General features: G+C 36.6%; 6 protein-coding genes across 9 annotated transcripts; 2 read left to right on the top strand and 4 right to left on the bottom strand.

Annotated features, from left to right (window-relative positions):
• Positions 1-253: 253 nt before the first annotated feature.
• slc2a11a (solute carrier family 2 member 11a) lies at positions 254-7,203 on the bottom strand (the record flags this gene model as incomplete). Its single annotated transcript, XM_056254015.1, is given in 12 exon segments — positions 254-629; positions 1,422-1,549; positions 1,994-2,069; positions 2,546-2,647; positions 2,846-2,956; positions 4,026-4,213; positions 5,465-5,609; positions 5,800-5,933; positions 6,073-6,197; positions 6,371-6,531; positions 6,661-6,759; positions 7,099-7,203. Coding segments are annotated over 12 exon segments (1,593 nt in total), but the record flags the coding sequence as incomplete, so codon positions are not given.
• A 1,646-nt stretch (positions 7,204-8,849) lies between these two features.
• tgfa (transforming growth factor, alpha) lies at positions 8,850-18,358 on the top strand. 4 transcript variants are annotated; one of them, XM_056253800.1, is made up of 6 exons: positions 11,804-11,977; positions 12,125-12,265; positions 14,848-14,962; positions 15,929-16,078; positions 17,216-17,325; positions 18,316-18,358. In XM_056253800.1, the coding sequence occupies exons 1-6, from the start codon at positions 11,896-11,898 to the stop codon at positions 18,321-18,323; spliced, it is 606 nt and encodes a 201-aa protein (XP_056109775.1). In that variant the 5' UTR covers positions 11,804-11,895; the 3' UTR covers positions 18,324-18,358. The 4 variants fall into 4 exon arrangements, with proteins under 4 accessions (XP_056109773.1, XP_056109775.1, XP_056109774.1 ...); XM_056253799.1 differs by lacking the exon at positions 18,316-18,358 and adding an exon at positions 18,150-18,244; XM_056253798.1 differs by lacking the exons at positions 11,804-11,977; positions 18,316-18,358 and adding an exon at positions 8,850-8,930 and having other exon boundaries at positions 17,216-17,764.
• Positions 18,359-22,911: 4,553 nt separating this feature from the next.
• hdhd3 (haloacid dehalogenase-like hydrolase domain containing 3) lies at positions 22,912-24,141 on the bottom strand. The gene is made up of 2 exons (XM_056253682.1): positions 23,727-24,141; positions 22,912-23,433 (listed from the first exon to the last, which is right to left on the bottom strand). The coding sequence occupies exons 1-2, from the start codon at positions 24,054-24,056 to the stop codon at positions 23,038-23,040; spliced, it is 726 nt and encodes a 241-aa protein (XP_056109657.1). The 5' UTR covers positions 24,057-24,141; the 3' UTR covers positions 22,912-23,037.
• Positions 24,142-34,269: 10,128 nt separating this feature from the next.
• On the bottom strand, positions 34,270-38,065 carry trub2 (TruB pseudouridine (psi) synthase family member 2). The gene is made up of 8 exons (XM_056253796.1): positions 37,807-38,065; positions 37,526-37,660; positions 37,224-37,298; positions 37,084-37,145; positions 36,792-36,873; positions 36,245-36,317; positions 36,005-36,141; positions 34,270-34,701 (listed from the first exon to the last, which is right to left on the bottom strand). Exons 1-8 carry the CDS (start codon positions 37,922-37,924, stop codon positions 34,319-34,321), a joined length of 1,065 nt encoding a protein of 354 aa, XP_056109771.1. The 5' UTR covers positions 37,925-38,065; the 3' UTR covers positions 34,270-34,318.
• A 5,692-nt stretch (positions 38,066-43,757) lies between these two features.
• On the top strand, positions 43,758-51,213 carry entpd8 (ectonucleoside triphosphate diphosphohydrolase 8). The gene is made up of 10 exons (XM_056253795.1): positions 43,758-43,910; positions 44,185-44,319; positions 45,461-45,578; positions 45,668-45,818; positions 45,927-46,086; positions 47,997-48,227; positions 48,355-48,621; positions 50,182-50,292; positions 50,444-50,578; positions 50,869-51,213. The coding sequence occupies exons 2-10, from the start codon at positions 44,194-44,196 to the stop codon at positions 51,061-51,063; spliced, it is 1,494 nt and encodes a 497-aa protein (XP_056109770.1). The 5' UTR covers positions 43,758-43,910; positions 44,185-44,193; the 3' UTR covers positions 51,064-51,213.
• Positions 51,214-51,796: 583 nt separating this feature from the next.
• rab44 (RAB44, member RAS oncogene family) lies at positions 51,797-54,877 on the bottom strand. The gene is made up of 9 exons (XM_056253794.1): positions 53,707-54,877; positions 53,525-53,607; positions 53,328-53,440; positions 53,116-53,229; positions 52,732-52,813; positions 52,537-52,651; positions 52,286-52,384; positions 52,098-52,174; positions 51,797-51,995 (listed from the first exon to the last, which is right to left on the bottom strand). Exons 1-9 carry the CDS (start codon positions 54,832-54,834, stop codon positions 51,911-51,913), a joined length of 1,896 nt encoding a protein of 631 aa, XP_056109769.1. The 5' UTR covers positions 54,835-54,877; the 3' UTR covers positions 51,797-51,910.
• Positions 54,878-57,903: the final 3,026 nt, after the last annotated feature.

Raw genomic sequence — 57,903 nt, 5'->3', positions numbered from 1 at the left:
CACACCCTCAATGACGCTGCCAATGTCAACTTGCTTAAGTGTGATCTGAACTCATCTCCTGTATCAAATGTGCTAACAAAACTACAAAAAAAGGTTTAGTTTTTCTTCCCTGATGGGAATCAATATAAAGGAAAATCTTTTCTACATGTCTGAGCAGTTAGGTCTATGGTTGGCAATACCTAACACTTGACTTGAGTAATGTGAGACAGTAATGCATTATTAATGGATTAATCAAATAAGTAATGCAAGTCGGTTTAGTGATGAAGAAAATATTTAATCAGCAAGTAATGCATGTAAAAAAGAACATGACAAGATATAAACTCACTGTGGGATGAATGAACAATTCAGACATTATTTCAAAGATATTTTTCTAAAAAATATTAATTTAGTTGATGAGAATGTTTAACACACTATAGGGCAGTGGAGTGAAAGACTTCCCCTAGTTGGTACTGGGCTTGAATTACTTCTGGATCCATTTTGCCGTGTCCACGGTAGTTGAGTCTGTGAAACTCTTTAGTGATCATCGCTAGGGTCTTTCCCTTGGTTTCAGGTAGAACCATCCAAATAAATGAAGCAGTCAGGAGGCATACAGCCCCAAATGGCACAAAGCAATAATGTCCCAAACTGCTCTACAAAAACACAAAGAGGGCATTCATAAAAAGAAGAAATACTATTCCTAACCAGTATCTACAAATCCTTAAAACATGATACATTTACTTATCAACACTACATTAGACATTAAAGGGACAGTTCACCCAATAATACAAATTCTTTCATGTTTTACTCACCATCATGCCATTGCCAATGTATATAACTTTCTTTCTTCAGATAAACACAAACAAAGATTTTTAAACGATAGGTGTGTAAGAAAAATACTAATATTTTGAACTTTTTTAACTATAACTATTAACTATTAACCTTTTTTGTGCAAGCTTCTTAACGCTCTCATGTCACGTCACCCCTCCTCCTCATGAACGCTCGTATGACAGTAGACCAGAAGCAATGATTTTTTACACACACCTATCGTTTCGCTTCAGAAGACTCATCCACAGGTCCTATGGATTGACGTCTCCTCTCGGGTGTGGTTTTTTAAGCGTCAACCAAGCAGCACCCATTCAATGACATTATATGGACTCACAGAGATTGATTATTTTTCTAAAAATCTTCGTTTGTGTTTATCTGAAAAATAAATAAAGTCATATGCATTTGAGATGGCATGAGGGTGAGCAAATGATGAGAGAATTTGAATTTTTGGGTGAACTGTCCCTTTAAGACTTGTTTTCAGAGAATGTGTTGTATTTTATATTAATGCACTGGCAGTTTTTTTAAAAACTTATTTTGAACTATACTTAAAAAATATTAATAACTAATAAAGAAGTCATTTTTGCCATGAACAATAAATGTGTCTGTTTTTCTCTCACCACAAGGAAAGGGAAGATCATCCCGATAATGAAGAGGTTCAGCCACATTAGAGAGCCAGCAGTCATGTAGGCGGCAGGACGTGCTGTCTGGTTAAAAATCTCTGTTGGAAGGATTCCAGTCACCCCAGCTACCATATGACGAAAATGAGCACATTGAATGAAATAGCACTATGGAATTGGTTACATTATATAAACTAGGGCTGCACAATATATCGAAATTATCGGAATATTGCAAATGTATACATCATGATATGCATATCGCAATGGCTTGCAATAACTGTGGTCATGAACAAAACGCTGAATAACTCTTGGTTGAATAACTTTTGTAGCTTTAATAAGAATCAGTATATATTTAATTCGTACAGTGAAAACTAAGCAGTGTTTTTTTTTTTTTCTTACATTTGATTATTCAGTGTCTGTTGTTAAATAAACCTAATGTAGGCTTATGCTCTTATGCTACAGTAAAACACTGCTGTTCACTTTCAGAAGTTGTAGGGATGTTTTCTTGTCACAAACATAATGTGAAACACTTATGTAGGTTCCCTGCCAAAGTAATGCATGTACTGCCCTACCTGGTCCCATGCCAAAGCTGAGAATATAGGTGAAGATGCAGGTCATGCTCATGTAAGGCATCCAGGAAACAATATTCTATTGGGAGGAAGGTCAAATCAAAACATAACTGTTATTTGATCTATACTTACACGACCATTTAGAAGGTTGGAGTAATGGCTGCTGAAAATTCGACTTAGCCATCACAGGATTAAATGTGATTTAAAAATATAGATTTATTTTCAATTGTAATAATATTTAACAATATTAATGGTTATTTTTAAACAAAGATACAAAATACAGACTTGGTGAGCATAGGATACTAAGCCACTCATATTTAACCGATGATGACATGACGTCCATTCTGTTGAACACTCTAGATTACTGAAGTTGGACATTATGTGTCCACTTTAAGGTTAGACATTACATGAGGACTCTCAAAGGTCAACTTCAGGAGTATACACTACAAATGTAGTTATAGTTTCTGAGCATGCATACGTGTATATAACCTTCCATGTGACTATGTGTGTGCTGGTAAAGGGTAAAGGGGTCATACGACATTTAATAATACACACCTCAAGTGAAAGAGCCACAGTGAAGACTACAGCCCATCCTGCCATGAGAACATAGCCGCCCATCAACATCAGCTTCCTACCCAACCTCTCTATCAATAGGTTCTACACACACACACACACACACACTAATTAATGTGTAGCCATGTCATTCTAACAGAAATTATTCTGTATACAGTTACACCATTAAAAGTGGTAACCTTGGTCCTCCAAGTAAATGATTTCTTGGCAAAAGGGACTAAAACACTTGTCTATTATGTAAAGAAAGTTACATAATTGATAACAGATGAAATGAAGACTTACACACATAATGCAAGCTGTGAATTCACACATCCCAGTGCCAATGGTCACGTATTGGATCTGTCCTGCAGATATTCCCGCTTCTTGGAACACATATGATGCATAGAAGTAAATCTGAGGAATGAAAGAAAAAGGCCCTTAATCTTTTGAATTTCTGAGTATGCAAAAAAAAAAAAAAAAAAAAAAACCACACCAGCACTAACACTTGAAATCCTTCTGAAATCATTTCTAGTTATGTAAGTAAGAAGTGTTGGGCACAGGAGAGATTTTACAAAAGCTGTACACAAGGCAGGTCAATCAGTCATTTGCTTATTCAATTCCTCAGTGAATACAGAAAAAGATTCAAATGTGTTTTTCAAAGGTATTCTACAAATTAACCACAAATGTTAAATAAATGAAGGGAATTCTCTGGTTCATTTAAAAAAAAAAAAATTCTTACATTTTTGTTATCACAATATCAGAAGGGATTTTTAAAAGTTTTTGAAAAGTCTCTTATGCTCACCAAGGCTGCATTTTATTTTCATATATTTTTTTATTTAATTTATTCCTGTGATGGCATTGAAATTTCAGCAGTCTTCAGTGTCACACGATCCTTCAGAAATCATTCTAATATGCTGAATCTGCTCAAGAAACATTTCTTATTATCAGTTAAGTTCTTATGAAAACATTTGTGCTGCCTAATATTTTTGTGGAAACCATGTTAATTTTCATGATTCTTTTTTGATAATTAGAAAGTTCAAATGAAAAGCAAAAGAACATATTTTTTTCTAATAATGTAAAAGTCTTTATTGTCAATTTTAAACTATTTAATGCATGCTTGCTGAATAAATAATTTCTTTTAAAAAATCGTACTGACCCCAAACTTTTGAACGGTGTAAAACAGTGAGATTGATATTTTATCAAATATGATGGGGACATGACCTATTCTGACTTCTGCTAACTGCTTTGTGTGAGTCTGTTTGCATGCATTTGTACCCCCCGAAGCATAAAGACACTGTACATATTCTTTCAAACATTAACATTAAGCCTGCAACAAGCATTCATTCTCATGAACAGCTAGGTGTGTTTTCTTTGGTCAACGTTCAGTTTATGAAGCAATGCACCGGCAATCCAGTTACACTTGATCTTCCAACAAAGAGGCAAAGATATAACAGCACAGGATTGGACAGAGGCAGGGTCTTACTGTGTCATTACCGCACAGTTGCATGGCACTGCTCAAGACTGCCACAGAGATGAGCTGCCAGCGAACATTGCGGTCCGTGAAGAGCTCCCATGGCTGTTTGGCACGTTCTCCCTTGATTTCATTCTGTTCCTGCAGAATCTCATCCAGCTCGTCTCTCTGCACCTCACAGCCTCGCAAACGCCGCAGTGCTGTGGAACAAGCATGATTAATGTATATAATCATGTGTAAGAATAACATTCAGCTTTCAAATATGTGACCCTGGATGACAAAACCAGTCACAAGTCGCACGGGCATATTTCTGGCAATAGCCAACAATACATTGCATGGGTCAAAATTATCAATTTTTCTTTTATGCCAAAAATCATTAGGATATTAAGTAAAGATCATGTTCCATGAAGATATTTTGTAAATTTACTACCGTAAATATATAAAACATTTATTTTTGTGAGTGAATGCAGCACAATCTCGAACATAAATGGACAACTTTAAAGGCGATTTTCTCAATGTTTCGATTTTTTGCACCCTCAGAATCCAGATTTCAAATAGTTGTATCTCGGCCAAATATTGTCCTATCCTAACAAACCATACATCAATGGAAAGCTTATTTATTCAACTTTCGTGTAATGTATAAATCTCAATTTTGAAAAAATTTACCCATGTGACTGGTTTTGTGGTCCAGGGTCACATATCAGAATGAGATATTTAAAGGGATAGTTCACACAAAAATGAACAATTGTCAGCATTTACTCGCCCTCAGTGTTGGGAGTAACCGATTACAAGTAACGCGAGTTACGTAATCAGATTACGCATTGCTTTTAAATGTACTTTAAAAAAAAAAAGTAATACAGGTTACTTTGTTTTCCCATAATTGACTGATAAATATCACATTTGTGTTTCTTTTTTTTTAATGGCTGATGTAAGAGTGTTGAACTTTCTTCTCTTGCATCCTATTTTTCTGCGTTCCAGAATTGCAGAATGGCGTTCCAGAAAGGTTTGTTTGAGTTGCGCCCTGTAATGTAAAGGTGTGAATTTGCATTTCCTTTAGCCTAAGGCTTATTCATTTCACATTTGGTGTGAAAGAGTCTACATTTGCCAAAAGTACAACCTTTTTTTTTTTGTTATTAAAACACAAACAATCAAGCGCAGTCCAGGTGAGAAAAAGTAACATTGTAACGCAATATTGCAACACATTACTTCTAAAAGTAACTTTTCCTAACACCTTTCGCCCTCATGTCGTACCAAACCATTATGACCTTTCTAACACTTTCTAACATATTTTACTGTTTTTTTTTTTCTATACAGTGGAAGCCCTTTAAAAGTGAACATTATTAGAGTAAGGTGCATGTAATGTTAATTGTGTAGGGTTAAGTGAGGCTATCATACTCTGTATTGGAGAGCATATTGTAATATACAACTGCACCAATGCGTAAGACTCATACCCATTAGGCAGGCCTCTTTGTCCCCACAGTCAATGAGGAGGTAGCGGGGACTTTCTGGAAACCAAGGCAAGGTGAGGAGTTGGATGAAGCCTGGGATAGCATTACTGGCCAATAAGTACTGCCAACACGGCTCACTAACACCTCACTGAATAAAGACAAGCATTTTAAAATCAGTCATTTCAGTCATGATAATCTATTTAATTCGGACATAAAAATAACAAAATAACCATTTTAAATGCACCTCATAAAGTACTCATGAAATCATTTATTTGCCATCACACAAGGAAATGGTAAACACTCTCGCTAACTGCTTCGTACTGCATCAAATATGTAACGTACCTCAGACTGACCACCTGTCCCAACACCAGTCCAAATGAAGTGAAGACAGCTGAGGACAGAGACACAGCTCCTCGTAAGTGCTTCGGTGCACTTTCACCAAAATACATGGGCTGTACGTTCATACTGATGCCTGAATATAAATAGAGGATGGATGGTTTATAATGATACCAGGAAGAAACTAGCCATCTAAATCTCAAAATATAAAGGGCCCATTATTGATAATCACATTTACAGGTAATATATATACAGTATATATATATAGACAGTACCTGCATTTATGCCAACCAAAAATCTGGAGATGATAATCATCTCAAACGACTTTGCCGTTCGGCTCAGCAATGCAAGCAGTGAACTTGAGAAGAGAAACACATTGTTCAGCAACATAGTCTTCTTCCTGGGAAAAAAGAACATAACAGGGCAAACTATAAAGAATGATTTCTTACTTAAAATTCACTGCATTTTAAATCTAAAACACATTTTAATTAAATAAAACAATTGGTAAGAAACATGAGAAACATGTAAACTGTGACTTTAAATACAACAAGATAGAGACAGAAGTGATTGTACCTCCCGAAACGGACAGACGTTGGCCCTGCTATCAAGGCCCCAGTAAAGCCGCCCAATGAGAAAATAGAAACTATAAAGGTCCATATCAGTGTGACCTCATAAACCCCCAACTGTATTCCCCATCGCTCCTGAAATGTCTCATTGACAAACCTTTGAATGAACTGCAGGAAATAACACAGAACACAAAACTTGTAATTAGCCTTAACAGATACACACAGACAACTAATATGGCAAAAATAAATGCAACTATTTTTCCTCTTTCACACAAACCCGATGAAACTGTTCCTTACAACAGTCGGTGCATTCATTATGGCCAGGTTGTATCCATATTGTAGTGTTCCCCCAATAGCTGCAGAGGTCACCATTAATGCCAAAGTGTACATATGACCCTGATTAGAAAAGATAACTATGATGTTATGTTAAGGCACATCTAGGCAACAAAACAAATAAATCAACATAAATTGCTAAATGTAATTAAATTGCTATTAAATTCAACATATATTCTCCACATGTGCCATCATATGATGTTATGTATTACTATTGCCCCATTGAAGGGATTTAAAATGTGCTTAACAATTTTTTTTTAATTGACTTTAAATTTTATTTGTATAATACATCAATATAGTGACGGTTACACATGACTTTACAGTAAAACTTACAAATTATTGAGTCATTTAAAAAAAAAAAGACTAATGGAAAATAACTCCAGCAATAGGACATAATCGTACCTTCTTCTCCTTTGTACTCATGATGTCTTCTTTCTTGTATGTGCTAATGATTTGCCTTGAGAAAATAATCCAGAGGTAAAAAAATCCAAGAATAGAGAAGGTCCATTAAATTGGATATTGGTGTTCCGAGAAAGGTGCGTAGAAAGACACTATGACACACGTCTTCAAATGTTACAGCCAATACGAAACTTCAGAATGGTCAGTCACGATCCTCACAATTTATATAGTTTAACTAACCACCCTCTTGACTAGATAAAACAATGATTTTCGAATCCTCTTGAGAACTTCTGTTGAATTAAAAAGCCAGCTGCTCCTTACAAATACTTTGGCATTATGTGTCCATGTAAAAGTCCAAAATGAGATCAACGTATTTCAACTCCACCTATCGGAATGTATATGTACTGTTACTGAATATTTACTTATTAATATTTTATTTCATTTTGTTTTAGATATGAAAAAATAGCTTTTAGCTTGTTTTACATTCAGTCAGCACACGTAGGCCGACAATGGCATATTAATGGACTCGAAGCATGAAATAGCAAGATTTGAAAAAATATTGAGCGTATCCATTTATTCCACTAGAGGGCAACATAACATTATTATAATTTTGCACTCGACGTTTGGACTCTTCTGAAAATTTTCCAATAAAGTTTTATGGTGTAGGTAAAGGCTTGGTTTTTGGTTGACCTACGAAATAAATTAGCATATACTTTTGGATCAACTTCTGGTAACGCAAGACTGTCTGACCCAAAACCTGGACAAAACTTCCGCTCCTAACAAAAAACGACCAACCAAAATATGAATTAGAAAACGCACAAAAACGTCATAACAAGAGAGATTTTCAAATTAATTTATTTTAAACATAACCTATTGTGAGTGTCCCAGTATATACTATGTTCTAATTTTGGCCTGTGTAATCTATTCTTGAGGAAATATATTTAACCAGGTAAAGAAATAGCCTGGCTACCTGTGGGAGTGGATTGGAAACAGACGCCACATCTCACATGTAAAGTAAACTTGACAATAAGGTAGCGAGGTCAGGGTAACCAGGAATCTGCTACAGTTTTTAATAATACAAACTGTATCACTCTTTCTTCAAACACAGTAAACGTTTAACAAATTAAAACTTTATTCACTTCACTATGCAGGATAGTTCTGAATATCAATGTCCACAATAAAATATGCGTGCTAAGAAAATTAAAGCTGTACACGTATTATTAAATTACTCATTGCGAAAAAATGTGTTAATTATTAACAGTTAATAGACGTTTAAAAAAAAATTGTGTTCCAACCTATGTTTCCAACACTCGCGGTTTCCAGCAATGCACTGCTCTCTTTAGCTCACGCCCGCGCGCATGCACACTCACGCACGCACGCAGAACAGAAGGATGTCAACTTGGGTGTGGAGAGAGTCCTGCGCTATGAGTAATTTATAAAGTAATTCTGTAGTTTAACAATGTTTTACCACTGATCTTTATCATCATAGTGAATAAGAAAAAAGTTACCGTTTCTATATCAGCGGTAAAACGGAGTTTGACGTCAAGTTCAAAATACCTGGATTGACGCATGGCGTAATTGTGTTGAGTAGGCTACATGAAACTATGAAGAAAGACGAACACAGTTTTACTATGGCAGTCAGATTTCTGACCAATGTGACGGAATATTAACAATTAGCCAATCTCAAGAATAGGCGCGTGATTCATCTATGTTGGCAAAGATAAATGTTTTAATATAAGAGACGACGCCTCGAATCCTTCACCAACAAGTCACATACATAAACGCCTTTATAATGATGTATCGTGCTTTTTGGGATACAATATTTCTTCTCACCGGTGAGTAAATGTTGTTGTATTTGATGATGTTGTGTTCATTCGATTTACTGGCATTATTTTTTATTAGCGATAACTTTGAAATGTAAATAATACGTCAATTAAGCAAATATTAGAATTATTTGAAATCTTGTCCTTTACAAGAAAATGACTATGATTTTGCCACATTTTAAATGCTAATGTCTCAAGTGGATTTATGCTTACTCAAACTATTAAAATCTTTTTTGATTCAGAGGTTGAATTGAAGATGTGAGCTATGAATGAAGCTTTTAAAATAATTTTATTGATGTGCATGCGATTTTTCAGTAGTGTTTTATATATCATAGTTTCATCATGATTTGACAATACTAATCATCAATATAAAACACATTTAGAGGGGTCCACCTTTCTCCTGACTCCTGCTGTTCAGTCACATCATTTGTAGTGAAGAACTTGGGTGTCCAACATATAATTATTCTGCATTGTTGTGCAGCTTTTCAGCTTGATAGCATGCAAAATGTGCTGTCAGTGTTTACCAAGACGTGGAAGAAGCAGTGGTTTGCTCTCCTTTTTTGTCCAGCAGCTTCTTTGGCTCAGTAGTCTTGCTCCTGTCATTAACAAGGTTAACAGGGCTTAGTTTAAATATAGAGCCATTCTTTAGTGTCCATCCTTTATGGCTTTGTCCCTACGAAGGCACGTTCCTAACTTGGCAAGCAGTTTCAGTGAGAGAAAGTCAGTCACGTTTTATGAAAGAAATTAAAAATCTCTAGGACATCATGTGTGTTTTTGCTTTCTGTGCCCTAAATAGTAAGCAAATATTTATATGTAGTACATCATGGCATTCATAAACCTGCCTGGTGCCCCATAAAGTAACTCATTTTATTGACTGAGTGGTACTAGTAGCAGCTATTTGATTTTTCGAAGACATATATGAGGTCCCATTATCTCAGAAAGTGATTTTGGTACACCGATAGTTAAGGAATGGTAGTTTTTGTAATTTGGGAATACCCTTGTTTTCTTAACTTAAATACCTAGTTCACTCATTTAATTTTATGTCATTATTTACTCAAGTCGATATTTTGAGAAAAGTCTCTGTGTTCTTTTGTCCATAAAATTGAAATCAATGGTCAACAAAACTGTTTGGTTACTAACGTTCTTAAAATATCTTCTTTTGTGTTCCACAAAAGAAAGAAAAGTGAACAGTGATGAATCTCCTTATCTTATCCTATCTTATTTTTAAATGTATTTTTATTTACCTTATTTTCGCTTTACATGCAGGTAATATGTCAAAAGTAGCACGGCTCTGACAAGAGTTTAATTTGAAATTTATCAATGTAAATTTATCACTGTATTTTGTGAACCACCTCCTGTTTGCTGGATGCATATGTTTTAAATATTAACACTAAAGCATTATTGTAACCAGTAGAGCTTTTCTAAGGAGTTTTCCAGTTTAATAAAACTTGCCCTCTCATTTAACAGGAATTTTCATAAAGTCCCTGTGCACACAGAATGTGAACATGCCTGGAGGTCCCAGACTCTCTTCCAAACCATTTTAGTGGCACAACAATGAACATTAGACAGACAGACTGTTCAAATCTGGACATTTTGAAATTTGTATTTACAGATGTAGATGGCCTGTGAATCAATTTGCATGGGGCTTTTGTGTTTTAGGGCTGTCAATATCAAAAAATCCTTAATTAGACATGACATACAGATTAAATTTAATAATAATTAATCTCATGAACCATTATGCATGAATAGCATGTAACATAGAATCAATCCAGAGGCCTTAGTAATTGTTTTTTGAAAATATAATTAAACCTAGATTTACATGTTAAATTGACACATTGACAGACCAGTGTTAAAATATATTTTTTATCCAAACTGACTGTTACTGTGCTGCCTCCTTACTGTCATGGAACCTTATAAGTTACCAATTTGAAATGCACTGTAAAGACAGCAACACTGAGCTCCACACAAATAGCACTTCACAAGAGTTGCTCAACTAATTTTCAGTAGTTTGGTGTTAACATGTTGCTAAGCTAATGGACAATACTCTAATAAGCATTGAATGAAATAAGTTGATTTATAATCAACATTTTCTTGACTCAACTGCCAAGATCTGAGCTCATCGCAAATGCGATTCTATGCACCTATGATGCCTTAACCTTCTTTCTAGGGAACTTCTAATACAGAGCAATAGACTTTGGGATTTTTGGTGGTTGTCATTTTCTGTAAATATAAGAGTGCATTAGGCACAGCATGACAAAGATTCTTCTGGCAGCATCTTAAGGCTGCCAGAAGAACTACGCTCACACTACACGACTTTTGGCTGGATTTTGCTGTCGCAGACAGATTTCCAAGATCTATGATAAAACCCCAGGATCGCGAGGCCAAATCGGTGCTCGTTGCAGTCGCCAATGCTCGTTAAATATGAGCAGGTCAGCGAGGTGATCAGAGCCTGTCGAGCAGTCACAGACGCGGCAATATTAGATATTATTGCTATGTGATCTTTTACTGTGTGCTGTGAAACGACTAGGTGGAACTAATCCAGCCAATCACAGTGCAGATGGTATAAACGGAAAAATCTCGTATTCACTTGCTCGAATTTATGTGAGAAAACATTTTATCCACTGTTGGTCGGGACTGCCTCTTGACAAAATGTCTTGTAGTTTGTGCACCTCATCAGCATTGTGTCAGGCAACAGATGAAAAGAAACCTTGTTGTGTAGTGTGAGCACCACAGCAAATCAGGTAGTCTTACAGTCCTTTGTATGTGGAGGATCCGCTTCACAAATCCACTTTAATTTATCTTAACCCAGTCATTCGCTGTAGCTGTTCTCAAAATAGTTTGAAGGTTAGAAGTCAGAAACTCCCACTGTTGTTCCAGGGTATTTTAATTGTTCTCTTAGTCTAAAGTAAGTGGGCTTTAAGTAGCTATTTCTCATTTGTGCTGGCCGCCACTCAAGCCTTTTTCTCTCTTGTGTGTGATGCTGTTGCTCCGCTGTTTTCTCATTGCTGTTTTTATCATTGCATTTTTTGACTTTATTGGATCCTCATTTTCACATTTGGGTAAGAGGTTTACAAAACTAGATTTAACTGCGAGTCAGTAGAAGGGATAAAAGGTTTTGAACACCTACTTAGCTGTCCTCAACAATGCTACTGTTTCATTGTAGTGCTATTGATTTTGAATATGTGCTTGTTGTGTTTGATTTGTAGGCTCCCTTTTCACATATGGGCAGGTACAAGAGAATTCTACCTCAACAACGACCATTGCAACCACCACAACAACAACTACCACCTCTACCACAACAACCACCAGCAGCTCGACGACAACCACTACTACTACACGTGTCAGAAGTATGTTCTGTGTGCTCTTTCCTTTTTGCTCAGCTCTTTTTTTGGCTTCAAAAGTCTGAAATATCATGGATTCTGAATAGCCTGAAATGAGTCGTCAGCAATTCCAGTCTTGCTTCCTGCTCAAATCTACATAGGTTTGTAACAAAATCCCATAATGCCAGCCTATAGTCTCCATTGGTCCTGTCCCAATCCCAAATGGCACACTTCATATGCACTTTCGGTCTTGTGGACTTACAATGGCTGCCACGTGCGTGTGTCCGTTAAGTCCATGAGACCATAGGGTGTCCCATTTGTCATTTTAGGTTTCAGAAAGGTGCTTGCAAGCGGTCGATATACGCCCTCAATGCGGACTTTTGCAGAGCCCGCACTGTTCCGAGCTCCACAGCAGACTTCTCTCCGACAGTCAAATGTCATGAAAGTTATGTCGGCGTTATGTCATGAAAGTGAGGAAGACCACGAGTGCTTAGGGTGCCATTTGGGACAGGGCCATTGGCAGCCCATGAACAATATCTACTTTGACCCGCCTCAAACACTGTAGTTGTAGCTGAAGCCTGGAAGAGTTTGGTTTGAGTTGTCAACATGTCGAGATGACACGTTTTCTGCCCTGCAAAGCCAAATCCACTTTGCACTCTCTGAATTGATAAGTTGATATGGAATTAAAACCGATGCAATCTTTATTGTTCGGAACACTGTATTAGAGCTGCACAATTAATTATTAAAAAACCGCAGTCTCGATTTAAAGACCCACACAATCTTATTCCTAAATGACAACAATTCAGTTATGTCTATTAAACCTTTGACAAGTACGATCACAGCGAAACATTCAAATCTCCATTGACACTGCTGCTGAGCCTGAGAGAGCAGATGTCATGTATAGGTGTGAAACAGCTTCACAAACAGTCTTTTCAACCACACAGCAGTATCATTATTTCTGTGTGACAGTAATTCATATTCACAGAAGTATTGGGATAAAAGTTTATTGTTCAGATAGAAACTCTGATTTCTACGGTAGCGATCAAAATAGTCAATCATTTTTTGAAAGTAGCTTGACACTTCATATAAAGATTGTATCATTTACATCATTACACCAGTAGGTGTTATTTTGTTTAGTTGTCTATTCAGAATCGCAATAAAAAAAAAAAAAAAAATATATATATATATATATATATATATATATATATATTCATGATTTATTCAGAACCATGCAACTCTACTGTGAATCAAGTTCTGAGGAAGCTTCCAGAGCTGAAATTCAGATATGGTAATTGGCTTTTTGTTTGACACACGCTGTAAGCTGTAGACCAATCACAACAGACTGGGCCATCTGACGAATCAGAGCAGAGTAGGCTCTCGGAAAGGAGTGGTTTAAAAAGACCTGAATCCTTTATTGAACCGTTTCAGACACTGAGAAAAGAGGTGATGCTGCGGTGTATATTATGAGAAAATGTCATTGTTTTTTGGATGCATGTAAACCTATTGTAGGAGACCTGTGAAACAAAATTCGTAGTACTTTGTAATGTAATTTTGTAATTTTGCTTAACTCGATCTTCCCGAGAAAATGACAGACTTCTCTCTGGTGACACATGCTGGATTTTTCCAATCATTTAGTCTTAATGCTTAAATGCTTAACTCACATTAATTTTTGAGTGCAACTCCCACATCTTAAAATCCAATCAATAGCCAATGGATAGAATCAAGCCCTAAATTGTTTTCTTTTTCAATAATCAGCTTCACTCGGACGCACATCACAATACAGAATATTTGTCGCTGCTTCCATTTTATCGCAACTTTAACAACTTCTTTTCTCTGACTATTTGTTTAAAAACAGTTTAGACCCAATTTTGTACCCAATTCATGGAGTTCCAGTAGTGGACACCTTGTTTTATCATACTTTTTCTCACAATGAATTCACACATGGTAATTGTGGGCTGCTAATACAAAGACAGCAGGTTTCATCCATTGTCAATTTCAGTTAGCTTTTTTACTCATTATACAGCAGACAATTTTCATCCAATGTAAATACCTTCTGTAGACAAAGCTCACAATGATTAGAGAAGGGAATTTGTCCATTTTAAGAAAGCACCTCAGATCTTGACCGGTAGTCCTAGCTAAGTCTTGGTCTTTCTTGTCTTACACCATGTCTCCTTTTGTACTCTCTTTAGATCAAATGTGTGCCTTAGGGAAGATAGAGTCTGAGAAAATGGCGCGTCTTGAAATAATAGAAACTAAAGGGCTATGATATTCCAGATAATATCAAATCGTCTCATTCTGATTTGTAACCTGGCTGAGAACTTGTAATTTCTTTTCTCCCTTCTACTTCTCTTTCCACCAGTGCATTCCATTTGCTCTAGCTTTGATGATAACAAAGGCTGGTATTTAATGAAGTAGATCAATTTGTTTGTGTTAAAGTGGTAAAGTAATCTTGCAGGTTGTATATAATTTATGAGAAACCGAGATACAGGCAAAACATTTGCAAATACATTTTTAAGAAATTCTTGCCTAGATCTTTATTTTTTTATTAAACAAGATATTGTCATTAATGTCAGCATTAAACCCAGGTTCTCTTTATTTTGTTATTGAAGAATTTATAGCAGCCGCTGTCCACTCTCACTTCGATGACTGCCCCGACTCCCACAGCCACTTCTGTTTTCACGGCACGTGCCGCTTTCTCATCCTGGAGGAAACACCTGCATGTGTGTAAGTCCTGAGATTTTTCCAGACTGAATATGAAGAATTTGCTGTGTTTAATTTAGCTGGACTGATCTGCACTGTATGATCACACTAGTTTTTTGTTTTTTTTCAAATTTGATCCTTAAAACCGTCTGTTTTCAAGCAATCAAATCAGATCTGTGTGTTCAAGCGGTCTTATCATTTTCTGCCATATATTCATCAGTTGATATAGTGGTGGCTTTGTTCTACAACAGCTGTAAACAACTTGCTGTCAGAAGGTCATACAGATTGTAGAGAACGGATAAGGGTGGTGTGCTGTTTTATTTAGTGCCATCACCACCAGCATCACTAAGGCACTTTGTATATGAAATAAAATGTTGTGCATCTTGATCATTGAAAAAAATGACAGTTTCCATAAATCCTAATACTGCGATTGTGGTTTGGGTCGGATTTATAAAAAAAAAAATCGGATGTGTATTTTTTTTCCTTCCTATTTTCTTTTTTGCTCAGCCAACATATATTTTTATATAATAATAGGATTAGAATCGGAAATGCAAAAAAATAAATAAATAGTAATTTGTCATGCCAGTACCGGTATATAGAAGCCTAAGCGGTCTGACATGAATTTTGATTGCTGACTCACGTGGATAAATTCTTGCTGACAGCATGTTCATTGAGCTTGTCCATGTGTAGACAAGCACGTTTTGTCCTTTGCTAAATTGCTTTTCCGTGTATACATTTGGCACAATAGCAGAATTCAAATCTGTGTTGGTGCTGCTTGTGTCTGAGTTGATATGAGTCCTCCTGTTGTCAGGTAATTTGTTTTCTCCATGTCCACATCCATATGTAGTAGTTCACCACAAAATGTCAAATTACTTTGAACATTATACTGGCAGATTCCTCATTCTGGAATTAAATGATTTTTGATCTTTTGCTGAGCATGTTTTATATTTTTTTTCAGTGATAATAAAATGGACACTTGTGTATGTTTAGATGTCATCCTGGCTTTATGGGTATGCGATGTGAACATGCAGACCTCTTGGCAGTGGTGGCGTCTAACCACAGGCAGCAGACTGTGGCCACCATGCTGGTGTTATGTGTGGTGGGCAGTGTCCTACTCATGCTGCTCTGCACTTTACTAAAGTGAGTATTATTCATTTAGCACACATTTCATGTGATTCATTTTGTCAATTTATTTTGTACCGGTCAAAAGTTTAGAATAATTACGATTTTTTTTAAATGTTTTTGAAAGGCTGCATATATTAGACAATTTATACAATTTAAAATAAATATTTTCAATTGTAAGATATTTTAAAATGTAATTTATTCTTGTGATGACAGCTGAATTTTCAGCAGCCATTACTCCAGTATCATGATCAGTGTCTCATGATCCTTCAGAAATCATTCTTCTCAGTGTTGATGAACGCTAATTTTTTAATTAGTGATTTACAATATTGCGTGACCCCTTAAAGTAACTAATTACAGTAGTAGTTACTAGTTACTTTTTATGGAAAGTACTGCGTTACGATACTTTAGCGTTACTTTTTCTTAGCTGGCTGAGACTTGATCTCCCAGGCATTGCAGGTGTTTTTTCACTGAGAACTGTTTTTGAAAGTCTTTAACTCAGTAATGCATTCAACAACATAACCTGTTAACATGCACCTCATTTTCTTTTAAAAACAAAATCCAAATATATTATTATATTCTGACCGATATTTCCTGACCCCTAGAGCTATGTAATGCTATACAAAAGATCTCTTAACATTACAGGTTATATTACCTACTGTTATACTGTTACTGTATAACTTTTTTATTGAAAGTAAAAAAGTAATGTGTTTTGTTACTTTTGTACTTTTTATCTGTACCCGTGCTCGAATAAGTGCGCATGTCTGCACAAGTGACTGTTGTGGAGAAGAATTTTAATTCTGTAGTTTAAAAAATGTTTAAGCAAATTAACTTAACTGAAAAGTAATGTGCAAAAAAAACTCCAAAAACTCAAATGTTAATGCATTTATAAAGCAATGCGTTACTTCACTCGTTACATCAAAAAAGTAATCTGATTACGTAATGCACGTTACTTTTAATATTTACACCCAACACTGATCATTCTAATATCTAACACATATGTATATTTTCTTTTTCCCAGAGCAAGTTATTTGTTAGTGTTTATTCTTTTGATCTATCTTTGCTGAATAAACTGTACTCTACAAACTTTGAAAGGTCATTTTTTTGTGGAAGGTGAAAGAGGTCATTTGTAGACTTCACACATTGTCTTTCTAGTTGTTGGTGGAGACGGGGTGGTTGTGGGCGAGGTAACACCATTTCGTGTTGGTCGGAGAAGCCTAGGAGTATTCTGACGGGTGGGACATCCTGCTGTCACTCAGAAACAGGTATTTTAGTGCTGTATTTCCATTTTTACTACATCTTTTTGCTGAGCTTTAGGGTGATGTGTTATATGTCATGTGGTGCCTAATTATGATCATCAATAGGGGGTGTTCGCATACTGAGACCAGCATATGTGCGAGGCCTTTAACTTTTAATGGCATATGATTTGTCTTTGCTCAAGGGTTTAAGCTGTTAGTTTAGCCATCTGTTGTCACTCTGTCCTTAGACTGTCAATGAACATGAGACCAATGAGAGTGTAGGATATGGTAACTTCAGTTGGTCAGGGTGAAACATTTTATCATTTAAAAAAAAAAAAAGAACAGCGTTTATTTGGAATAGAAATCTTTTGTAAAAATGTAAAACTCTTTTCTATCACTTTTGATAAACTTAATGCGACCTTGTGGAATACAAGTATTAATTTATTTTTAAAAAAATCATACTGACCCCAAACTTTTGAACGTTAAATAATTAAAACATAATAACACATAATATTCCCAGACATAATTATGCAATTAGAAATGGAATTGTTGGAATTTTGTCCACACAAATACCCTCAGTTATCAGCCAGTCTGCTCACAGTGGAGCTTGTTGACAGAGTATTGCAAACCTTTAATTAAATTTGTCAACAGGACGTTGTCACATACTTTGTCAGCATCGTCAGGCATTTCTAATTTTTAGGTAGAACTGTGCCTGTGTTTCCACAATAACATTTCAATACATTCGCATGCCATCAGGTTGAAGTAAAACATTGTGTCATATTTGTCTTACATGTGTATGTTTTGTCAATTTTCTCTGCCACTTCCATCTTCTTGTCTTCTCATCTCATCAGAAAATGTTCCTTATGCACAAGGTACTCTTTTCTGAAACGTCTTAGTGTAGTTTGATCAAACCCTTCTGTTTTTCTTCTCCCAGTCTTATTATGTAAAAAAAAAAAAAAAAAGTGGTTTGCAATGACTTAATCCTTTTGTTTTTCATTTATGTCTTTTTCCTTTCAGTGGTTTGACATGCTAAACTAACTCTGGAGTTATCCTCCACCTTCACTATGACTGCGTTTCTCAAGCTACAGACTCACACAGTTGGTAAGCACAGCGCATATTGAGAGCATTTCGATGTGGTCAGTGGGAGAAGCCAATCAAACGTGGAACTTTTACATTCAGACAGACTGAGTCGTTTCAAAAAGGATATTTTTGGAACAACAACAGCAATGACAAGAGTTAAAGATGGAACTCAAAAACTGAGAAACTCTGAAAGAAGAACTCCGAACAAGCTACATGGAAATCAACTACAGGATCCAGTGATGTAGAGACAGGGCCCTTTTGAAAAATATACGGATCAATGGCCAGAAACAAATGATCTGGAAGTGAAAGACGATGAGAGAGGTTTTAGAGAAACCATTCTTACTAACAGAGCTTATCTTAAAGCTATAAATATCCTTATAGATGTATAAGACGACATTCTACCGGTTTTGGACTTTTAAAATTCCGTTATTATAAAAAGGCTTATAATATGCCTTTAATGGGATATGCAACTCACTAAAAAGTAGTTTAAGATATAACAACCTTTTAACAATGAAATATCACATTTTCTGTATCACGTTATGGATAAAGAACGGGAGGTTTGTTTTGTTACAATTTAAGTCAGTCAATTAGCATGTAATAATAGAACTACAAATTTTGCCAATTTATTTTAACTTGATCTCCTTATAACAATGATAACAAATCAGCAAACACGAGAGACTGTTGCCGACTCTGAGGGACAAATATGATCTCTTACACATTATAACACTTTTACCCCAATGGAAATCAATATTTTATGTTTTTTTTATATCCAAAAATTGGAAATGTATGGTGAAAATTTCACAATTATGACATGTAACTTCATCAGTTACGCATAGAATCACAAATCCCACTCAATATTTCCTTCATGCACAGAAAGTGCTTGTTCGCATAATGTGCTATCAAAGATCTGTAAGGTAAATGGTTTGTAAATGGAGCCTCTGTGTGTGCACTATTTTCAGCAGCGGTGTGGCGTCACATGACATCTACATGTTCACATTGGAATGATTGGACGCATGCATGTCTGATCACATAATTGCACGTATTTCACTGTGCACTTTTGCAGTGTACATTTCAGACACTGTTAACACAATCATCTTTAAATCTGCACTTTACGTTTTTTATGATGGGTGTTGGTGATGGCTATTCACGCACTGATAACTCACTTCATTGGGTCAGTGCATGCAGAGGCTCAAAGCCATGGTAATAGCAATAATAATGGATGATATTCAGTTTGAAGCACATTATCCTTTTCAACTTATGTAAGATATGTGGAAGCTTTTACACTGAAATGTTTTAAACCATGTGTTAATTTTGTTCTTGTTATCTTATCTGTCCCCAAGCTTTTGCCAATGATCTCATGTTATAAAAAAATGTTGATTGACTCCTTTGGAAGGAATTTCCAGTATAGTGTCAGAAATATTTATATATCTTTATACTGCTATGTTAAAATGAGGTGCTGTTCCAAATAGAAAATATGCCATTGATAAAGCACAAAAAAAAAAGAAAAGAAAAGAAAGAGAACTTAACCTGGTCGGCTTATTGGCTGTCTTCTGGTATCAGATCATGGAAGCAATTGCTGAAGTCTGATCAATGTGTGGAGAATCATAGGAATTTTATATAATGATCCCAAAAGCCCTTGTAAGTTAGAGGATTTTCGTCCAAGTGAAAAATGAAACACTTGGACATTTTTGAGTTATGGTCTTTGTAAATGATCAGCCTGAAAGAACTGATTCAAGATGGTTTATCAATTGATCTATATTTGAATGATCCTGCCACTTAATTAAAAACAATTGATTTATATGTAAGCAACTAAATGTGATTGATTGAGGATTACATTTATGTTAAAAAAAAATTTGAGTTCAATGAATGAGAAGAAAATGTGCATATTTGTGTTTAACTTCGGACTGATCAAATGTATTTTTCTTTTTTGTTTGTTTTTTTGAGAGGACTTTGGTTAAAATGCTAAAGTAAGTATTGGGTTTTTCGGACTGAACAGTTTTGTAACATGCAGTCATTGCATAACTTCCAGATGTGGAATTGCAGTCAGCCGTGATGACAATGTCATACTCATAGAATAACGGATGCTCTGAATTGGCCTTTGCACCAAAGATGATGCTCAATGTTGCATCTCTTGCTTTGTTCCAACTGAATCCCATTTAAACCTGGTTATCTGCTTATTGACTGACGTTTATGTATGATATATTGTAAACACCATACGTCTTTCTCTTTAAAACGCTGTCTTGTTTCATGTTGGGGGAAAAATACTTTGTAAATAGTGCGTGGGAATATTATTTTGGTTGTACTCTATATGGAGGATCAGAGTCACTGATCATCAGTTAAGCATGAAGGTTAGAGGTAGATGATTCCAATATGACTGACACATGCTTGGCTGTATGACATTTTGTTGAGTGTTTTTGACCTCTTTGTCTAAGTTTGCATATTTTTCCAAATAACACAAAGTGCTGCAAAATTTGGGCTCAACCTGATTCTTTCTTATTTCATCAAATGTTTTATAAAGCATGTTCTTTCCCCCTTGCCAAGCTATCCTCCTCTCTTTAAACCACTCTGTCCATTTACATCCTCCATCATCTGAATATTTTAAAAGGGTCAAATGGAAATGCAAACAGACAACCTCAGGCCCAGCTCAACAAAAAGCCCGCTGCCAGAGTGCTCTTTTTACAGAGGGAAAAGCTCAGCTCTTTTATTTACTTGCTCACCAATTTATTTATTTATTTGTTTGTTTGGCTAAACCTTTTGTGAGATGAGGGGAAGGACTCTAGAGATCATGGCCGAGAGGAGTTAAGCTTGTGCATGAGTGACCAAAGTGCTTGCGTGAGTATTTTTTAAATTCATTTAATTTGTCCGTCTTTTGTGCTCATACCCTATTTTTTGCCTCAATTCTCCCCACTTACTTTATTTATCTATTTATAGAGTGAGAAGTTTTTTTCTTCCTCATGTCCCCTAGGAAAGAATCCTTCCTTATTAAATAAAGCTTCTTTTTTTTTTAAATATAGCATCTATGATTCTATGAAGAACCTTTATATCCATGGAACCATTCCACTGCATAAAAGGTTCTTTACAGTGGAAAGGGTTCTTTAGATGATTAAAATCCTCTTTACACTAAGAAAAAAAGAGGTTATTTTAAGAACTGGTCACTGAAAAATGTATTTGGGGAAACTTAAAAATATGATTCCAAAATAGTTTCCACAGTTATTCCATAGAACCATTTTATTCTGTGGCATCACTGTGGAACCCCCCTTGTTTTTAACAGTAGCCTATCGCGTCTTTCTTCCCATCTTTATTTGCATATTTCATCTTAACTGCTCTTAACCTCGATCTCCTCTCCATTTCTTCTCCTGCCACGATCCTCTGTTGATGGGTTTGCCAATCCCATTAAGGTTTTCAATTGGATTGGAGCACAGCCCCTCATAGCCGACTGGCTGAGCCTCTAAAGCCAGCTTTGTTTTAAGCGCTCTGCCGAGGGAACTCCCGTAAAATACACGCTTACGGAGCAGGGAGATAGAAAAACAAAAGAAAGGTTCCAGTTGTAGTTTACGTGAACATCGCCTGGGTAAATAAATACTCCCGAGAACAGCGCTTCCTTACGTGGAAGGGGACAGTCGATGTCCTGCTGGTGTTTGCCCTCATAATGTTCTAAGTAATTCAAAATACCTTATTACTAGAGCAGTTTTGAATACGTCATTCTTATTTTATTTTTGCCATCTCGTTTTTCGTCCAATTTGATATTCTTTTAATGTCCATCCATAACTGGTATCTGTGCCGGAGCAGATGGGGAGGAATAAGAGTATTTGGGTATTAGGGTTAAGTGATCTCCCTCTCCACCGTGTGTCCAGCAGCCTCGGCGGGGAAACAATCATATCAGCGCTCTACAGAAATGCTTCTATTGTCCTTAGACATTATTATCTGAACTATATCACTCAAGAATTTGTGTTATGAATCATTCGGACAATGACGTAAAAAACAACAACGCTATTGTATTGTATAAAACGCTTTTGTTTGTTTTGGATTATTTAGATGATGATGTCCGTCAATGAAAATGCATATGGTTACATGCTTCCCATCAGTCGCCACACCAATAATAATGTAGGCTACTACAGCGCCATCTGCTGACCACCATAATGATTTTTTTTAAACAAAATGTGTTCTGCACCATGACAAAAAGACCAAATTAACAAATGGGCCAATGCCATATTTCAGAAATATTAATTTTGTGCTATGAAATAATAATAGGGGAAAGCTATGTAACATTTCTAATTCTGAAATAGAATTGGTTAAGGGTCTGGGTATTGTTTTCTGAATAAATCATTATATGAACTTATTCAATATGTCTTATTACTTTTGTATTTGAGAACTGATATATAACCTGATATTTAATCAGAAATCACAGTGGATAACAATCAGACAATTGTCACAAATAAAATGTAATTTATTGTCAGATCAACAATAACAACAGTATAATTTAGTGGCAGTATAATTTTATTAAAACTAAAGTGGAACTTTTTTTCTCCCCTGTCTCCACATTCTGACATTCAGGCTTACATCTTCTGTTTCATCATACGAAATGGACAACTGCAAAAAATATGGTCAATTCAAAAATGAGTTTAATCCTGCAGCAACATTACATCAACAGACGCACTCTCAGTCTGTATCCTGCTGCAATCGAGCTGGTAATTCATCTAGGCTCTGTAGTCTATGTTGTGTGGGAACATCAAGGTGCCCATGAGAATCTTGTCTGTCAAGCAGGTAACCTCGAATACCCAATGAGCGTGAGGTCAGGTAGTCGTTCACATAATGGTCCCCAACATGGACTACACTGCAGGCCTGCACACCGCATCGCACCAGTGCCTGGGTAAAAATGGCAGGGTTTGGTTTAGCAACCCCAGCTTCTTCTGAGGTCAGAAGAAATGAGAAGTGAGTGAGAAGGCCACATCCCCTCAGGATCCCTTCCAAACGCTTGTCAAAGTTGGAAACAACTCCTTGCTTCAGTCCCAAAGCGATGCAGAACTTCAGGGTGCTATTAGAATCAGGAAACACCTAATGACGACACAATCTGAGATTATGAAAAACAATCTTCCTAGATTTAAATATAATGTAAGACACTTGAGCTAAAGAGTATGTACTTGTCTTGCATCACGCATGCATTCAAGCTTTTCAATTTGTCATTAGAGGGTAAGAAATAACTGGCAATGGAAATTTGTATTGAACAGGCAATGTTCCCCTATTGGGGATTTCTGGAATTGCTAATAAAAACAGCTGAAAAAAAACACTTAGTTAGAAGAAAACAAAATAGCTATTTCATATATCTAAAAAGTCAAATACCCCATTACCTCCCAGTTTTCTGGTCCACAAAAGTTGTAATAGAGGTTGTTGGCTAGTTTATCTAGTAGAGTAGGGTCATCTACCCCACACTGGGCAAAAGTACTCCTCACTAGTCCAGTCCACCAGACCTGGCTGTCCATTCCCTGAGCTCTGCCATAGTTGGGAAATAGTGTGGATTGCTGCCGGTAAGCTTGTCTGAAAGCAGTTTCGACTTGTGCCGCTGGCAGCTTCAGTCCTGCTCGATCTGCTTCGCTGCAGTACTGCTCCCCAACCGAGCGCCGGACCTTTAGCAGTGTGTCCTTCACATCCCATAATACCCAACGCACTGGCACTCGCATCACCAAACTGACCCGTCTGAAAACGCTTTGATACACACACACACACACAACCTACAGAAGGTAACGTGGTGCTAGAAAAGTAATGTAAAAAAGGCAAACAGACGGTTTACTAGGAGGTAAAAAGAGTTTCCTACGGTGGCCGAGAGAGCTCAACGCGCTGCAACTGAAGAAAACACATGCAAATACAAGAAAACACATGCAAATACAAAAAAACACATGCAAATAAAATAAAACGCATGCAAATACAAAAAAACGCGTGCAAATAAAAAAAAAACACCCGCAAATTAAGAAAACATCTTCATCAGTTTCACAACACACGTGTGCTCCAAATACTCACAACACCACCAAATAGAAACGCGCTGCAAAAGCTCACAACACAAATACAGAAAACGCACTGCAAATAACACAGAGCACAACGGAAATGTTTCCAGAGGAACCAAATAAGTGACGAACCCGGCTTGGACGTGCTGGCATAGATATCCATAAATCTATGCGTCCATACATATAGTTTTATGTCTATATGTATGGACCCTCTTGAAAATGAGATGTTGCATCTCAAGGGGCTATCCATTAATAAAATTGAAATTGAAATTAATTTCCTCATTATTTTCACCTGGGATGTTCCCATGACAACGCAGCACGGAGTCCATCAGCTGAAGAGCTGTTCTTACCACAGAAATATAATGCTGTTAACATAACGGATGCAAATACATTTTTATTTTTATTTTACAAAAAAGCTTTTAAAATATGCGTTATATATCTGTGTGTCTCAACTTAAAAATTTTGGACCCTACGTTACCTAACATTTCTTACGAAACTTTTCTTTATGAAAATGTAATAACATGAAACAATTTGTACAGTGTAACTGATGTATAGATAAATATCTTTCCTTCATGATTTTCTTTTTTATTTATTTATTTTAGTTTCCAGCTCATTGTTCTTTTCTCATTTGTATTCTGATGACATTGAACACATTGTTAATACATTTTGTACATTGTATACAAGTTGTATGTCATAAAAAAATGTAATCTCTGTATGTTTTGCACAAATAAATAAATAAAGTATAATTTTAAGCTGTAAGCACCAGCACGCATAGATTTATATCTATGCCAGCACGCACGTCGCCGGGTTCGTCACTTATTTGGTTCCTCTGGAAACATTTCCGTTGTGCTCTGTGTTATTTGCAGCGCGTTTTCTGTATTTGTGTTGTGAGCTTTTGCAGCGCGTTTGTATTTGGTGGTGTTGTGAGTATTTGGAGCACACGTGTGTTGTGAAACTGATGAAGATGTTTTCTTAATTTGCGGTTGTTTTTTTTATTTGCACGCGTTTTTTTCTATTTGCATGCGTTTTATTTTATTTGCATGTGTTTTTTTGTATTTGCATGTGTTTTCTTCAGTTGCAGCGCGTTGAGCTCTCTCGGCCACCGTAGTTTCCCTATAGGGGGCGCTGGTGACTCGAAAAGCCGGGCCGAATGTAATGCTGCGTCCCAATTCGCCTACTTATACTACGCCCTAAAAGTATGTACTCTTTTTGTGAAGAAAAAGTACATACTTTTGAGTGTGTAGCAAAAGAGTAGGCAAGCTTTGGGACATACTACTTCGTCATCTTTAACGGACAGATCTGTCGCGTGCATCCTATCACCGTAAACTGCCCTGCATGTCAATCATCTCGTCACAGTTAAAATCCTCCATTCAATCTTATATAACTTCTTACCATTTCGCCGATTTCGGAGAGAAATGTTGTGGCACGTTCATCTGCCAGTCGTGGGTGCTGCTGCAGATGCAATATAATGTGGACAACATTGAATAAATACATTTTCGTCAGGTTAGATACTGTTAATTAATCACTCAAACCCCTTTATCTAAAACTCATAACCGTCGGACTCGCGCGTCCTCCATGTCTGTAGTTTTTGAACACTTTTCACTCGTGTTTGTAGTTCTAACCGAATCCTCATCCAGCGCGCGATGGGTTGTGGGCAATATCAGCCGTTAGAGTGCGCATTGTCACTACTCGATCCGTACCGGAAACACGATCTGTACTGCGCATGTGCGAGAACGCGTCTCCTTCCTGTCTGATGTCGAAACCATTTACGGCAGTTGTTGTTTGACACTACACGATCCGTATGGTAACCATGATCGTAACTGAAGCCCCTTAACTGACTTTTATTTATCCTTCGTCATTTTATTTATTGTTTATTTATTTGTATCTTTAATTTATTTTCTTCTCCCTAAAGTTGTGTTATTCTACGTGTTCCGTTTCCTGTTAACACTTTTATTTTTTTCAATTCTGTTTAAGCCAGTTACTGTTGTCAATTTTACAAACACATATGCATTAAGTGTGGGCAGTATGATGGTTGTAGTGTGCGATCAGCCTCCTCTACAGAAGTAATATTGTAATATATTGTAATATTAACAATATTAGGGTACTACATGTAATATTTCATTTTCTAAAGGTTTGTTCTACTTATTTCAGCATACTTTAACAAATGTCTGCACTCAAGAAAACACAGAAACACTCAGAATAACATTATTTATTTATTAATAAATGAATTCATCCATACCTACCTCCATCCATCTATCATCCATCCCTCCTTCTATATCCCTCCCTCCTTCCTTCCTTCCTTCTATATTTATCTCTCCCTCCATTTATCCCTCCATCCATATCCATCCCTCCCTATCTATCCATCCCTCCCTCCATATCCATCCCTCTGCCTATCCATATCCATCCCTCCCTATCCATATCTCCCTCCCTCCTTCCTTCTATATCCATCCCTCCCTCCCTCCCTCCATATCCATCCCTCCCTCCTTCCTTCCTTCTATATCCATCCTTCCTTCTATATCCATCCCTCCTTCTATATCCATCCCTCCTTCTATATTCATCTCTCCCTCCCTCTCCATCCATCCCACACGCTCTCACTCTCACCACACGCTCTCACTCTCACCACACGCTCTCACTCTCACTCGCTCTCACTCTCACTCCTCACTCGCTCTTGCACACTCATGAACAAACAAACATGGCATTGACCTTCAGGCCTTGTTCATCAGCACAGGATGATAAAAATGTTTCCATGTCATCTAGACACTGGAATAAAAACAAAAAGTCATCCTTTGCGTCAGGAAGTTCCTCCAGGACATTCCTGAGGGCATTTTTTTGTTGACTTCCGCTCATCTGCAGGAAAGAAGGCTCTGTCACCTTCCCACAGAATAAGTCTCCATGACTGCGTACCAGGGATGGAAATTAACTTTTTTGTCCACCGGCCACTGTGGCTGGTGGATTTCAAAATCTACCAGCCACTCAATGTTTTTACCAGCCACTTTCTTGTTTTTAACCGACAATGTGTAACTGCATGTGAAAATTAATACTACAAGAATACTTAAGCAGTTTATTTAATCTCAAGTCTCAATGAAATACTGACATTTTCTCTTTCTCTCACCCTCGGCCTCATCCACCTAATCTGTCATTTTTTTTTGTTTTGATGATAAATTGAGCCAGCCTCCAAAAGTAATTAACCTGTCCTGTGATTTTTTTCTCTCTCACACAACACTCTCACGGAACGCGTCAGACGCTCGAACTTGCCGCGCGAATGAGGCGTATTCGCATCTACCACGGCGCGCTCTACACCTCATTCGCGCCGCAGGAATTTTTTACGTGCGTAACGCGTCTTTGCATTGACTTAACAATGAAATCACTCGCGCCAGACGCTCTATTCTCGTCTGGTGTGAACACACCATGATGTTTTCTCTGCAGACCTCTACGCCTGCGATGTAACGCCACATATTGTTTGAAGGTGTGCCTCCTCTAAAAGTGTCCGCCGTCCGGGTGAAACAGTATGCTATTTTTATTTACCCGCCACGGTGGCCGGTAGGTGAAGCGAGTTTACCCGCCACAACACAAAATCACCCGCATTTGGCTGGTGGCGGGTGCTAATTTCCATCCCTGCTGCGTACCCAGTCCTGCGCTGTAAGAAGGTCTCTTACAATGATTGGCTGTAAATATATAAATAATGGCACAAAATAATGAATCTATTTATCTAGCATGCATGCAACTGCTTGATATATGACCAATAAAATAATTGACCTTATCAGTGTCCTCTTCAACTACAACTCTTTTGCTGAGCGACAGCTGGTGGTGGTGGATTTTGACACCCTAAAGACAGGCTCAAGGTTTCCCTGAAGGAGTTGGGATGCTTCCTTTGTCCAAAATGCAAATCTTTGTCCATGCCTTTGGAAAATATGTAAATGTAGGAACTCTATTTTTATAAAACCTTTTTATTGTCACTTTTCTAACAGTGGCTAAATACAACCAAGATAATGAAATTTTATCAGTAGAATCTGTCATACCCTTCTAGGCAAAACCTCTCCATCAACTGAATGCACCACCACTGGCGAATCAATGGCACCTCCTCCTAAAAACACACACACAAAAAAAAATACATATTTGATACATATGAGTTTGATGGGATACTTCTGTGAAAATCCAGCTTACCTCTGTGAATAGTAATGGACAGGAAGTACAGGTACTGAGAGCATACTGTGAAATACAAATAACACTGTAAGACTTTGATTTTTTTATCTAATTATAAAATATCTATTTTATTATCTACCTCTGACAAATGAATTATTCTTACCATCAACATGTAAACAGCACAGGAATTCTCTGAACACTGTTGAAGAGAAACCTGTAAAAGGGAAAGTCCAAAGTAATTTTAACAACAGTAAACAGTAAACAACTGCTAGCTTGTTTTAACATTTATACATGCATACTTAAATTAGCTTTACACAATTCCATCCTTTAAAACATACCCCAAGGTCTCTTCCTGTTTTTTCAGTCCAGGATCCTGGGTCAATGGAGCTTGCAATGTGCCTGGCATTCCAAAGAAAACTCAAAATACATAATATGTAATTAAATTATCAGTTATGTATACTGATAATGAGGATTTTAAATGAAACTTGAAGCCTGAGAACGTGGATCTTATGTGAACTTAAAGCCTGAGAACGAGGCTTTTATGTGAACGAAGCCTGAGAACGAGGCTTTTATGTGAACGAAGCCTGAGAACGAGGCTCCCTTTGCAAATTGTAACCAAATAACATGCCTGGAACAAGGCTAGTAAATCAATTATCTTTAGTCTCAACCTAAATATGGTTCTGTAACTGTCATCTCCAAAACCATCAGGACGAAGAGAATCAAGGAAAAGTATCTCCCTTTTAGCTACCAACATAACCTGCAATGGGTATTTTGTTAATATCCATGAAAATAGAACGCACTTAATCCTACCTTTTGTAAATGATACAGCTATGAAGATTATAGAAAAAAAAAACTCAACACAGAGCAGATAGTGATCCGCTTCATTCGGCTGTCTGCTCCAAGCTGGAAATAGTATCAGATCCTTGGACCTCACGTTTTCCTAATAGTATTGGAACAAAATATTATTCAATAATCATATACTTCTGTGCCTGTTCCCAAAAGAGTTATTTCTTGGTTGATGAGTATGATAGCAAAAAAACACAAACAAAGCACTTGCAGGCAAACAATGCAATGGGTCCACATTTTGGTCTTTCCAGGTGGGAACCACATAAGGTCCACAATGTGAACATCTTTTCCCTTATGGAAAGAACATTATAAGTTACTGAACACGCATACATTAAAATAAATACCGTTTCTGGCAGTGGTCCAATCAGATCCAAACCAACCACCTCCCAAGCTTCTTTTACCTGCATGCCACAAAATTAGTATTAGTCAAATGCTGGTAAAACTGTACACAAGCTTGAGACTAGCTTGTTAGTTTCATCAGTATGCTAAAACATTGTAAGCAGTACCTTAATGGAATGCAAAACTGGCACAACAGTCTTGATTGGGTCATTCAGCTGGCAGCGGTGACAACATCTGACCTAAAAAGCAACACATTTTTTCAACAAATTGTCTAGAAAAATAGCCAGTTGATGAGAGGCGGTATTAAAATTAAGTGACATGGCATCTGTGGCTTTAATATGTTAAGTCCATATGCTACTGCAGTTGATACAAGTTGGTGATAATACAGTAGTCAACATTTTAAGTGGATAAAGACCTTTTTATTAAAGTTATATATGACTTTTGAACAATACCCATTCTTGTCTTAGGACAACTTCGATTAACTTTTTTGATCCACATCAAATATAACTTTTAAAACAAGGAGGTATCAAACAAAGGTGGCAAAAGTTGACACAATCTTAAGTATAGATATAAGATACCCATTAAGTTTGTAAAATTACCCATTCTTTCACGTCCTGGATAATTGTAGACCAATAGTAGCCAGCAATAACCCGGTTTTGAGTGCCTCTGACGCCACTATGATTGCCAGTCCCAGGATTATTATGGCACTCCGTGAGAACAGACCTCTTCTTTTCCTCTGACAGGACAACTAGCCGCATATACTGCATACTGGGGCCGATGTAGAAGAGTCTGTCGTCTGTTTTAAAAGGAAAAAAGAAAACGTCTGAAAGAGTTGAAGTTCAAAGTAAATAGAAAAATATCATATTACTATCTGATATCTGACAGGTTTAACTACATAAAAGTCACGTATTAATACACAGATATGGGAGCTGAACAAGTAAAACAACTCAAATTTAAACAATTAAAATAACTTGATATTTTAAACTAATTTGTTCATTTAGCACATGAGGTTGTACCAGTCAGTCAGTTCTCTTCTATTTTTCATTATAAAATCTTCCGGTTCTTTCTTACCCCCGGTTTCACACAGACAAGGCCCAGAGTGTAAAATGCATATTTGAGCTGTTTTAACTAAAAGCAACACCGTGACTGATACATTTAAAAATATGTCAGTGCCATTTTTTGTCTCAAGATACACACGAGTAAAGTTTATTTTTTCTAAAGCATGTTTATAAAAGCTGGCAGTAATGATACCCTCATTTCACAATTAGATACATATCACGATACTGAACTCACGATACGATATTATTGCGATACTCCCAAGAAATATTATAAAAGGTTAACACAAAATGCACTGTTGATTAAAATGCTAACTTTGATATTGCATTGTGGGTTTAAATTAATAGGCTTGGAATTGGTGCTTGTAACCCAAGGATGTTTCCACCAGAATAAACATATTCATGATTCTGAAGCTGAAAATACTTAATTATTTTAGACGAATATAGCCTACTTAACATTCTGGTAACATAAGACGTTTGGCATTGATTATCAGGACCCACAAATATTCCCCATTTATTACACATTATAATCAACATTATAAAGTAGTTTAATGTAGTAGTACTTACACAAAAACTCTGAAAACATCAAATTTCTTCCTCACACAGTAATTTTTATTTTGGGTGAACTATCCACGATACATATTGTCACTATCCACAATACGTATTGTTGCATTTTTGTATTACGAAATATTGTGGCACGATATATTGTTACACAACACAATTGAACTAAGGCATAATCCTGGATTAGTCTTACTTGTCATAGTTACCTTTGATGATAAAATTCGCAGACGACCGTTTCACTTTCCGACGCTCAGCGGGATTGTCAGGCATTTCTCCTTTTAAGAGAAATTCTTGAACTTTCACATAAAATGCAAAAGAATCCATGTTTTTTTCGCACATGCAGGACAGTAAAGTACAAATCGTGCCAGTAAAGTTCGGATCGAGTAGTGACAGTGAAGTTGTCGTAAAAACATTGATGATGACAGGAAGTGGCGGAAAAACTTCGTTCTCGCACATGCGCAGTACAGATCGTGTAACCGGTACGGATCGAGTAGCGACACGCATCGATCTGCACTTCGGATTCTGACCGGATATAGTAGACCATCCGGGTCTCTTTGGGACACTCATTTCAACATACTACGATTTGGGACGTACTAATTCTATTTTCGAATACTATTTAGGACGGATAGTATGCGAATTGGGACGCAGCATGTCAGGGAGATTTTTGTGGTGCTGGGGACCAGTGTTGTTAAGTTACAGTAACGTACTGTAAGTTACAGTAACGTAACTACTTTTTCGGGTAAAAAGTAGTGTAACGCGTTACTACTGAGAATTTGGTAACGAAACGTAGTTCCTTTTTCTATTCCGCACAACGTTACTTATCACATGGACAGATTTGACAGCAACAGTGTCTCCTCAGCTGCGCGCTTGCAATAGTCACAAGTTCCACATGGTACGTGACAGAGGCTGGTAGCAGAGCAATCAATTCTGTGAATTACACTGCGCAAACCAAAAGTAATACTCCCACCGGATGAAGAAGGGTTGGCTCTCCACAGAACATAAAATATTAATTGTATTGAATTTTTCGTGTATGAGGAAAGAAACAATATGGACGTAACAGTTCTTCGGACTTGACCGCTCTGAAAGCGGCACTAAAATACTGCTTTAAATCTTTCACAGAGACCTCAAACAGGCATTTAAAACACCAAATATTAAGGATTGGCATATCAAGCAAAATAATATTCGATGATTGCTCGAAAATCGTACCTCTACCCCCACATGCTTACAGTAAGACGGCGTTCGCTCAAATCCCGCTCCGATATTAAATTTCTCTGTATAGACCTGCGTGTTGTAGCCTAGTCATTAAAGAAAACGATTTAGTTTCATATTTATGTTTAAATAAAATAATTTATTTTTTAATTTCATCAATGTTGATTATATGAAAAGTGAAAAGCATGAGTAAGAGCATAAGATGCGCAATCGGGAGACAAATGGAGTGGGCAGACATGATTTTGACCACTTCATTAAGTTTGTTTTTGTAGAAAGCCTTTCTTTAAAGTGAATTTCGTTTTGTATTAATTGTATCTTAATTTTAATCAATGTTTCATCAACCAATTGTCTTTAATAAATAAGCAGTAAATATAGCAGGCAATATAATCAGGATTTCTCAGGAGCTCCGTGCCGGCGCGTGGACTGAGCTCGTCTCATAAATGAAGCGAAACTTAGCGCAAGCTACTTGCCTCAAAGATCTGAGAAATATATAGAAAGCTTGAAATGTGTACTTTAAAACAAAACTATTCAAAACGAGAGAAAACAGACTCTCTGCTTATGTAATCCATATGAAATGTGCATTTCTCTCTGGCGCGTTCACTACTGTGAAGATTGCGAGTCAGCATCGTCAACTTTATCTTTGCAGCCGACACTGACTGACAAAGAAAACACTTGTTTATTAATAAACAATTGAAATGTCTCCTTGCTATATTTGATATTCGATATTCATAATCATTTCTTTTGCCGGTTCTTTGTGACATTTTTCATGAACGCGTCACCACCGCTCAATAGTTAATATTGTGCTTTGGTGTTCAGTTTATACAGGTTTTTCAAATGTTATTTAAATAAATATATATTTTTTTTCTATCTCAAAATCTCTCTCTTTTTTTATTCTAGTTTTTCAATAAGTAGAGTTCATGGTAGAATTTTATGTAGGCCTACACATTTAGGAACAGATATTGGGTTCTGCCCAAAGTCAAGCAACATAAAAGTAACGAGTAACATAAAAAGTTACTTTCCAAAGGGGGTAACTAAGTAAAGTAACGGATTACTTTTTTAAGAAGTAACGAGTAACGAGAAAACACTACTTTTTAAAAGTAACTTCCCCAACACTGCTGGGGACATTTGAACCATAAAAACAATAACCTTTTGAAATATAATAATTGAAAGAATTTGATTGTCAATAAATAAATACATTCGCACCAGCAATTAAATATATTGAAATGTCGTTTTTAGTAAGCCATTACAACTTTGGTTGGTCCATCCTGAAAAGTGCTGAGCTGAGCAAAGTAGCAAGTACCACGTGATGATGAGCTACTTCCCCCCATAGAGCTTCCCCCACTCTTTCCAGTGAACGAGTTCGTCATGACAAACGTCCGTACAGGATTTGATCAAGCGATCAAAGGTTCCACTTTTAAAACGGTTTATTTAAACTAGTATTTCTCTTATTCTCTTATTTCGCGTTCTCTTCCTATACAGAAAATACTTAATTGTTCATTTTACTGTCCTTTTAAGATGATTAAAAGCAGAAAATATCTATCTTGGTATATGTGTGTGTGTGTGTGTGTGTGTGTTCTATCTATCTACATTTATAACACCAACATTTAGCACTGTAATATTGACAATGAGAACACACACATATATATATATATATATATATATTTATTATTTTATTTTTATTTTTATTGATGCACAATGACAGTATAACAAATCTATAAATTTAAATTATAGTGAAAAGGTAAACTCAGAAATCAAATCATTTTAATTAACTTAATGTTTTTTTTCCCCTCACCCAGTCCCAGGTGTCACTCTGTCCACAATCCTATCAGAAGTAGGGCTTGTGAGTTCAACATGCTCTTGACTTATTTGATCAGACTGTCCAATTTGACTTCTGATTTGCTCTTGGTTCTTTGCGCTCGAGTTCAACTGGCCAGCAGTCTGCCTGTACATTCCAGATTTCCTGATTTTGCGGGTAGTCTTGCGAAAGTGAGCAATAGCTTGTATAATGCAGTCAGCAGTCCAGTGTTGTCGGGTGAGAGCATTCTCTGCTTTGAAGGGACCGTCTCGTGTACGACGCACTCCAGAACAGACAGCAGAAGTCCGCAGCTCTAGTCCTACCTCATGAATCAATTTACGCAGATACTTCTGAGTCTCATTCACACACTGGACCTCTTTTTGTGTAGAAAAGAACAAATTTGTGGTTACTGGCCTTACAAGTAAAGCAAACCTATACTAATGTACACTCACCGGCCACTTTATTAGGTACACCTGTCCAACTGCTCGTTAACACTTAATTTCTAAGCAGCCAATCACATGGCGGCAACTCAGTGCATGTAGACATGGTCAAGACAATCTCCTGCAGTTCAAACCGAGCATCAGTATGGGGAAGAAAGGTGATTTGAGTGACTTTGAACGTGGCATGATTGTTGGTGCCAGAAGGGCTGGTCTGAGTATTTCAGAAACTGCTAATTTACTGGGATTTTCACGCACAACCATCTCTAGGGTTTACAGAGAATGGTCCGAAAAAGAAAAAACATCCAGTGAGCGGCAGTTCTGTGGGCGGAAATGCCTTGTTGATGCCAGAGGTCAGAGGAGAATGGCCAGACTGGTTCGAGCTGATAGAAGGGCAACAGTGACTGAAATAACCACTCGTTACAACCGAGGTATGCAGCAAAGCATTTGTGAAGCCACAACACGCACAACCTTGAGGCGGATGGGCTACAACAGCAGAAGACTCCACCGGGTACCACTCATCTCCACTACAAATAGGAAAAAGAGGCTACAATTTGCAAGAGCTCACCAAAATTGAACAGTTGAAGACTGGAAAAATGTTGCCTGGTCTGATGAGTCTCGATTTCTGTTGAGATATTCAGATGTTAGAGTCAGAATTTGGCGTAAACAGAATGAGAACATGGAACCATCATGCCTTGTTACCACTGTGCAGGCTGGTGGTGGTGGTGTAATGGTGTGGGGGATGTTTTCCTGGCACACTTTAGGCCCCTTAGTGCCAATTGGGCATCGTTTAAATGCCACGGCCTACCTGAGCATTGTTTCTGACCATGTCCATCCCTTTATGGCCACCATGTACCCATCCTCTGATGGCTACTTCCACCATGTCACAAAGCTCTAATCATTTCAAATTGGTTTCTTGAACATGACAATGAGTTCACTGTACTAAAATGGCCTCCACAGTCACCAGATCTCAACCCAATAGAGCATCTTTGGGATGTGGTGGAACGGGAGATTCGCATCATGGATGTGCAGCCGACAAATCTGCGGCAACTGTGTGATGCCATCATGTCAATATGGACCAAACTCCCTGAGGAATGCCTCCAGCACCTTGTTGAATCTATGCCACGAAGAATTGAGGCAGTTCTGAAGGCAAAAGGGGGTCCAACCCGTTACTAGCATGGGGTACCTAATAAAGTGGCCGGTGAGTGTATATGTACAGAATATATTATTCAATGTACTAACCCAATGTGAAATGTGGCGGATTGAAATGTATGCATCGCAGACCAGTCAGAATAGGTGGACTTTTACCATGAGGAAACAACAAACCCTTCACTGCAAGCTCGTAAGCCTCTTGAGTGCGCAGGTCCATCTGAGAATACCTGCAGAGAGACATAATAACATACTCAGAAACACTATGCATTAACCAAATGTATATACACATAGTCTGACAGTATGAAAGTAATATGTAAAATAATGACTCACGTGATTAAAGCTTTCTGATTGGCTCCCTGTATCATGGCAAGGACTCTCTCTAGCTTATCCTGGGTAACATGGTCTAAAAGACATAACAATAAAGACAAAGTTTACTACAAAATGTTAGTCTGTATTCCATACATAAAAAAATATGTTTTTTTAATTTATTATAGCCGTTTCTTGATATTAAAGTCCCCGTGAAACCAAAATGTACAATTATTGTTGTTTTTTATGGAATATTGAAGTATCTATTGTAAATGATTTATTGGTGCACATCATTAGTCTTTATAATCTTAAATCTCTTCTCTGATGACATGTTTTTCGGCACAAGGGCGGGACACAGTCTGTCACTCAGTCACATGACATCACAGCAATAGAAAACCACAACCATCCAATCAATTCCTGATGGACAAAATTAAGTACCACCCTACATTTTTTTCTAGCCTGAGAAGCCATTTCACTCAGATATACGGCACAATATAGAAGAAAAGACTATCACAACTTCCATTTCATGCAGAGTTTAAGGTTATGATAATTATTGGAATGTACAAATTACCGTATGTGGTTTTCTCTATGACTCGGGTTGTGTGAGAGAAATCATCGGTGGCTCTTCCAAACTCCCCCTCAAGCGTGTAGTCCTTCAGATATAAAACAAACAGAAAAGTCTGCGTAAAATTGTCATTATTACAATTAATGCACGTCTGCTAACAGTTCTGATTTGATCATCACTTATTATAAATTCAGAATCAATTAGGCAGGCAGATATAAAATAAGGAAAAACAGTAAAGCATTCAAATGTGAGACGAACTATTACATAAAATAAATATAGGCAGAGCCTAATCCTTTACCCTGGTTACATGTGATCTGCACAGATCCTCCAGCACTCCATTTCCTTTCCCAACACCTAAAACTGAGATAGAAACATAAGAGAATTGAGCACAGAACACATTAAATCACTTTAGAACTCAGGGCTTCAATTGTCGGTCACCTAACACTCCAGAGGAAAAAGCATCCAAGCGATGACCAACTCCGACATGAACCTTGTGAAACTGCGGCCCTGTCACTGTAACAGAGGAAAAGTAAATAGCAAAATATATGTACATTATGGTAGTATTGTTGCACTGCCTTTAATGCATGAAAATTTTGTTGTTGTTGTAATAAAGTAATTCTTAAAAGTTATGAAAATAATTCAGTGCAAAAATATGAATTGTACTAACATATGCTGTTTTTTATTCTCTCTTTTGATTTCGGGTTTACCTGGACATGTTTTTGTAAAGTCTACCCACTAACCTAGAGGATGGTCTGCCAGAGAGGGAAGCATAGAGGGGGACAATATGAGATCTTTGGAGCCGTTGTTCTCTCCACTGGACAGAAGCTGGAACTTCACTGCAAGCTGAGGAGCTGGTGGAGGACAGGAGTTCAGATCTGAAGAGAGAAAGATGGAGATTTCAGTTGTATTGAAAATCATGTATCACAATAATAATAAAAAAATATCATAATTTATCACAAGGAAAGTATACTCGTTATCTAGCTACTATACGCATTTACTGTACAAGTGACGTAGATACGACCTTTCAGTAAATTGGACTCTATGGTGTCACGAATATGTTTCCAGTGAACTCCTTGCGGTTTGTACACAGCAAACAGACCATCCATTCTACGGAAAAGACGTACAGCCTGTGTGGTCATTTTCGTCCAGAAATAAACGTTACAAGCATCAGTCAAATATAAACAAGAAGTAAATGACCGGAATGACTGACAGGTAGGGAAGCAGCAAATTCACACGCTGCTGCTCTGTTGAAAATCTGGCGTCACGTGACCGTCTTCTTCTACTGGTGTTACAGCATCACAGTGACAGTAGCGCCCTTTACTGGATGAAATACTTCAGTTCAACAGCCAGCCATGCTGCTAACCCAAGGTATTGACCGTTTAAAAGTATGCATAACATTGTCGTCTTCCCATCATACATTTCTTAATATACGGGAGTCTGGGGCTAGTTTTCAAACGGGGGAAAAAAAGATACATCACAAGGTCTATTTTTTACTAGCATTTTTCTCTAGCAAAAAAACACACCATAGTGAAAGGTGGAAATATGTCAACACAACCAAAAGACAAGAATATATTTCATAAATGTCAGATTTTATACAATATTTTTAGTACGAAAACAACGGTTTGATATTTTGTACTACGCAAAAAAAAATATGTGTTTGACTTTTGTGAGCTAATCAATTTAGCCTATAGGGTTTCCCCATAATCTCAATATCATTTTTCATCCATTAGCAAACATAAAGGAACTACTAGCATCCCTTTTGGTGGGGAAATAGCACAAACATCAGTAAACTTTTGCTATAGATTTTATATCTATATATCTATAGGCCTTAGTAGAATAAGACATTTTGTGTAGGCCTACTAGTTGATTTATCTAATAATAGTAGGCTAAGACATTCAGTCTGTTATCAAATGATTATATCAACATTGCAAAAGATGGTTCAACAATATCTTAACTTATTTAACTTGTACTAACATTATTATGTTTGTTGCTTTAACTAAGAGATTTTGTTAAAAATTTATTTTACACTGATGTTTTTCCCCCTGGTGGTGTTGGATTCAACCGCCTAATTCAAATTCAAAATACTCTTCAATTATAGAACAATTTTGAGAATTATATCCAAACTTAAATGCTAGTGTAAACTAAAAGTCTTATTATATTTTTGTTATAGGCTAGTGGTTTGGGATAATGGTGAATGTAATAAAACCACACTGATATAAACACAAATCAGCTGATGAGATGAGTGCAAAACTAAGCAGTTTTCATGTGTTGCTTAAAGGTATTGTGAAAGATATGTCATTAGTTACACCACTGCCTCCACCCATTGATAGAGCAGGTGTGGTTCACATGACAAAAAATAGGCTATACACAAAATTGTAAGATTAAATATTATACGGTTTACTCAATATGCACAGTGTTCCCAAAACATATATTGCAGTTGTAATAAAATCGTTTGAGCAGGTAAACAATTAAAGTAAATGTTTAATCAAATAACATAAAGTGAATTCACTGACATTTGCCATGAAGGTCTATTTTAAAGAGTCTTCTCCATTGTTAAAAATGAAAGCTATGCATAAAATGAAGCTTTGACCTTTACTTTTGTTACAATTATTTATGGAATAATTTTACTGTCAGATAGTCACAGTTTACCCTTTAAAGACAACAAAAGGCTGATATCTCAGTCTATCAAACATCAGCTTATTATAAAAACATATTTCAATGGTTTACATGGTTTAATGTTAACGTTCTATGCATAATGAATAATCTGACAGAGTGCTGATAAAGATGTGTAATGGGGTAACAAGCAGAAATATTGGTATGGCTCAAAAGTTTACATGTCCCCAATAAAAGAGCACAGTTTATTATATGCACATGTTATTGTTTTTTATGCATAATTGCTATAAGATGTCTTTACTGTTGATTTATGTTCAATAATGGAATCAAAGCAAACCTACACAGATGGACCACACTCGTCCTTAAACTTACAGGATATTACTAATAAAATATTACTGATCAGACTAATGAACTGATGAGTTGAATCAGGTCTGTTAAATCAGGATGGACTGAAAAGCAATTAATTAATCTAATTGTATTTGCAAAACTATCAGAAAACAGAACATTACTGCATACAAAAACAAAAATTGAAGAGAAAAATATAAAATGTATCTGTGAAAGGACAAATAATAATATGAACAGTACACTGAAAAAAAAACAGCCTAATCTACATGACCTGTTATACACTATTATGTAATTGACAGTAAAATAAAAATGCTCAAAAGTAAAAGCACAACTATGAAAATAAAATAATATTAGCATATAAAATAAAAGTATGTGTTTATGTGCCCTCTGTAACCGTAGCAATCCTGTAGTTTTCCACTGAGGATAATTATTTGTTATAAAAGCATTCAAACAAATGTATGGAATTAAATGGAAATGAAGCTTTGAACTTTTATTTAGCTGAAATGGAAAATGGAAATGTATTTAAATATATTAAAATATTTCATGAAAAAGTTTCTTCCTCATCTTTCCTCATCCTGTATTTCGCCAACACTTGATCCATTAATACTAACACTTTCTCTTCTCTTCTATTCTATATATAAATAAAAAAATACAATATATATATATATATATATTTACATATACTGCGTTAGACTAAAAGGGTCATAGCACTTTCATATTGTTGTCCTATTGTTAGTTTAACTGCTTCTATTGTTCTCCTCATTTTGTAAGTCGCTTTGGATAAAAACGTCTGCTAAATGATTAAATGTAAATGTATTTTTGAAAAGCACTATACAAATAAAACTGCATTGAATTCATTGAATTGAAAATGAATATGCTGTATGTCATATGATGTAATACTTTGTACACGTATACACTTTGTACACGGATACACCCATATTGTTTAACCTTTTCTTAATTCTCCTTCTAACCTTCTCTGTCTCACCAAACAGAGAACACATGAGCAAATGTATCACAAGAAACTGTTTCAAAATTCCTTTTTACAGTTGATTGTGCATTGACATTGAATTCTATAGAGCACAAAAAAGAGGTACGTCATTGTTTTATCCCCATTTTTTGGGCATCTATCTATAAGTAACTAAGCTGTCACCAACCAAAATCACAAGGATATGATAGAGTACAATGACCTTTATGCTTCATTATTTGCATATTATCACTTAACTGCATATAATGTCATGTTAGGGTGGAGAAGTATTTTTCAGGCCAAATCAATAACATTGCTGAATGCGCCGACCAATTAAGAAATTAGTCACTTAATTGTCACAGAAATTAGTCACTTAATTTCACTTCTCAAAGTGTAGTGAGTTTTAAACCTGTTTTAAGACAATGTCTGGGAACACACTGTCCCCACAAGATTATCAAACAGACATTTATGCACCTGCCATTTACTGCTATTACTTATCTCTATTGTATAGGCTCAAATGTTCAAAACATGAATATCAGAACATAATGGAGTGAGCAACAGGTGTGATCGCGTGATTGAGAACAACAGCTTAGGATAGCAGAAGGTATTCATTGAAGATTTAAGCGGTGATTTACGATATGTCCTGACCGAACCGTGCCTTTTCTCTCGCTAATTTAAAATTGAGCGTGACCGTGAACAATTCGTTTTCTTTGTGTTGAAGTACATGCTTAGCTGCAAATCCCTATATCAGGATGCTGAGGTGATTAAACCAAAAGGTGTTTGTCACACGTGCTCCAAATCTAATTGCCCATTTCCATAGCACAGAAATGCACAGAAAGAGTCTGTTTACGCTAGTAATGTATTATCCATATAAAAGAATATCAGTTTGTCTGGCCATTTACAGTATCTAAGAGGTAACCTTTACAGTAAAAGTTGCTCATATAAGACTAATGAGTTCCAGACTGCTCATGAGTCTGTGAAGGAAATATCCATTCATCAACCAACTACTGTTGAGTTTTGAATCATTTATTTATTATTTATTTATTGTTAATTAAGGAAAAAAGAATAATCAGAAAATCAGTCCTATAGAAAAAAAGCAAGATTGACAAGTATATTTTTACATGTAATCTAGTATTTACTGCTGTTGCAGGTTGCAACTTCTTGGTGGACAAAAAGTCCATTGAGAGGATGTATTTTAGAAGTCCATATAGATAGAATATTTGTAACTTAAAGATATTTTGAAGAATGTTTCAACATGGACCCTATTGACTTTCAAGAACATTACATTTTTCAAAATATGAATTCTTATGCTTCCCAAGATAATATTCATAATGGATAACCTGAACTGTGTCTTTGTTAGAAATACCGGTTTTCGTAATGTTACTGATACGCAAGGATGCTGAGTCATTTTGCTTTGACTTCACTGAATGGTGTTCAACTCTCCTGTTTTTTTTTGTTTGTTTTTTTAATTCCCGGCCTATACATTTTTGAAAGAAAAGGTATATAGAACATTAAAGGGTTCTGTCAGGTGCTTCATTTATGGTTATAAATGGGATCATTTTATGGATTTAGTTTTAATTCATTATAAAAAATTTTAATTAAACAGCTTGTAAACATAATTTTTCATAACATTAAATTTAGAAACCCATTAAATATGAAAGTATATCATGCAATTTCAGACATTTGTCCTAGACCTTTTTTTGCGCATTTTTAAAAATTGAGTCAAGCACCTATATAGAACCCCATTCAACCTTTTTTTCTAAGAGTGTATGCTTTTCTGTTTTCAGCCAATTTATTTAAGACTAGTACTTTTTAGTGTAGGTTAATCAGATTTCATAACATTGTGAAGGAGGTTTAATTCTGACAACGTTAACACACATTTTGGTAACACTTTACGGTAAGGGTATGAATTATCATGAATTTGTGTATAAATTCATGAATGAATTAGGCATTAAAGGGGTGGTTCAGGATTTTGGACATCGGGCCTCATTTCCAAGTTAGCCTTACTGATAAATAACACTAAGCCCAACTTGGAAATGAGGCCAAAAATGTCCAAAATTCTGAACCACCCCTTTAATTCATGCATTAATATCTCATGAATCATCAGGAACTAACATGAGTTTAGTTTTTCATTCATGACTTCTTAATTAAAACATTAACTAAGATGAGTCATCATGAATTATGATTTATTACGCATGATCATGATGTTTTCTTTGTTCACAAAAAAATGTGTCTTTACTATCCATTGTGGATAAAGCTAGTACATGAATCATCATGAACTCATGCATAAAAAAAAACATTAATTCATGCATGCAAGACTACTCTTCGAATTATTAAAGGAATATACAAAAATCCACATTACCTCATGCATGCATACAGGCTAGAACAGTATATCAATTAATGTGAGAACTGTTTTTCTGAATTATGATCTGAGTTTCCAAGCATGTTCATGTCTTCTTCATAGCCTGCAGGTAAATGGACAGACCCCAAAATTGTCCAATCACAGCAAATAGCACACAAATTTTGTTGACATTCAAATACAGTAGTCATCATTAACTAAGCAGAATCTTTTAATGACTTCATCATGTGTGTGGCCCCTCAACTAAAGTGATGACTTGGTCTTTTGAAACACTGATGAACAATGTGTTTTCATTATGATCCGAGTTATCTAGCATGTTGTGTTGTGCTACAATGTTAAACCAAGGACATTAACACAGCAGAGTCACAGAGAGATTAGTTATTAAGTAACAGTTGTTATTGGATGAGATTAGCGTACGGTATCGGTTTTTTTCAGATAAAGTTGTTTATCAGTTCCCACATATCAAAGGACGTCCTGTCAAATTCTTTAAGAAAACTTAAATTCAACTTTTGACATTAATACATAAAAAAATAAGAGAAGATATGTGGTCCAATGAAGCATTGAGCTTGTAATCCAGGGAGTGTGGCCAAATAAATGTGTAGCACCTGTGTGTGTGTGTGTGTGTGTGTGTGTGAAAGAGGAAAAGTAAGTGCGTGTTATGTGTGTGTGTGTAATGAGCTGAAGATATACCGGGGAAGTGGGAGTATAACGTCAGTTCCCAGAGGCCCCTGCTGGAGTAAAGGTCTGGAGGTATCAACATTGTACATACCTGTCTTCGTTATTTGGCCAAGTCTCATACGTGTGTTCATAAAGAAAGTTCAACAGGTAAAGGAGAGGAAAAAGGGTAAGACTCTTGCTTTTTCTCTGATCTGTTATGTTTTATGTCTCGACCTGCCAATCAGCTTTAAAATAACAAAGATCAGTGGAAGATCTGGTTAATCATTCACTCTCTTAAACATGTAAGCTTGTAGACTTGAATGGGCATTTGAAGTATAAACAAAGCTATGATAAAGTAATTTGTCTTAACCAGGATTTGATAGTGGCATGTCATGAAATGAACTTTCCATATTTGTGGATGAATCGTTCCTGTAGTGCTTATTTGTTTTGTTCCCGGACAGATTGCAGATATGGGAATTCAGATGAAAGCTATATTGTTGGGTTCTGCAATGGCAGCCGTAGCTTGTACAACCATCATCGCTTTGGTTCTCTCTCTTGCTAATCATCAGACTTTGGATCAGCCATACTCAACACAGGTGCAAAGCAAACACGCTCAACTGTCAGTTACGATGCGGTTTTGTATATATTTTTAATAGATTAGGAGTAAGTCAACCCAAGTAGGAGGCATTCACCAGAAAATGTCAAGTTATTTTTCATGTCTGCTGACAACGCCTGTGGTTTATTTAATGTAGATCACCTGAAATCTGTCAGTATTTGCTTTATAGGATACTATTATCATAAATATGTGTTGGTCGCGACTGAGGATATTTGTAAGCATGGCTATGGTCATTCCTACAATTCAATGCCTTTGAAATATTTTAAAAGATCCTTTTCATGATCAACTTTTCACTGCTTTAAAAAAAATATTCATGACCCTTTTTGCAGAGGACAAACAAGAGTCAGGAAAGAGGAGGGAGAAAGAAGGGAAATGGGATCGGGACATGACATCCCTGTGAACACATGCACTAGTCATATTTAAATGAACACATTATATTTATATATATATATATTTTTTAAAAACCATACTGTTTAGTGTTAAGATATTCATTAGTAGAATTTAGATTTTTTTAAGGACACACATTTAACCCCTATTTTGAATCATTTAAAATAATTAAAACAAAAAGATGTACAAAACCTTCTAAAAAACAAACATCAAAATAGCACTTTTCAGCTATACAAGATAACATAGCCCAAGTTGAAATGTTAATATACAAGTATATTTGAAATTAACATTAAGCTAAATTAATAAATTCTGTTGAAGTATTGTTCATTATTTGTTCATGATATACCTGCATTAACTAATGTTAACAAATGGAACCTTATTGTAAAGTGTTACCAAAATAACTATAATGTGCTATTATTTGAAAAATCTGTTAATTATGTCAATTTCACACATTAATAGTCTGTTTCTTAAAACAATCCAAGGTAACAACCTGAAAAATGCATAGCATGTCTTTTAAGACCACAAGCATAATGAACAAGCAAACAAATTCTAATTTCTCACCACAAACTAATAGTGAATCACGGTTTTATTAATCCTGTGGAATAACATGAATATGATATAGCTATTGTCAAAAGTTTTCTCTCAGGATGTGTTTGCTTATCTCAGGAAAGTAATCACACCCAATAAATCAAGTTTTGCCCAAATTTATGGAACTCTTTGTCTGACTTCCTCAGTATGGGATTGTGTTCGATGCCGGCTCCACTCACACGGCCCTCTTCCTGTACCAGTGGCTGGGGAACAAAGAGAACAACACTGGGATAGTCTCTCAGAAACAGAGCTGTGATGTGGAAGGTGAGGACAGCACTGGAAACTTAGACAGCTTTTTGTTCTGTTATGCTGCAAGTTCAAGTACATACGTATTTATGTATTTATTTTAATAGGTGATGGCATATCAAGCTATGTCGAGAACCCTCGGGCAGCCGGAGAAAGTCTTAAGAAATGCTTGGATATTGCCAAAGCAGTAATACCAGAAGGACAGCGGAAGGCTACACCTGTGTACCTTGGTGCCACTGCTGGCATGCGGCTTCTTAGGTGAATCAACTGATCAACATCTGGTTGATTTATCATAAAAATTAAAAATGAATAAAAGAAAATATGAATTTATATTTGCATAAACGATCAGTGTTATCGGTTTCACAGATTACAGAACCAAAGTCTAGCAGACAGCATCCTCGTAGAAGTCACCAAAACAATCCAAAGTTATCAATTTGATTTCCGAGGGTCCAGAATACTCTCTGGCATGGAGGAGGGGGCTTATGGCTGGATCACCATCAACTACCTCTTGGAGAGCTTTATCAAGGTGACTAATGGCTTTCCAGTGCTGATGGAAAACTTTCAGCATTTTTACATTAAAAAAAAAAAAAAAACATCACTTAGTCCGATTTATAAGCTGTTTTCTTCATGGGGACCAAAAGATGTCCCCACAAGGACAAGGATTTCGGATATTGCCATCTTTTGGGGGACATTTTGTCCCCATAATGTAGGGTTTACCAGGACCGCACACACACACACACACACATAAACAACGCACAAATACATGCACACACGCACGCAGGAGGACATTTAAAAAAAATATACAATACCGCAAGGGGACCAAAGATCCTATAATCAATGCTCGACTACGCCACCTGGAATACACCAGGAAAATAACAGCCCTATACCAGGGCACACAGGTTCGTTGCCAAATGCAGGGGTGAGCAAGGATATGTGGACTAAAATACACAAACAACAAGTCACTTTATTAAAATACAAAAGAACATTAATGAAGACATACAATAATGCCACAGTCGCACTAGTAAACCGTACCAAATAACATTTACTAAAGACACACAGGAGGAAGATGGCCAGCAGAGACACTTTGGATTTCTCCCCACACTCAATATCCAACACACACAGTGATAAAATATTAAACACACTACGTGCAAATACACAAAATCAAATTATAACCACGGCCAACCCCTCCCACTCAGCGATCCAGTGAGACAATGGAAAGAAAATACACAAACTACTGAAATACAAAAGGTTCTATACTTGTAAAACAAAAGTACACATTCATAAACCAAAATAACAAATACATTTACTCAGGAACAAAATTAACTGAAGTTTAGACAAAACTCAAAATAAAAATAAAGCAAGCTTCGCCAACAAGAACATTCAATTGAGACCCAGGCAAAGCAGCAGTGCAGTCACATTAGTAGGTGAGCCTATCAGTGCCCAGTTTGGAGAGTATAAAAATGTGAGTGGTTTCTTGGCCAGGTATGCGTCACTATGGGTCCTGCCCATTGTAAACTTCATGTTGTGAGTAATGGAGAGCTTGATGCATCCTCTGGTTTTGCTCTCTGGTGTGCACTGGCTCTTGAAATAGCTGCTAGTGTGTTGTCTCGTAAGCGGTGGCATTCTCATAAGGCGAGTGACGATGTGTAATACACACCGCCCTCAAATAAATCACAGGAACCCTTGGACATTGTTGCACCACAGGAGGTTTGCAGCACTGTATTACACATCGTCACTCGCCTTATGAGAATGCCACCGCTTACGAGACAACACACTAGCAGCTATTTCAAGAGCCAGTGCACACCAGAGAGCAAAACCAGAGGATGCATCAAGCTCTCCATTACTCACAACATGAAGTTTACAATGGGCAGGACCCATAGTGACGCATACCTGGCCAAGAAACCACTCACATTTTTATACTCTCCAAACTGGGCACTGATAGGCTCACAGAGTTGGCATGACACCAACCAATCTCAGCAAAGGCTATACGTCACCCTGCTACATTCAGCACTGATAGGCTCACAGGGTTAGCATGACACCAACCAATAACAGCAAGGGTTATACATAGGTTGCACCCTGCTACACACGCACACACAGGATTTCATATTTAGTAATTTAATATTTATGAAAAAGATTCAAATTTGTACACTTCTCTATATGTTTAGAATAATAGTTCATTTATTAAAAAGAAAGTTGAACAAACAACATCAATGCAACATCAATAACTTTAAACTAGATATTTCCTTTTCATCTTGTATATTTTTATTTGCCATTGGTTCTAAAGGCCATTGAACATTTGGTACAATGGTAGTTGCGATACGATATTCAACACTGAATCAAACCAATCAATCAACAGTAGAATATATTTTAATGACTCTTAATTACTTCTCTTTTGTTAGTCAGAACATCCAGTACTCTTAGTGGTTTTCCTTACAGCACACTTTTGAGGGCCTTTGGATCCACCCTAAAGCAGGAAAGATCCTTGGAGCTCTAGATCTCGGTGGTGCATCAACACAGATCTCATTCACCCCAAAAGACCCCGTGAGATTCCCAGATTCAGCTTTTAATCTCCAGCTCTATGGGTACAAGTATGAGTTGTACACATACAGCTACTTGTGCTACGGCAAGGACCAGGCTTTGAAGAAACTTCAGGCATACCTTCACAAGGTTGGTTTTTAAAGGCTTCACGTATCAGTACCATACAAGTTTTAGCGCTGTTATGTAGGTTTAGAAAGAAAGTGTCTTCAATTATGGATACATTAAATGTCTGATATGGTGTTTTTGCTTCATCCAGACTGCTGGACCAACATCTGTTATCAGTCACCCATGCTACCACAAAGGATATAAAGTCAATGTTACTTTGGCTGAACTTTACAACTCCCCTTGTGTGGTCAAACCAAACAATTTTAACCCCACGGCTACAGTCACTTTCTCAGGAACGGGAAATTCATCCCTCTGTCTTTCTCTAACGGAGAATATTGTTAACCTCACCGACTGTGCCTTATCACCAGACTGTGGTTTCGATGGTGCCTATCAACCTCCTGTCAATGGCGAATTCTTTGTGAGTGTTGCGTTCCTTATCAAATCAACTTCTTTAATATAGCATTATAGTAAAGTTAGGAGTTTTAATGTAAGGAAGGAAATGAAAGCACAATTACAGTGGGAAGATACAAACACAACTTATTTTATATTGAATGTATTTTACATTACCTTACATGGACATGCAAAAACACAAAAAGTTATACAATATTTGATTGAGTCTATTTTGCAGTGTTTCTTGCCACAGCAAAGGAAATAATATTTGACCTGAGTTATAAATCTGCCGTCTTAAATATGATGTGTATCTCTAAATAATGTCAAGAAACGAGTTGCCCTAGCGGACTGCACACGAAAACAACATTGGCTTCAATGCAACCAGTTTATCAGATTAAATTACAAATTACTTTTTGGTTAATCAAAAACATTCAGGGTGATGAATGCAGTCTAAATCCTGAACGATTGAGCCGGTTCTTTTAATGAACAGTCGCTAGTAATTTATTACATGTAATCTGGATTACGTAATCAGATTCCAAAAATTAAGTACTTGTGATATTACGGTTTAAAATATAACCTACTCATAAGAAGTGTTTTCTGCTAAATGCAGAACGTTGAATCATTGCATATCTAATCAGCTCCTTGCGAACACATTAATTATTATTTGAATTATCCCTCAGTGAGTCATTTAACTACGTATACCTGTCTTTGGAAGGCAAACCACAGTCAAACACATTCAAATGTACAAATAATCGTCATTACATAATTAAATGCAAGCCAGGGATCCCCCAACTTTTTTGTCAGTTAAACCTTTTTTACCTATATTTACTTGAAGTAAGTTAATAAGTAAGGTCAATAATAAAATAAAAATATTAATAACGACAATAATACAATTAAGCTCACGGTTCTCTGATGTTGGTTACATGACATGCAGGTAAACGAATAAAATATTTCGGTAACACTTTATTTTACAGTGTCCTTGTTACACGTCACATGTTACTAGAGGAATTGCTATAAATTGTGCATAATTACATGCAACAAACCCCAAACGACACCCTAACCCTAATCCTAACCCTATAGTAAGTACATGTAGTTAATTAATATTGCTCAGAGTCAGTACTTAAATATATAATTACACTGTAACATGAACACCTTAAAATAAAGTGTAACCAAAATTTCATCTTTTTTAGTAGTGTTTTATTTATTTATTTATATATATATATTTTTTTATTAATTTAAATTTTATGATATAATTAATAGCTTTTCATTAAACTCACAAACCCCTTGCAGTTCGATCATAAACCCCAGTCTGGGAAACCCTGATGTAATGTTAGGTCAAACGTAATGTAAGTTGTAATGTAAGTTAGGTCAAAAGTAATCTAAAAGTAATCCAAAAGTAGTCCAATTATATTACACTGTTCACTCTGATGAATCCTTCACTGAACTTAGTCCATTAGAGCGGTTACTAATGAACAAATAAAGAAGTAGCATATAAGTTACTCTTTTTAGTGAATCGAATTATCCTCTTTTTTTGCTTTAATTTGTGTTTTCCATGTGTTAAAATAACTATGTTTCATGTCCATCGCAGGCTTTTTCAGCATACTTCTACACCTTTGACTTCCTTGGTCTCGCCCCAAAAGCTCCACTGACACGGGTTCTTTCCACTATTGAGACTCACTGCAACAAAAACTGGACCACTGTGAGTCCACAGATACTATCACAATACATTGTAATCCTACATTTTATAGTAAAAAGCCTGGTCAGACGCGTAGTGATCACATATGATTAAATGTTTAGTATATTTGATAATGCTGATCCTAAAATTAATGGAACGTTATTCCTTTCTGCAGCTTACTGCTGAAAATCCAGCCATTAAGGCGAAATATCTGAGAGATTATTGTGCTTCAGCTCATTATATTATGACTATTCTACTGAAAGGATACAAGTTCAATAACACCTGGGATCAAATCTCTTTTGAGAAACAGGTAAGGAATACAGTTTTATCAATGTAAATTATTAGTCTTCCTGTATTGCAATGCAGCTGTTCAGTGATTCATAAGTCATATGGGACTGTAATGTAATCTGCATCGCTAAATGCAGTAGCTCATAAACTGATGTCATATGTGTCTCAATCAATATGCCAGATGACCTGTGCTCCAGCAGTATAAGAAAAGCTCTTCGAGGAATCGCCCTTTATATGGCACTCCTGACATAAAGCCTGTCTTATCAGTGTGATATGGGGATTTGTACTCATGTGACCTTATGATGGTTACAGGTAGCAGACACAGATGTTGGTTGGACTTTGGGCTACATGCTGAACCTGACCAACATGATTCCCTCTGAACGTTCCAGAGCGGTGACAGGGGTGCCGCACAGTCAATGGGCGGCTCAGATTTTCTTCATCGTTTTTGCCCTCTTCCTCAGTCTATTTATTATAGGCATCCTGTTTGTCCTTGATCCAAAGCACTAAGTTGTTTGTGTCATGAGTGAATGTGTATGTTTACAATAATATTTATCGCTTATATTTCAGATATGAAGATCGACAAGCAACTCTTCTGACTACTGTTTGAGATGTTTGCTTTACAAAGAAAGAATCTATACATTTTGACATTATGATAACAAAAATATTGCTTTTTGTGAGTTTAAGTTATTTAAAGTAGTGTCTTGTTTTGAAGGCTGACTAGTTACACCTCAATGATTTAGTCTGTGCTAGATAATAATTAAAAAAATTGAGATTTTTCATAATTTATAAACTCTGAATTGTAATAGTTTTTTTTTATTTGTTTGTAATTTTCACCTCCACTCAGCACTTACAGTTGGAGTTAAAGCATTTAACATACATCAAATACATTTATAGTTACATTATTATATGTGATATTATAAAAATGAAACCATTATTGTGCTTTGTACATATTTATAAAACACTGAAATTATATTTCCCTTAAACATCGATATAAAAGCAGCTTATATTTTGGCTTTGCTTTTTGCGAAGTGTTTGTACACTACCTTCAAAAGTTTAGAGTCAATAAGATTTAATATATATTTTTAAAGTGTAAATAATTCCTGTGATGGCAAAGCTGAATTTTCAACATCATTACTCTAGTCTTCAGTGTCACAGGATCCTTCAGAAATCATTCTAATATACTGATTTGGTGCTCAATAAACATTTCTCAATCATCAAGTTTGAAAATGTTTTTTTTTTTAAACTTTTTCTCAGGATCCTTGTTGAATAAAAGTATTAATTTTTTTTTTTTTTTTTTTATGTACTGACTAAAACTTTTGAATCATAGTGCATCTCTGTGTGTGGGAGAGTGTTTTTAACAGCAACCAGATTTCTTCGATGGTGGTTCTCTTCTTAATGTTGTGTGTTCCTCTTTTCGTTTCTTGCGCTGCACTAACAACCTAGTAGCAATGAGAAATTAGTCATTATGCATGGATAGAAAACACACACATATTAAACGAGTAATAATTAGTGTAGTGGGTTTGATTTGTTTTGGGTCTTACTCTGCAAGAGTCCTCATGGATTCTGATACATTAGCCCCAGTTGCAGCACTGCACTCCATGAAATGTATATTATACTCCTAATGAAGGGAAAAATACAACCAACCTTTTATAAAGGTTTATAGATGTAGAAGAAATAGATTAATGCAAAACAACTAGACAGTACTGTTGAAGTCCCAATGAACTCTTACTCTGGCCAGATCCGCCCCTTCCTGAATCTGGACTTTACGCTCAACAGAATCGTTCTTGTTTCCGAGCAATATCATGATGGCATCATCAGGAGCCCTTTCCTGTGTGACATTGTCATAATACAATTAAGGGAAGGAAACAGAGATATAGCCTGGTTTCTCAGCAAAATCACAATTTAGATTTACTAGAAAATATAAGGTCTTATGTTTTGACTAAAATATAAGGAAATTTAAGTAATGAAAACAATGTCTACCCGAGCTTGAGAGATCCAATCTCGTACAGAAATAAAGCTCTTTGAACATGTGATTTCATACATGAACAGAAGCCCATCAGCCTTATGGAACACTTGTGTGGTGATGCTGTGAAACCTTACAAAGATTTTTTGGGGTTAAATCACACACCACCGAACCTCTTTTTTCATCATCTTTTGTTTGTTCTGATGTCTTACCTCTCTTGACCTGCTGTGTCCCATATCTGCAGTTTAACAGTTCTGTCAGCCAGCTCAACAGTTTGCATACAGGTATCAACACCTGGGTGCAAAACATTATTAATGTGATTCCTTTTAGAAATAGTATGTTTTAATTAGTAACTAAATAATATTAATTTAATAATAACAATTTATTTAGTAAAAATAATTATATGATCAACAAGTTATAAGAACAAATGTTTTTACATTGTTTTAACTCATCAAAATAAGTTAAGCAATTTTCAACTCATTTTTAAGTCAGTTTATTATAATTTAAGTTCATTGTAAGTTGATTGTACTTAATTTAAGGCAGCAACTTTTTTACTTCAGTAATCAATAATCCCTCCTCTCTATCACAACACTCACCAATAGTGGAACGGTAATCCTCAGTGAACTGCCCTTCATGGAAGCGTCTTATGAAGGAAGTCTTTCCCACACAGCTGTTTCCCACCATGACCACGTTAAACTGTAATTCACTATCTGAAATTATATGACAGAGTTTGTTGACATGAGTATTAGGTATTAAACTATAAGGATTAATATACATACAATATACAATGTTTTATGACTTTGCTCACTCCTGTTCTTTAAATTTATTGTCTGCCTAGTTCCAGTGCTTCTATCATGTTTTATGATTTGGTCCAAAGAAACAAGACCAGCACCAGTGCCTTTTGGAGCAGCTTCTTCATTTCTAGAACAAAAGAAGAAGTATTATTTAATTTTTTTATATATAAAAGAGATTTGGGATGAACTCTTATACAGCTCTCTGTCATACCTGGCTTCCATTTTGCTCTGCTCAGAGATCGGTTGGAAAATTGGCTGATTCTCTGGTTGTAAGCTGAGATGCGGATCACATACCTAAACAAAACAGACATTGATTAGTGTTTTAAAACAAATACAATTTCCATAAAAGATTGAAGTACAAAATCTACGGACCTTAAACGAAGTTTAACATACCGTTAAGTCATCATTGCGCAGATTGTCCTCGACCTCATCTCCTAATTCGCTCTTACTATCAGAAGCGTCCAGCCTACCAAGGCCTTGTTTGCCCTTATTAGTGCGTCTGGACCCAAACTTCCTTTTAGTTGAAGGCGACGTCCTTTCTTGGACAATAGGGTTACTGCTTTCTTCTAGCTGACTGCTACTTGTGTGTGCACTGGGGACATCAAGATACCCTTTATTCAGTTTATTTTCAGGGATATTATGCACTACAGACGTCTCAACGATTTCAAGGTTCTTCATTTCTTGCTTATTTGCCTCTAAGTTCTCTTCTATCTCCCCATCCTCTTTGTCTTCTTCCTTCCTTTCTGCTTTGATCTGCTGTCTGGGATTCTTGCGAGTTGAACCCATTTTTCTTCTTCGTCTTTCTGGTGAGTTGGGTTCACTGTGAGTTTTGGAGCTCTGTGATGGTTTCGGCTGAAGTGATTTGATTTCTGAGTTTTCTGGCTTATTGAGATGAGAAGTATTCACTAAGTCATCTGAGTTTGGCTCTTTGACGATCAATTCATAATTCGATGAACTTTGAGAAGTCTTATTTAAAGCTCTCTCTATCTCACTAAGAAGTGAATCCTCTGACTGATTAGAGTAATTGTGAATTGTTTGTTCTTCTACAGATTTTCCAACTAGGCTCATTTCAGAGTCCTGAGACATCTGCAGATGTGTTTCTGCAGTCTCCGTGTCCTCATATACATCTCTCTTCCCCCGTATTCTTCCTTCTCTGACATTTTTCCGAGTCGAGCCCATCTTCCTTCTTTTCTCAACTGGAACAGTCTTTGGCTGTAGATGTTTGGTAACATCAACACTTACTAACTGATCTTCAGTATTTTCAGGTGTTTCATGTCCAGTTGTTCTAGTTGGGTCAGAATTGTTCTGATAATCATTTTCACCTCCTTTTAAATCAGTTGCACTAACTAGCATTTCTGATTCAATATCTATGGTACTGATAGCTTCTGGGGACATTTCCTTGGGCTGACTCATGTTTGATGCTAAAGGCATATCATCCAAATCATCCTCTGCTTTTTTAGTTCCTCTATCCATTGCCATACCAAGTATATCATCCTGGTCACCCATGTTTTTCCCATGCATTCCTCGAGGATTTTTCCGAGTGGAGCCGATCTTTCGTCTCTTTTCTTGGCATGTGGTTTCAGTTTGTTCAGGCTCTGATCCTCCATGAACATGCTGATCAAGGTAATCTGCAGACATGGTCTGAGGAATATCTTTGCAACTGACTGTCAAGACAAATTTGTCCGTTGTCCCCCCATACAGATTGATTGCCTCAGTCAGACTATTACTGTCATTTACAGTATTCTCCATTCCCTTTTCCTCACTCACCTCAGATGAGTCATGGATATTGAGAGAAACTTCCTTCACTCCATCTTCTGATTCAGAAAACATGTTTGAAATAGCTGCTTGATGAGAAAATTCAACAGGGAAGTATTGTTCATCCAGTTTACATTTATCTTCTCCTTCACTGATTGCTAAATGTGGGTCTGTATCCTGCTCCTTTGCCATTCCTTTACTTTCTGCATCCATGTTTTTGGATTCTACTTCTCTTCTTTGCCCTTTGTTCCCTCGGAGTGTTTTGCGTGTTGACCCCATTTTTCGTTTTTGAACAGCTGGAATCGAGTTTGATTGTATATCTTTTCTGTGAGACTCTTCAGGAATGATGCTTGTGATTTCACTTTGTTCAGGTACTGAGTATGTCTCAACATCTCCCAAAGGAAGGTCTAAAACAATCTCAGCAGCTCGATTTTGATCATTTTGTTCTGAGTTTTTTGTCTGCACGTCCGATTTTCTAGCAACATCCTGAATGTCATGGGTTTTTTTACCAGCAGATGAACCGAATGCTTGCTGATGTACAAGAGATCCTGTTATGGATTCTTCAAGAGTTAATTTCTCCTCAGACTTTGTGGTACCATCATCAGTTGTTGTATTTTCAGCTTCTCCCTCTTTCTCTTCTTCAACCTCTTCATTTACCATCCCCTTCCCTCTCTTCCGAGTTGATCCCATTTTTCTCTTCTGCAAAGATCTGTTGGAGACTGAATGCATTTCAACTATCTCTGTTGGAGGTACACAAGTGTTACCCTTGACAACATCCTCAGATGACACATGAATTTGAGTCTCCTCCATAAGCAGGGCATCAGACAAGACAAGATCAGAATGACTTGTAAGGCTGTCTCTAACCAAATCTGCAGTTCTCTCTGGGACATCTAATAAATGTGAGCCAGTATCATCCTGTGCTGGACCAGTTTGTGTTTGAGATACAACTGATCTTTCCTCTTGCTTTAAATCATCTGAGAGTGTTTCTGTGTCTTCTTCTCCTGACACTTCTACTCTCACTTTCATTTGTCCTTTGTTCCCTCGGAGAGGTCTTCGAGTTGAGCCCATTTTTCGCTTGTGAACAACTGGACTAAATTTTGCGTGTACCTCCTCTCTGTGAGTATCTTCAGGAATGAGGTTGATGTCCCTTGGCTCAGTAATTGTTTTTGTTTCTCCTGAAACTTTAATCTCAACATTTTCATATTTCACTCTTTCAGCATCTCCAGTTTTTTCCTGGGACTCTTCATTCATTTTTGTGAGGGTTTGTGATTCTGTGATGTGAGAGATAGTTACTGCAGTGGATTCCTCAGACACTGAATCTAAACTAAATGATGACTGTATGAAAGCAGATTCAGACCCTTCAACAGGACCAACATCATTCTTCTCACATATTTCCATCTCCTGCTCTTTAGCTCCATCTTTTGAGCTTTGTGATGTAGATTTATCTGGACTGGGTTCATCCTCCAAACTGAATGTTTCTTTCTCTACATTCACCGTAGCTTCACTGTCAAGTGTCTCATTTTCATCATGATATTTCATTCCCTTTCTTTGTCCTTTATTCCCTTTGAGAGGTCTTCGAGTTGAGCCCATTTTCCGCTTGTGAACAATTGGACTCGATTTTGAGTGTGCCTCCTCTCTGTGAGTATCTTCAGGAATGGAGTTGGTGTCACTTTTATCAGGAATTGTGTTTGTCTCTCCTGATCCTTCAGTGGCATCATCTTGCACAAGAAGACCAGTATCAGTCACAGAAGAAACATTCTCAATATTTTCAGATACTTTCAATGTTTCCAGATTTGCAACAGTGACTGTATCATTTTGAAGCAGATCAGACACAGTCATGTTACCCTCTACTGTAACTGAATCTACAATAAACTCAACTTCTTCAACTAAAACAGTAGCATGACGGATGCTTTCTTCTGTTCTTTCTGCTTCAGATGTCGTTAAGTCTGTTGGTTTGTTTTCTGTTTGAATTTCTGAGTGTGATTCTGTATCTCCCTCTGCTGTCCCTCTTTCAGCATCTCCAGTATTTTCCTGGGAATCTACATTCATTTTTGTGAGGGTTTGTGATTCTGTAATGTGAGAGATAGTTACTGCAGTGGATTCCTCAGACACTGAATCTAAACTAAATGATGACTGTATGAAAGCAGATTCAGATCCTTCAAAAGGACCAACATCATTCTTCTCACATATTTCCATCTCCTGTTCTTTAGCTCCATCTTTTGAGCTTTGTGATGTAGATTTATCTGGACTGGGTTCATCCTCCAAACCGAATGTTTCTTTCTCTACATTCATCGTAGCTTCACTGTCAAGTGTCTCATTTTCATCATGATATTTCATTCCCTTTCTTTGTCCTTTATTCCCTTTGAGAGGTCTTCGAGTTGAGCCCATTTTTCGCTTGTGAACAATTGGACTCGATTTTGAGTGTGCCTCCTCTCTGTGAGTATCTTCAGGAATGGTGTTGGTGTCACTTTGATCAGGAATTGTGTTTGTCTCTCCTGATCCTTCAGTGGCATCATCTTGCACAAGAAGACCAGTATCAGTCACAGAAGAAACATTCTCAATATTTCCAGACACTTTAAATGTTTCCAGATTTACAACAGTGACAGTGTTATTTTTAAGCAGATCAGACTTATTACTCTCCACTGTAACTGTATCTACAATAAACTCAACTTCTTCAACTAAAACGGTAGCTCCACAGATGTTTTCTTCTGTTCTTTCTGCTTCCGATGTTGTTAAGTCTGTCGGTTTGTTTTCTGTTTGAATTTCTGAGTGTGATTCTGCATCTCCCTCTGCTGTCCCTCTTTCAGCATCTCCAGTATTTTCCTGGGACTCTTC

This window comes from Rhinichthys klamathensis, unplaced genomic scaffold (genome assembly GCF_029890125.1).
Source record: "Rhinichthys klamathensis goyatoka isolate OS25496 unplaced genomic scaffold, OSU_Roscu_1.1 h1tg000109l_1, whole genome shotgun sequence".
Lineage (NCBI taxonomy): Eukaryota > Metazoa > Chordata > Actinopteri > Cypriniformes > Leuciscidae > Rhinichthys > Rhinichthys klamathensis.
The sequence above is the reverse complement of the archived record's forward strand: the minus strand, read 5'-3'. Positions and strand labels throughout refer to the sequence as shown.

Bases quoted from the DNA above. Each gene is read 5' to 3' on its own strand.
- tgfa (XM_056253797.1), top strand. From the start codon at position 11,896: ATGCTGTTGCTCCGCTGTTTTCTCATTGCTGTTTTTATCATTGCATTT. The intron at 14,963-15,928 runs GTAAGTCCTGAG...GTGTATGTTTAG, and splicing joins GAGGAAACACCTGCATGTGT to ATGTCATCCTGGCTTTATGG. The intron at 16,079-17,215 runs GTGAGTATTATT...TTGTCTTTCTAG, and splicing joins CTGCTCTGCACTTTACTAAA to TTGTTGGTGGAGACGGGGTG.
- hdhd3 (XM_056253682.1), bottom strand. From the start codon at position 24,056: ATGCGAGTGCCAGTGCGTTGGGTATTATGGGATGTGAAGGACACACTG. The intron at 23,434-23,726 runs GTAATGGGGTAT...TGTCGTCATTAG, and splicing joins GTGGACCAGAAAACTGGGAG to GTGTTTCCTGATTCTAATAG.
- trub2 (XM_056253796.1), bottom strand. From the start codon at position 37,924: ATGACCACACAGGCTGTACGTCTTTTCCGTAGAATGGATGGTCTGTTT. The intron at 37,661-37,806 runs GTCGTATCTACG...TTCTCTCTTCAG, and splicing joins AGAGTCCAATTTACTGAAAG to ATCTGAACTCCTGTCCTCCA. The intron at 34,702-36,004 runs GTTAGTACATTG...CTACACAAAAAG, and splicing joins TCCGCCACATTTCACATTGG to AGGTCCAGTGTGTGAATGAG.
- entpd8 (XM_056253795.1), top strand. From the start codon at position 44,194: ATGGGAATTCAGATGAAAGCTATATTGTTGGGTTCTGCAATGGCAGCC. The intron at 48,622-50,181 runs GTGAGTGTTGCG...TGTCCATCGCAG, and splicing joins CTGTCAATGGCGAATTCTTT to GCTTTTTCAGCATACTTCTA. The intron at 50,579-50,868 runs GTAAGGAATACA...TGATGGTTACAG, and splicing joins AAATCTCTTTTGAGAAACAG to GTAGCAGACACAGATGTTGG.
- rab44 (XM_056253794.1), bottom strand. From the start codon at position 54,834: ATGCATGGGAAAAACATGGGTGACCAGGATGATATACTTGGTATGGCA. The intron at 53,230-53,327 runs GTGAGCAAAGTC...ATATAATTTCAG, and splicing joins AATAAATTTAAAGAACAGGA to ATAGTGAATTACAGTTTAAC. The intron at 51,996-52,097 runs GTAAGACCCAAA...CATTGCTACTAG, and splicing joins TCCATGAGGACTCTTGCAGA to GTTGTTAGTGCAGCGCAAGA.